Source organism: Paramisgurnus dabryanus, chromosome 19, assembly GCF_030506205.2.
Source record: "Paramisgurnus dabryanus chromosome 19, PD_genome_1.1, whole genome shotgun sequence".
Taxonomy (NCBI): Eukaryota; Metazoa; Chordata; class Actinopteri; order Cypriniformes; family Cobitidae; genus Paramisgurnus; species Paramisgurnus dabryanus.
Genome location: NC_133355.1, coordinates 28,333,888 through 28,405,976, shown reverse-complemented (window position 1 = coordinate 28,405,976; position 72,089 = coordinate 28,333,888). Strand labels below are relative to the sequence as shown.

General features: G+C 37.6%; 4 protein-coding genes across 5 annotated transcripts in view; 2 read left to right on the top strand and 2 right to left on the bottom strand.

Annotated features, from left to right (window-relative positions):
• Window positions 1–8,905: 8,905 nt before the first annotated feature.
• Window positions 8,906–10,378, bottom strand: sostdc1b (sclerostin domain containing 1b). The gene is made up of 2 exons (XM_065294606.2): window positions 10,163–10,378; window positions 8,906–9,845 (listed from the first exon to the last, which is right to left on the bottom strand). Exons 1-2 carry the CDS (start codon window positions 10,356–10,358, stop codon window positions 9,442–9,444), a joined length of 600 nt encoding a protein of 199 aa, XP_065150678.1. The 5' UTR covers window positions 10,359–10,378; the 3' UTR covers window positions 8,906–9,441.
• A 20,375-nt stretch (window positions 10,379–30,753) lies between these two features.
• Window positions 30,754–41,621, top strand: bzw2 (basic leucine zipper and W2 domains 2). The gene is made up of 12 exons (XM_065294587.1): window positions 30,754–30,901; window positions 31,103–31,173; window positions 33,233–33,409; window positions 36,047–36,150; window positions 36,699–36,764; window positions 36,941–37,076; window positions 38,001–38,110; window positions 38,732–38,902; window positions 39,072–39,218; window positions 40,786–40,924; window positions 40,999–41,121; window positions 41,254–41,621. The coding sequence occupies exons 2-12, from the start codon at window positions 31,110–31,112 to the stop codon at window positions 41,280–41,282; spliced, it is 1,266 nt and encodes a 421-aa protein (XP_065150659.1). The 5' UTR covers window positions 30,754–30,901; window positions 31,103–31,109; the 3' UTR covers window positions 41,283–41,621.
• A 2,615-nt stretch (window positions 41,622–44,236) lies between these two features.
• LOC135785182 (uncharacterized) lies at window positions 44,237–59,984 on the top strand. The gene is made up of 5 exons (XM_065294584.2): window positions 44,237–44,401; window positions 51,024–51,611; window positions 56,955–56,990; window positions 58,363–58,461; window positions 58,540–59,984. Exons 1-5 carry the CDS (start codon window positions 44,391–44,393, stop codon window positions 59,423–59,425), a joined length of 1,620 nt encoding a protein of 539 aa, XP_065150656.1. The 5' UTR covers window positions 44,237–44,390; the 3' UTR covers window positions 59,426–59,984.
• A 9,838-nt stretch (window positions 59,985–69,822) lies between these two features.
• The window catches only part of LOC141281065 (retrovirus-related Pol polyprotein from transposon 17.6), an 8,919-nt gene continuing 6,652 nt past the window's right edge, over window positions 69,823–72,089 (bottom strand). Inside the window, exon 2 of one of the 2 annotated variants that reach the window (XM_073812710.1) lies at window positions 69,823–72,089. This exon is cut by the window's right edge and continues 2,235 nt beyond it. In XM_073812710.1, the coding sequence (XP_073668811.1) occupies window positions 70,523–71,875 (1,353 nt within the window). In that variant the 5' untranslated portion in view covers window positions 71,876–72,089 and the 3' untranslated portion in view covers window positions 69,823–70,522. The other variant, XM_073812709.1, reaches the window with a different exon arrangement.

Genomic DNA, 72,089 nt, shown 5'->3' with positions numbered 1-72,089 from the left:
GTTGGTCAAAAAGATGTGGTTTAATTGTGATTTTAGCATACTGTAAGGTTTTAGAGACATCTGTCTTTATTTAAATAAATAGGACTTTTTGCGGCAGTTTTTTAGTTTTATTGTACCTAAAATGCAGTTATTGACCAATCATAATTAAGTAGTGAAACTAACTGTCTTATAAGGGTCTATAACATGTCTGTGAGTTGCCCACCAATGCACATTCTTTTAACAGCCTTAATTTTAATATTTATTACTAGGGCTGGGTATCGATTCAGATGTTCCAAATCGATTCGATTTCGATTTACAAGCTATTAAATTGTTTCGATTTTGATTCACAAGCTATCAAATCGATTCCATTTCGATTCGCAAGCTATCAAATGGATTCGATTCCGATTCTCTATTCGATTTTTATGCTCGATTCTCGATTCAACTCAATGAATATAGATTTAATACAAATACTATATTTATAAAAACAACTGTGAACTTAAGTTTACAAGGATAATTAATAAAAAGAAATTAATTGCCACAAATAATTAAATATATCAAACTCTTTTATTTTAGGTACACTTGGGTACATTGAAACAGAACCCATTACATATTTTTAAATGCATACAATTATGTTAAATATACTACAATTTTGATGCAAGATGAAAAATGTATGCTGAAAAAAGTCAGAACAGTCTAGGGTAGAAAGACCAGTTATTAGATAAATGTTAATCTTACGGTCAATAATTGCGGAAATAAAAAAAAAATCGATTTGTGGCCTTTGAGAATCGATTTTAAATCGACCACGTAAAAAATGAGCCCTATTTATTACATATTTTTTATATTGCTTGGCTAATTATTTTATGTATGTTAACATTTTAAAGAATGATAAATCATATAAACAAGTAAAATAAAATAAAATCAACAAGTAAACAAAAAAGGTTTTGAGTAGACCATCATAAAAGAAGCCCTCCAGATTGTTTTATCAATTGTGGTAGCCCTCACTCACAAAAAGTTGGAGACCACTGGTCTTTACTGTCGTGCTGACTAGGGGTGTTTTGCCTAATGGTATAACAGAACTGACTTAAGGTCACTAAATGCAAACTGTGATTTATTGATTTATCATGAGATACAGAGCATCACATTATCATTGATATTTTAAAACATTGAAACAAGAGAAAATGACAAAAGTATGAGAGAAAGGGAGAAGACAGAGTCCTGGAAGCTCTCCGACTGCAGATGTTGGCCTGGTCCGGCCCACCCACGATGACTCCAGTGATCTCTGATGGCGATGAATGATGATGTCACAATAGCTCAGGCCAGAAGACAAGAGGAAAAAGCTTATCATCACCAATGCAACAAAGCATAAAGCATGCACACGCACACACATACTGTATAAGTATGCTTGTAAACACAAACACACACATATGCACTTACACTACAGCCTGATCTCACAAGAATTCGTACATATTTTACGAGTTGGCTTCTTCGCATGAAATCATGGGAATAGAGATAGCGTTGTAAAGTACATACAAATATAAATAATATTATAATGTTTAATTAGCATTATTATAAAACGACAGTATGAAACCAATTGTGTTACATCTGTATGTTGATTGTTTAATGTGGCATACAATGGGAAATGTGTAGTAGGATACGGCTAAGTCCATGCAAGTATATCTAAAGTACAAATATGAAAGAAATTGCTGACACTTGCTAAATGCTGAATTGAAACACTTGAGTTTGACTGCGTAAGAGAAGATGAAGTGACTTGCTGCTGCTTGTTCAATTGCTTTCTTATCGAAATAATTCTTCAGGCTGTTCTCAATATTACTATGGGTGGTCCAGTTTATTTATCTCTTTTTGTGCATTCTAGTTAAAAAAACACATCTGGATTTCCTTCATTGTAATTCTATTGCAAATTTTTTGATATACAAAATATAGCAGCTATTTTAATTGCGCTCTCTGGTGGAAATTACTGCTGGAATGATTACAGCCTCCCAGTTATGCAAACAAATGTGGCACAAATATAGTAGATGAGCTTGCATCACTGAAATATTTCACTTTGTTTATCTACAGGGATGTTTTGTGCAAACAAAAATATTCGGCACCACCAGTGTTTACTGGTTGAATAAATGAGTCTATTCGATAATATTCTGACCTATGACGCAGGGTTATTATGTCTAATACATTCTGCGACCACAGAGAAGTCTGGTATTGGATCGAATTAGATCTCCACAAAGGCTCCAAGGACAGTGATTTTACTGCCAGTTAAAAGAAATACACGGCCACTCGAAATACTCTCAAAGGAAACCAGTATATTATTGTGACATACTCATTATACTATTGCCAACTGCCATACAGCACTACATGCAGTATTTCTGTCAATACTCCTGCCAGCTGCCAAGTTGTATTTCTCAAATGAAGTGACAGAAGCAACAGGTCTTCCAATGATGGAAAAATACACCATTGAGCCTAAATCTGCACTTCTGAAGAAGCGATCGTCAACTTTGGCACTAATAACATGCACCAAGCGTGCACACAGACTACGTTGTTACAAAGGCGATGAATGAAAGATTATTTGCTTTAAGAAATAGACAGTGATTATACTGTAGTGCCCAGCGGTACTAAAATAAAACATAACAGATTTTAAGCATAATAAACTTCATTCAGTGGGTTCAGAAATGATGAATAACTACTTGGTGGGTATAAACACAAAAAATGGTAACCATTTTAAAAAGTGCACGTACCTAACGAGTTTTCATGGAAGCAAATCATCATATAAGTACTTCAAATGTATTAGTACCAAATGTATGCATATATGTACCTAAATGGTACATATTAGGAACTTTAAGGGTACTGTCCCGGTGACCACTTTTGTACCTTACAGAGACAAACCAAACTTAGTTAAATACAGGACCTAAAGGCTGAATCGGTTGTATGTATAAGTCTGGACAAATATTTTTCTGAAAGGATTATGAAGTAACATTCTTGGGCAAACATGCAAATGTTAACCATTTAAGGAAAAGTAAAGTTTTTACCAATTTTTTTTAACCAAAATCAAATGTCAATATTTGGTGGTTTAAATACCCATGCAAAGTCTCTATATTGAAATCATCAACATATATTTTATGTTACAATTATTATTTTTTTTTTTTAAACTTTAAAAAGTTGGTTGAACTGACTTGCATAAGTTGTTTAAGCTTTATGTTGCAAGTTTTTAAGGCATTTCTTTCCATAGTTAAAGGTGCAGTGTGTACATTTTAGTGGCATCTAGTGGTGAAGTTGCGAATTGCAACAAATGGCTCAGTCCACTGCTTTTGAAACGCATAGAGAAGCTACAGTAGTTGCCACTGGACAAACATGTCATCTTCTGAGACAAATTTGTAAAAAAAGTTTTTCTGTTAAGGGCTTCTGTAGAAACATGGCAGCACAATATGGCGACTTCAACGTAAGGGGACCCTCAGTATGTAGATAAAAACGTCTCATTCTAAGGTAATAAAAACATAACGGTTCATTATAAAAGGTCTTTATATACCTCTTATTATATAGTTTTGTATATTATTTTGCATTTCTGTCAAGAGATCCTTCTAAAAATTACACACTGCACCTTTAAGTACTGTAAGTGTAAATTTCAGAATTGTCACATCCATAGCGGAGAAATGTCACATCAACAATACTGTTTCTTCCGCATAAATGCACATACAAACTTAAAATGAAATAAACATTAAATGTTCTTTGAGGAGCCTTTATTGTCACATCCATAACGCATGCATGTTTCATATTTAAAATAAAAAACATATATAGACTAATATTTTTCTGATGTCTGGACCATAGACTGTAAAAAATATGGACGTAGTGTCCGTGACGTCACCCATATGTTTGTGAAGAGTTTTTTTGAAGCCAGTAGTTGGCAAGGCCTGCCGTCGCCATCTTGGCATCGCATCACTGTGCATCACTCACGCAAAACCGAAAATGGGTAAAGAGGCGAAACGTGGGTAAAGCTGAGGTGCCTGGTTGCTGAAACCACACCGGCCTAGCCTGACAGTAGTGACAGCAGTGACAGTTCACCCGTCACTCAAGTGGCCCCGCCCTTTTGCAGGCTTAATATAAAATATCATGGCGGGAAACATTAGCTACTGTATATAGACAAAAAAATTGTATTGTGCCGTTAACACGTTTATTTCTGCTGTAAAGTTGGGCATTTTAACATGGGGGTCTATGGGATTGACTCCCTTTTGGAGCCAGCTCTAGCGGCCCATCGATAAATTACAGTTTTACACTTCCTTTTTGGTTTCACACTAGAGACCGAAAGGTTGCCTTGGTCTGGACTCTATCATCAGGGGTTTATAAAAATATAAACAGATGGTTAAATATATTCAATATACTCTTACACCATGCGCATTCTCTATAGAAATTTAACGGTAAAGGACCCTTTTTGTTTCCAATATACTGAGTAAGTGAAATAACTAAATTAGTTAAATGGCACAGGGAATACGTTACTGTATAAATAAGTAAGGCAGTTATGCAATATATACAAGAAAGTCTAAAAGTTTTGATCTGTTGCATAAAAAGTGCTCTGTTTACTTTGCGGTTTTAAAAGAATCATAGATACGGATCAAGTGCATTTGTAAAGATAAACTGTACATATCACAGACATCAATGCTCAGCAGGTCTCTACCTATCCTCTGCAGCACTCGGCTGAGACACGTCTATGATAATGTAAACAGATTAATGTCAACAACATTTAAAGGACATAAAAACACAGTGGAATGTGTGCCACTATTGCATGCCAATATAAACGATACCAGCGTATGCTCAAAATATTTCTAAATCAGTTTAACATAGCCATTCATTACAAGTTCTCCTTAACCAATCAACACACAGTATTCCTCATAGTTCATTGTTTAACATTTACAATGATTCTGCACCTCAGTGTTAAACATTTCAACTTTCATTTTACTTTATTCTGCTTCTCGTTCTGTGAGGTCCTAACTCAATGGTAACAGTTTCATAATTGGATGTATTAATGAAGGAACCCAGGGCCCCCAAAACACTGAGGGTCTTTGTTTTGGACAAGATGGGGTTTAGATGGAGGATGAAGCCATCTGTCAAAAGCATCTTTGTTGAATAGGAAAAAGGTATGGATGCATTTAGACACATTTCTCTCATGTTAGTGGATGAGCTGATCTGAATCAGTCAGATCCACACCCATTTAAAGGCCTTTTCACACAACTCCAATCAGGACCTCAATGCACTCATCAATGGAGACAGCACCACCAAAGTTATACAAGGTTGCTGTGGTAGCAAGAAAGCCTGATGTGTAACTAATCTGATGCATTTGAACATTAATGAAGTCATGCCAATGAGTTTCGTACTTTGCAGAAAGACAGGATTTAATGCTTAAAGAGCCCCTATTACATGCTAAAAGAACATTATTTGTTGTAATACATTGTGTTCAGGTGGTTTATGGCAACAAAAAAAAACGTACATTATTGTTGTTCCTCTATGCCCTGCCTCTCTGAAACGCTTCAATTTGAAACGTATCAATTTGTACAAACTCTGACGATTTGTCAGCTATCCAGTGTGTTGTTATTGGGTGAATACCTCAAGCGTCAGGCAAAAATGTAACGCTCCTTACCATATTTGGAAGATCTGCTCCAAACAGGAGTTAATATTGTCTTTATTACTTATCAATAGAAGCCCGAATCTGATCCAGAAAATGCAGAGATGATAACTGGCATCATTGTAGACTTTGGGATTTGTTCCTTTGCAGATCGTTAACATGTACTAACACACACTTACACACCAAAAGAAATGTAAAATAATGAAAAGGGGCTACTGTACCGAGTTGACAGTGAGCAATACAACAAACTGCAAGTATGAACTGAAGTTAAGCATTGCCCAGAGCTGGTATGGAGTGTATGAAGTTGGTGCCAAACAGATAGTTTCACCTCAGTGTTTAAGCTGACAAGTTAGATAATGTAGCTCAAACTGAATGTGCAGCCCAATGTGCATACTTTTGCACTATTTGACGTCATTTTGTAGTGTAAATAGTAGCTTGAATTATATTCTTCTTTAAATGGAAATATCTACACTGAAAGCCCCAGTCAAGGTCAAGGTCACATTTATTTATATATCCCTTTAAAACAGCATAAATGCTGACAAAAGTGCTGCACAAAATACCAAACAAAACAGTGTTGTTTATACTTAAAATGTCAAGCAATCATGACAAAACATTACTCACAATTTTGCATTTTTGATTCAAGGTGCCATAGAATAAAAAATGGTATAAACCTAGGCATAGACGAATAATAAGAGTTATGTACATGGTAATGACATATCGTGAGCCTTAAACGCGTTGTTTCCTCATTCTTATGTAAACCTCGTGCATGCAAAAGACTGCTGGAAAACAGACCAATCTCAACATAATACCAACTGTGATGTAACACACTACATAACAGCCAATCTTGTGGCCAAAAATCTGTAATGTTATATTATATTAACAGACGTGAGAATAGTTAAAGGAACAGTATGTAAGAAATGTATATCAATTAATCATTAAATGGCCCTAAAATGTCACTAGACATTAAGAAATCATTTTCATTTCAAATACTTATATCACTGACAACAGTGGTCTAGCCAGGATATTTTCATTTAAAAAGTGGAGTTGCAGCCCTCAACTGGTGTTTATGTTGTCGTTTTGTATATTGGCCACCAGCTGTGTGATTGCAGTACCAGTTTTAGCCACACGTTTTGTGATTGCAGTACCAGTTTTGGCCACAATCCTACATACTGTTCCTTTAAGCTATAAAATTAACATTTTTAGTTTGTAACAAGTTTGTTTTAGTATATGTAAATAGTTATTTTAAAAGAACCGCCCATTTTTAACAAATCTAAAGTTACTTAATTGATACAAGGTCTATTAAGGGGTCAAAAAATATTACAAATGCAAAAAAAAAAGATAATGTAAAAATAAACAAGTTAACCATTTATATATATATAAAGTTACTAAATAGTTCCAAAATATGTATAAAAAAAAATTAAAATAAAAAAACTTTAGACATGTGAGATTAAAGCATTAAAGACCCCCCCCAATCCAGGCGGCCCACCTGGAATATCACTTGGCCCACCTTTCATCATATATCTGGAGCCGGCCTGCTTCCAAATAGGGCAAAAATAGACAATTTCATTCAAAGTACAAATTATAGGGTTGTAAATGGACATGTAAAAACCGTTTTTGGATAATTTCTTCCATTATATTTGTTGTCCTACTATGGAAGTCAATAGTTACAATCAGCTGTGTGCTTACCATCATTTATTTCTTTTGTGTTTATAAAATAAAAATAAAAAACTCATACAGGTTTAGAACATCTTAAGGGTGAGTAAATGATGACAGAATTTTTTTTGGGGGGGGGGGGTAAACTATCCCTTTAACTTACAAAACTAAAAAATCAATTGCAATGAACTTAAAATCAGCACAAGGAACACCCATAAGCCATTGCGCCTGAAATGTTTTGCTTATTCACACATGTTCAACGAATATCGTGATTGTCCCTTTTTCATCCAAATAACCCAGCACTTTTTGGGTGTAGTGTATGGTCTAAGTATACCTACAGTAAAAAAAAATGCTAAGTTATTTTCAACCCAGCGTTGGGTCAAAAAGGGGGCATATTACATATTTTTTTTTGCATTGCTAGGTCAAATACAAACATTTTTTAAGTTAATTAATCAACGGCTGGGTTTATCCCTTTTTGACCCAACGCTGGCTTGAAAAAAAAACAGCAATTTTTTGAGTTTGTATTGTTTCTTTAAGTCAGTAGTATAGTATTGCATTAGCAGCGCAAAAGGTTGTGGGTTCAATCACAGCGAACACATAATTATAAAATGTATGCTTTTTAATGCACTGTACTGTAAGTCACTTTGAATAAAAAGTGTCTGCATAAATATAAATGTACAGTACATAATTTCAGATGCAACTAAAGACTATTACACTGTATAGGTAAGTCAACTCTAAAGTGGTGTCTTGCAAAAAAATTGCCCTGTATTTTACAGTATAATGTATGAAATAGGGGAAGTAAATAAACAAAACGTTACCAAGCAAGAAGCTGCACATACAGTAAAACACAGATTTACCCTCTCTTTAACATCCGTATATGATAATTGAACTTTTAAAACAGCAGGTGGTCCTTACATCTCATGCTCTCTGGAGGCGAATCTGTTGGCAGGGATAATTATAGAGAATCAGACTGCGCTTGATGTGACAAAACCTTTCATATTTGATTGTACCTATCAACACATCATCGACACTAAACATTCTTTAAAGACCATTAACTCATGATCTTACCTGCCTTAGTCTGAAAGACTTATTTACACTCTATAGTCAGCCTGAATATGACCCCAGGAGGTAAAGGTGTATGTTACAAAAGACATAAAATGCTGCAATTTGCTTGGATCCAACAGTTTCTCCAGTGAGCAGCAGTGTATCCTGTGCAGTGTCATCTTCCTTTATCTGGATTTCTGGATTCATAATATTAGGAATCTGATTCATAACCTGGAAAATAACCTGAGGCACAGGGTCGTGACTTTCAGAATGACAGAGTGAAAAGATACAGGATACAATAAAGCAGCTTTAACATGTGTCGCCACCAAAAAGTAGCTGATGTGCCCGCAGGTGAGCGCAGCTTTTCACAACAATGCAGTGTTGAGTTACGAACACATTGAGAAAGGATGCGCCTCATTTGTTACATAGTCACCGTCTGTCCATACTGTAAAAAGTTGAATCAACTAAAAAAAAAAAAATACTTCAATTAGTAACACTTACAAAATAACATAAAAACTGTAACTTAAAAAATCACTTTAGGTGAAATTTTTTTAGGTGTTACCAATTGAAGTTTTTTTTTAAGTTGATTCATCTTTTATAGTGCATGCTATTCTCTATTGCCTTGAATATCTGTGGTCTTCACTTTATAAACACTTTACAAACTTTGTAAACATCTTGATTTATTGTACTCTGTACATGCAACTGTATAAATGTAAATGTAAAACATTCATAAACAAACTATTATATAAAAATATATAAAAGAAACTACAAAAATATGAAATGCAAATATTTACGTAACTGTAGATAAGGTTCAGATTTCACTTATTGTTATGTTTATTTCTTAGCCACATGTATTCGTATAAAATAATGTTATTTGTACAAAACATCAACCACCCTATAAAAAAACTAAAGTAGCCTACACATATACAAGCATACAACGCATCTGAGTCCACATAAAATAAAGGAGAACAAAATAAAAACAGCTCTTGTAGCAATCCAAGTCAGTGTTATTGTAAAAATAACACAAAAAAGTCAGTGTATAAGTTCAAATTCACTTTCCTTCAAGGATCAGGGTTGTACTGGTACAAGTCTACATCAGTATCAGTTCATTCAACTTTTGAGAGATCCTCCCATCTGTCTATTCAAGGGTTCTGCTTTGCATTTTTATTTCTGCTCTTTTTCTTCTTGGGATTCTGCACAGGATGATCCTTCGATGGACCTTCGAGTGCATGAGATGAGTCGTTGTGTTGGCGCGCGTATCTCTTGCATTTGCAGGACGTGACGGCTGTGATCTTGTAGGTGCGCGTGCTGCCGTCCTGACACTGGAGTTTGATGCGTTGGGTGCGTGTGCGGTCGGTGACGCAGCGCCACTCCTGAGCGTCCCGTCTGTTCCAGTAGTGACCCCTGCCGATCCAGTTTGGCAGCAAGTGCGTGGGGAGACACTCCCCGGCACACACCAGCTCTTTTACAGGATTCAGGCTGGTGCACTGGCCGTCAGATATGTATTTAGTGGATCTCAGTTCCCTGCAACCGACCTGGTGCTGTTCTGCAAAAAGAGGGTTTAAAAATAAAAAGATGAGCAAGGGGTACCAATCTGAACCAATTAGAACACCTACTGGATGCTTTTTCTTCATTATTTGGTCCAAGCCATGCAATTGTAAAACATCTTTTTACATAAACTGTTTGCATTTTATGAAATGTGTTTGCACAATTATATTTTATCATCAAATGCATCTTAAGGCAAAAATATATAACTTGGCATGGCATGTTTTATAAAAGCAACACCCGCATGCATACGTTTTAGTTATAAAAAATCTTATTAGAAACATCTTATTAGCCTACATTAAAATAGTAAATACCCACCGGTTTGGTCTCCAGTGTCCGCGCGTCTTCCTCCATTGCGCGCTCTATTTAATGACGCATTATTCGGAGTCTCGTGGGAGGATGAAAGCGCGCGCCCGTCAAACACTTCAGTTGCATCGTTTTTGAAAGCGTGACAGCTTTTCATGAGAAAACAAAGCAGAAACAGCAGCTGGTATTCGCATGTGCTCAGGGGCATTGCAGAGGAGTTCAGGTCACTGTCTCTATGAAAGTTTGGAGAATGATAATTTTACCTGTTACTCGTGTATGTTTATATACCCGCCCACTCAGTGATTGACAGTAGGCAGCGCGTGGAATGATAAGCGTGCGGGGGTGTGGCCGTCCCTCGCCCTTGCCACGCCCATCAAACATCAAGATTATTTTGTAGTTAGATGGAAATTATCTCAATGTGAGGTAATATTATATCAAAACATGAAAGGAATCAATTTTATTCAATTTTATTTTAAATCTGAATAATCGGTGATGATTATTATCTATTTATTTTTTTGTTTTATGTTTATGATCATGAAGCAAAGGTACAGTTAAACTAAATTTGCGTTACTGCAATAGAACAAACACCTAGACCGCCAGAACATAAATAAATAGTGTGTTTTTGTTACTTTCAGGAAGCCTATTTCTATCTATCCAGTTTAAGTTGAATCAGTCTAATAATGTATTTGCATAACTTTATCTTACAATAAACTGAAAACCAACATAGACTGCCATTATAACACATTTAATTTCAGTATCATTTATAATAACATTTTCTTGAATTTCTTTACGAGTTTACTTTATGTTTTATAAACAGTATTTTAATTATATAATACTTTTTATTATTTAATTAAGTTGTAAAATAGGTATATGTTTTTCAGACCAATACAGCAATTAATATTAACTGATAAACAGTATTGGGTGTAATGGATTACTAATTACTGTTATTAAATAATTTTTTGATGAATCAAGTAAAAAATTACCCTTAATTTTTAAGTAAATTAATTGTAGATATGTATGATCTAATGCATTACTGTATACGTTCAACATTTCTTTTGGCAATATAATAATATTGAATGCATGTTTGCATTAGAAATTGGTTAGAAATGAATTTAAAATTAGTTAATATTTTGACATTCATACAATAATATATATATATACTGTAAAGCCTATTTCTAATGTCCATGTGGTCAAGTAAGGATTTTAAAGGTACTTTGTGTAACTTTGGAGGATCTCTTGACAGACATGCAACATACAGTAATATAGACATAACTATATTATCAGTGGTGTATGAAGACCTTACATAATCAACTGTATTGTTTTTATTACCTTAGAATAATAGAGCTGATTTTATATACATACACAGAGGCTGCGTCCGAAACTGCAAATTTTGTATAGGTACTGAATAAGATGAAGTACCTACTTACTTGGCGTTAAAACAGTAGGTAGGCTACTGTATAGTATGAATCCTGGTAGTATGAATGAGATTCGGACGTACTACATCTGCCATGTTGCTACATCACGTGACATACGCCGTCATCACGTCATGTCATTTCAGCGCGAAAACAGCCGCATGCCTTTTTTTCTTCGTTGGATAACTCCTCTCCCGGGGCACCATCGTATGCAAACTGCAAAATCTAACCGGAACATACTACTCGCCTCGCCTACTGCTTTTCGCGTACTATATAGTATGAAGTAGGCAGTTTCAGACGCAGCACAAGCGTCTCCTGAAGTCGCCATTTTGCGCTGTCATGTTTCTACAGTAGCCTTTAATGGACAAACTGTTCTATAGATTGCAGCTTTTTTCACTACGTTGTCTCAGACGACGACATGTTTGTTCAGTGCCGGCTACTGTAGCTTCTTTATGCATGGTGTGAGCAGTTATCTGAGCCATTGGTTGCAATTCATAGTCTCACATCTAGATGCCACACAGTGTAGTGGTCTTTACGGGTTCACAGATCCGAAAACCCGAGGTCCGACCCTAAACCCAAACGGGTTTGGGTCTAAAAGTTTCACGTGTGTCTCAGACACGGATCAGGTATAATAATAGCGGCATCGGGTCTTGGGTAATTTAAAATGAATGTGTTTTTGCCGAACAGACCCAAGACGACCCAAACTATCTTGCATGTGTGCATCGAGTCCTTTTCAAGCACCTCCACTATTTGCCAAGAGTGCTTGCGACATCATGTGGCTGACGGTAGGTTAATTTTCATTGAGACAGACCTGTCAATCAATTTTGAATCCATATTTTAGCGGTTACCTTGGTGCCGTCATCAGATAACAAATTAAAATAAATGGAGCAACGGGCCTAATTGGGTGCAAGGCCAACAGGGTTTTTTTTTGTCTGGTTCGTGCAGGGATGCAGACTGCACAGATGCCGTTTACATTCGAGTCCAGTTTGATTAAAAAAATTGCTACTGGTACGGGTCAGACCCGTGTCTAATTTTCCCGGGTTTGTTTCGGGTCAGGGTCTTTCTTTTAAATAAAAATATTTATGCTTGTCAGGTCTGAGTATAAAGTGATTCAGGTCATTTCAGGTCAGGTACATTTCTTTGGAAACGAGAAGACCTCTAACACAGTGGACCTTTAGGATCTAATGAGTAGTGCTTTTACTTTCACAATGTAACTGGAAATAACGTATTTTTGAAGTAACTTGCTCAACACTACTGATGAAATACAAGATTCCTAAGCGAACTTAGGAAATAAAAAAAAACAATTTTATAAATCCAAATTATCTTTGACAATTGCATTATAGGTCAGGTGTTGGAAAGTAGGCATCACCTTTTGTAAAGTGTACAATGCAAATGAGTGCAAGCTTTCACAGGAAGAAAATCTTTAAACCTTCAAAGAATCAACGTGAATGACTTTCACATCAGATTAAGGAGTTTTCAAGAACATACAGATATCCTACAAGTGTGTGTTGTGCATGCAGCTCCAGTCAGTGCTGTAAAGTACAGGCATGCATGACAAAAAACATGAAACAGGATAGCCCTGGATTATTTTACCCCAAAATTATCCAAACAGGTGCTTCAGATGAGCTCACCAAATGAATGTGCATAACACAAATGACATGGAGGAAACACAAAAGCCCAAATGCTCACTTTCTTCCACCGAAAATGTGCTGCACCCCCAAAAGTGTCTAGTTTCACGCTCTCCTCAGGCATTTACGATTAATTCATTTCACTTGTCCACAGGTACACCTTTACTTTGATTCGTGGAAAAAAGTTTTTAAAATTGCAGATCTTTCTGTATTGTCAAAGCCTTAAAATGTGTTTTTCAAAAGCCACTGCTGTCAAAATCATCTCTTATTACCTATAAAACACTGTTAGTCATATCAGTTAAGGGGAGGGAGTTATTGGGGATAACTGAATATGCAACCTCAGGGGTTGAAAGAGGAATATCAAAGTCATGCGATACAATGCGGCATTCGCTAATTTCTGCATCTGAAAACCGGATATTTGAGATAGGCCTTTTATGCAGCCGTAATGACTGTGACATGGTCTTAGATGGAGACCGGAGAGGGATGGATCTCAGGGGAAACAGAGAGGCTATGGCGCTGACTTATGGGTATATTGACATGCGACGTGACAAGTGTGTGCTAAATAGACCATGGTTTGGCCTACAGGGTGAGATAGTCCCTTGGGATGAGGGGATGTGGAGACTGGGAACAAAGCACTCGGGTACAGATAGAGACCTCTATAGAATTCCGAGCGAGTGCCTTAGGATGTGTTGAACAGGATGAAGTGTGGGAAAATTTACAGTGGAGATGCCTGATCGTACAAAACTCACTGTATGGTTTACCAGTCTTACTGGGATATTCCTCTTACATTAATAAAAAATATTTGTATATATACACTGTACAATATAACACTGTATAGTATAATATTTTATATTTGTATAAAATTGACACAATGCTGGGTTGTTATAACCCAACTGCAGGGTTATAACACATGGTTGCATAACAACAATCCAACATCTGGTCATTTTTAAACCAGCATGTTTTTTGTCCAATATTTACCCAACATGGCTTAATAATAACCTAGCTATTTTTAAAATGCACTGATTGATAGTGTAAATTAATCTCTATTCAATATGTTACAACTCTGCTATTTTTACGAACATATTTTTGTAGATTTTATTTAAAACTTTCCCCTTAAATAAGTTTGTCATTGTTATGAAACTGCAAATGTGTTCAGTTAAGGTATGCTGGAAAGGATACATTCTGAAAGGTAAATAGTAAACAGTGTGCTGTCAGTCAATTTGGGATCACACCTGATCAAAGGACAGATGCTGCCCTCTAGTGGCACACTTGCAGAGGTATCATTACTTCACTGTAAAACATAAGCATGTTACACATCAATCTCTTTATTTGATCAATGTTCAGACAAAATAAAGCTATAACTACTATAAATAATTGCAAGATTAAAAAATATCAAACTGATTAAACAATAAAAATACTGGATAATAAAATATGCAAGCTAGAAAATGAATTTAGAAAAGGAAACACATGTTGCATATGTCAACAAAACAGTAATGTATACTGTAATGTATAATAATCTTGGATACTAATTCAAAGCCAGCAGATAGATTTTAAAGTAATGGTCCTGCTTAACTACACATTCAGAAGATCAAACATTAGGGGCCCTATCTTGCACCCAGCGCAATTGACTTTGTCAGTGACGCATGTATCATTCGTATTTTGCGCCGGCGCACAGCGGGGGTTTTCCCTCCACAGATGCACGTCAGCAAACTAGGGAATGAACTTGCGCTCCCTGGGCGGTTCAGCGCAAAAAGGAGGCGTGTTGCGGCGCAAACCATCTCTTATGCTATTTTGCAGTTTCAAAAAACAATTGCGCTACTAACCAAAAAAAACTAGTCTAAAGTCAGTGGCGCGTTGCGCGTGGTTCATTATGCTATTTTAAGGGCGCATGCTTGACCATAATGTATAGCGTGCACAACGCGCATACACTTTGCTTATCTAATCTACACAGATGCAACAGTTATTTTTGCAAATCATAAATTGTTACACTTAAAAATATTAATACACGAGATAAGGAGAATCATAGTGGTGAGCATTGTGGTGATATTTTTTATTTATTCTCATGCAAATAACGATTAAAATATTTTCATAACTTTGTTGTGTGGCTGTATTACGTTTATTTTATGTAAATAATAGTTAAAATGTTTTCATAAGAAACCTTAATGTATATGAACTTGATTTGTAAGAGTACTTTGGGGTTGGACCTTGCTTGCGTTTCTTGGGTCCGATTTCAAAGCCCCCAAACCCTTTCAGCGGTGAGGGTGGACGCAGCGATGTCCTCTGCTGGCGTCAAGTCCTGAGGCAGATCCACCTCCCGTTACACGGCGTGCCCGATTTATGCTGGCAAGCGTGGGATTCCCCCGTACAAGAACGTGGGTCTCCTCGGCTGTAAACCGGTCCTGGCGTGCGCCTGGTAAATCCGTCATAATAATAGCAACCCGCCATGGAACTTGCGCCCTTGCGTTTAAAGGGAATGTTGGCTAGCGTTCTGATTGGTTTATTTGACGTTACGCCCAAACCACACCTATGAATAATGAACCTACTTCAGACCAACCTCTTATTGATTTGCGCCCGGCGCAAGAGTTATTTCTCACGCCGGGAAAATAGCAACAGCGCCCAAGATCCGCCCACAAACTCACTTGCGCGTTGCGCTTCGCACTTGCGTTTCAGATCGTTAAAATAGAGCCCGAGGACTCCCTGATCTGACTTTGAAAAATTGTAATAATGCATCCGTTCTACATAGACCCAAAGCGCTGTGATTGGTCCACTAGAAACCCCTCCCATCAGGTCCTCAAACGGCTTTCTGCCAACGATGGTATAAACAAAGATGGGTCAAGTTGAGGAGTGCTAAACTCAAGCTGCAACAATAGTTGATGTCCATTTATACCTCCATCACAGCTAACCTTCTCAAATCATACACAACAAGCTGCTGCTTTTTCTTCTTTGGAGGATTTACTGCCCAAGAGCCTTCTTCTTCGACCCTATTACTGATACTGGGGGGTACACATATGGATACTGCCTACTAGCGGTCAACATGTGTAAGTGCAAGTCAACGCGGACGTTGATGCAAAAGTATGAATGAAAACCGATGCCTAGCCTAGGATGTTGAGCCTATGCCATAGAACTTATGAAGAACTATAATGAGCCCTTAAAGGTATAGCGGAAGATTCCTTTACAGCTGGTTTTCTTAAAAGAAATCACTCTTTTAATGAAGTCTCTCAAACTTGTAAAAAATGTTAAAGGTACATGTATTGTTAATGTCTATGAGTCTGTATTTGGCGTCCTGTGAATGTCTTCTATTTTGTTTTTTGTTTTTTATTCGACTTTGGAAGTTTCTATTTTTGATGCCTGAAAAAAAATATATATATAGCGGAAGATTTTCGTTTTCCGGGTGGATCACCACTGTTATTGGTCATCCCAGATGTCAATCATTCTGATTATATGTTGACGTATAACCGTCGCACGTGCTCGCCTCTACGTTCGCTTTCTGCACATGCGCACTTTCACGTGTATGTGTGTTGTGCTACGGTTTCAACCATTCATTGAAGGTCGCGTTCTCACTGTGTTTTTTTCAAAATGTCTGAGGGTCGCAAGAGAAAAAGTGTCTACGAATTGTATGACAAGAAGAGAAAGGACTATAAATAAAGAAACAAGACCAGATGTTTATGGGAGACTATTTCACACGCTGGCGTGAGCTAAAAGGACAGGTTGGGCTTCCCACGCGAAGTTTCTACTGGAAAGGTACATTTTGTCATGCTATTTGGAGAAATCCATTTAAAGTCACTGCTGGTAAAAGTTGATGTAAGCTTGATTTGCGATGCTAGCCCTGGCACAGGTCACGAACGGCACAGACACGGTAAACATGCAGACAAAAACTTGTAAACAGAGCGAAGAGAAGAACTGAGCTCCTGCATGCTCTCTCTATGTCTCGTGCACGCGTTTAACAGGCGTTCCCTCTCGGGAGCATTTTTTTAAAAATATCGAGGGGCGGTTCTTTTAAATAATTCAGGAAAATCTTCCGCTATAGATTTAAAAGTGCCTCTGACATGTTTTATTGTAAATGAGCATTTTTTATCAGGCTGTTATGCAACGTAAAGGTTATTAGTCAGTGATTGAAATGCCATATTTTTTTTTTATTATTCTTTTTTTGCCCAGCCACCACCCCCCCCCACCCCCCCCCCCCCGACTTCGGAGGACAACTTTATTTTTATTCATATGATATTTTTATTCATATGAGAAATGCCATATTTTAACAAATGTCACTTTAGTAATTTAATTCGTATTAAACAAATTGGTATTTTTTGCAAAACACTCTAAGTGCATGCAAAACCCCCACTTCTAAGAAAACATAGACATAAACAGCTGCAAAATCACTTAAAGGTATAGCGGAAGATTTTCTTTTTCCGGGTGGATCATCAAGACTATTGGTCATCCCAGTTGTCAATCATTCTAGTGTGTTTACGTAAGGCAGTCGTCCGTGCTCGTCCCTAGGTTCGCTTTCAGCACATGTGCACTTTCTGGTGTATATGTGTGGTGGTCTATGATTTCAGGCATTCATTGAAGCTCGCGTTCTCACCGTGTTTTTTTTAATGTCTGAGGGTCGCAAGAGAAAAAGTGTTTTACGAATTGTATGACAAGAAGAGAAAGGCCTCTGAAGAAAGAAACAAGACCAGAGTGTTTTTGGGAGACTATTTCACATGCTGGCGTTCACTAAAAGCACAGGTTGGGCTTCCCACGCGAAGTTTCTACTCGACAGGTAAAGTTTGGCATGCTATTTAGAGAAATCTATTTAAAATCACTGCTAGTAAAAGTTGATGTAAGCTATGATGAGCGATGCTAGAGGCACAAGTCACGAACTGCGCAGACACAGTAAACATGCCGACAGCAACTTGTAAACAGAGTGAGGAGAAGAACTGAGCTCCTGCATGCTCTCTCTCTCGTGCACGCCACCATGGACCTCCAAGGGGTCAAGGGTTTCTGTTGAAGAAGACCCATGCTTTTAGGGCAATTGTGTTTAGAGTATACTGAATGTGTTAAACTATTAACAAAATATAATACAAATTTACTAAAATAATAATTTGTTGATAACTGACGTTATAAATGTGACTAAATGGAGTTGACCCCTTTTACAAAATACTGATGCTACAAAACGAGTTGTAACCAAGTATTAATTAACTGTCAATGATACATTGTGACAACTCTGGGAATGTGGGTGCAAAATGAGACCATTTCACAGAAAGACTACTTCTTGTCGGCACCCCTCTCTCCAGATGTAACACAGTACTCAGTGTCCATAAGCACCATCTGCCCTGTCAATGCATGGGTCAGACCCGAGAAGACTGTGGAGTTGCCCTGGGAAGAAGAGTGAGCTTGTAAAATAAAATGTTGACACATTTTCAGAGTATTTTACCGGATTTACAAGTATTGATGTATATCTATCTATCTATCTATCTATCTATCTATCTATCTATCTATCTATCTATCTATCTATCTATCTATCTATCTATCTATCTATCTATCTATCTATCTATATATATATATATATATATATATGAAGAGTTTGGTCTCAAAACGCAATAAAGGCCATTTTTGAAAAAAAGGAGTTACTGCCAAAATCAGTATTATATCAGGTCAGTATTAAAAAGTAAATTCTAAATTTTACCTAAAATCCAAAATCCGCCGTGTTATTCTGTCATCTTTTCTCTCTTTTTTCCCAAAACGCGATAAACACCACTCCTCCTTTTCTACAGAAAGCAATAAATCCGCTCCAAAACATTACAGCGCACCATTCCACGCAATATAAACAAACAATGGCGGCGCGTTGAGTACACAGAGTCCTAGTTTTCCTCATCTGCTTTGTACTTCGTGATCAACAAACAAACAAAAACAAAATAATACTGTAATAGCATTGATAAACCTGTGGTTTTCTGTGACGGGAAAGAAACGTAAGCCATCAACATCTAATAATTTACGCGAGAGGCACTCGGGAGATGATCGCTTGTTCTCCCGACAGCATCTATTTTCTCTCGTGCTAACACATTGACCCCAGGGGATCTTATGAAAAACTTTCCATAATTTTACTCAAAGTCAACGAGATCGCTGTGAAAAATGTTAAGCGACGACTTCAAGTATAACCGCGCACCAATGACAGTGTTCCTAATATGACAAAGTAAGTATTTTGATTAATGCCATTAATGTTTATTTTTTAATCAGTGTGTACAACTGTTCAACTAAATTAATATAAAATGGCAAAAATTAATGCACATTTATTCATTGATTCAATAGATTTATAGAATTTTTGAAAAAACTTGTCATGGATTTATTGCATTTTGTGGAAAAAAAGAATTCGTTTTTATAATAAATCTTTGAAAATCAAGTTATGGATTTGAATTTTTTATGTTTTTACAACCTAAAGATGCTATGTGAAAGTTTGTAACAGAAAATAGTGGTTTTCATCTTGATACTTTCTTGGTATAGAAAACACGTTTTTACCGAAATTTGTCAAAATGGATTTATTGCATTTTTTGAACCAAACTCTATATATATATATATATATATATATATATATACTGTATACAATACAATTTAAAGGTTTCGGTCACTTTCTTATTCTTTATATTTTATTCTACATTTTAAAATTAGAATTACAACCCCAAATCAGAAAAAGTTGGGACACTGTAGAAATTGTGAGTAAAAAAGGAATGGAATAATTTACTAATCTCATAAACTTATATTTTATTCACAGTAGAATAGAGATAACATATCAAATGTTGAAAGTGAGATATTTTGAAATGTCATGCCAAATATTGACTCGTTTTGGATTTCATGAGAGCTACGCATTCCAAAAAAAGTTGGGACAGGTAGCAATAAGAGGCCAGAAAATTTAAATGTACATATAAGAAACAGTTGAAGGACTAATTTGCAGCATATTAGGTCAATTGGCAACATGATTGGGTATAAAAAAAGCCTGTCAGAGTGGCAGTGTCTGTCAGAAGTCAAGATTAGCAGAGAATCACAAATTCCCCCAATGCTGCAGCGAAAAATAGTTTTCTGAGTTTCTAAGAGAACAATTGCAGAGTTTGAATTTATCATCATCTACAGTGCATAATATCATCCAAAGATTCAGAGAATCTGGAACAATCTCTGTGCGTAAGGGTCAAGGCTTGAAAACCATACTTGATGCCCGTGATCTTCGGGCCCTTAGACGGCACTGCATCACATACAGGAATGCTACTGTAATGGAAATCATAACATGGGCTCTGGAATACTTCCAGAAAACATTATTGGTGAACACAATCCACCGTGTCATTCGCCGTTGCCAGCTAAAACTCTATAGGTCAAACAAGAAGTCATATCTAAACATGATCCAGAAGCACAGGCGTTTTCCCTGGGCCAAGGCTCATTTAAAATTGACTGTGGCAAAGGGAAAAACTGTTCTGTGGTCAGACGAATCAAAATTTGAAAACTGGGACGCCGTTTCATCCGGACTAAAGAGGACAAGGACATCTCAAGTTGTTATTAGCGCTCAGTCTAGAAGCCTGCATCTCTAATGGTTTGGGTTTGCATGAGTGCATGTGGCATGGGCAGCTTACACATCTGGAAAGGCACCATCAATGCTGAAAGGTTTATCCAAGTTTTAGAGCAACATATGCTCCCATTCCGACGTCGTCTCTTTCCGGGAAGACCTTGCATTTTCCAACATGACAATGCCAGACCACATACTGCATCAATTACAACATCATGGCTGCATAGAAGAAGGATCTGAGTACTGAAATGGCCAGCCTGCAGTCCAGATCTTTCACCCATAGAAAAGATTTGGTGCATCATAAAGAGGATGATGCGACAAAGAAGACCTAAGACAGTTGAGCAACTAGAAATCTGTATTAGACAAGAATAGGACAATATTCCTATTCCTAAACATTGGTCCTCCTCCAGCTGTTTCTTATATGTACATTTAACTTCTCCGGCCTCTTATTGCTACCTGTCCCAACTTTTTTTGGAATGTGTAGCTCTCATGAAATTCAAAATGAGCCAATATTTGGCATGACATTTCAAAATGTCTCACTTTCTACATTTGATATGTTATTTATATTCTATTGTGAATAAAGTATAAGTTTATGAGATTTGTAAATTATTCCATTCCTTTTTTACTCACAATTTCTACAGTGTCCTGTTTTCTGATTTGGGGTTGTATATTGTGACTTAAAATAAACTGTTATATTTTAGCATTATAAAGATCATTTTACTAAACATTTTTGTGAAGTGACCCTGAACTGAACAGTAGCCTACTGTATAATGTAAGCATAAATTGTTTACTTTTTATAGGAAAATATATTTAACCTGTCTGTGAAAGCCAGGAGAAAGTCTCATAACCTAATAATGAGATTGGGAGCATCAAACTCACTGATTTCACTTTGATATCAATCCTTGACATGACCTTACTCAGTCAATATAAAGATTATACTTTTTTAAATAAAATGTGTTTTGCAAATATTTTGATATAAAAGCAACACATGTGCCATGCTCCAGACAACCTGATGCAGCAGAGATGCCTCGCAATAAGGGAATTGAGGAATGCAATCTCGGATAAACTTCTCCTGGTACTGAGGAAAGCCATTGGCATCTCGTCATTTCAGGAGACTTGTAAAGAGAAATCGCATTAAATTATTACCGTGCATCACATAAGACAACCCAGGCACCCTAAAAATGATGTCACCTCTTCAGGAGGGCATCTAGCGTGTGGTCACAATCTTGCAGGAAGGCGAGGGACTTCTGCAGCACGCAGCTGATGTAGTGCATCTTCGTGGCCAGAACCTCAGTCATGTCCTGATGTTTCACACACTGCTCGCAGAGCAGATCCATCACACGGTAGCACTTCTCCAGCGCGACCACATCCACCAGTAAAGGATTCTCCTTTACCAGGAGCATCACTAACTGAAAATGCAGAAGATGAGAAAGACAGAAAAAATGTGATGTGACATAATCTTTACTCACAATGAGGGAAACTTGTTCTCACGCTAAATGATTCAAAACCCTGCTGAGTGTGGAGTTCAGACACTTTACTCATCAGAAATCTGTGCATGTGTGTGGATCCCATTTCAGATCTGCCACAAAGTTCACACGCAAGTCTGTACCAGAGAAACTAACAGTGGCGGCAGGTGCTAAATTGTTTTGGGAGGGCCAACTAAGTATAAGTTTCACATTCAGATAACTATACATACACTGTAAAAAAAAATCCGTAGAAATTACAATGTTATTGCAGCTGGGTTGCCGGTAATTTACTGTAGATTTACATTTATGTTATTTACTGGCAAGAGTTTGTGCAAAGTTAAATACATTTTAAATATTACCAAGTCTTTATCTTTACAGAATAAAACTATACAATAACAGCCTCATGCAAAGCATTCTGGGAACCAGAAATCATCATCAACCTTTTTCTGTTTTTGCTTCAGATTTTGTTTCCCAGAATGTTTTGCTTGATACTGTTTTTTAGTTTTACTCTGTAAAGACAAAGACTTGCAAATGTTTAATGTTCATTTAACTTTGAACAAAATATTGCCAGTAAAAAACATAAATTTAAATCTACGGTAAATTACCGGCAACCCAGCTGCAATTTCTACGGATTTTTTTTACAGTGTATTTTTGCCAGATGATTACTGTCCCTCACCCTGAGGGTGGCGCTTTGAGGTTTACTGGCTCTAAAATTATATATACATCATAATGTAGTAATTTTGTATTTGAAGATTAAAGTTGTGGAAAATTCAAGAGAGTCAGTCCCAATCCGATCCAACTTACTGTTCACAGATCACAACTGTTCAGATCCGATCCGTGTATCCTGTAGCTTTCTTCTGTTTTCCGGATTATCTGAACTATTTCTATGGCAATGGCGATGCGCTGGCAATCTGCCTCAACTTCTGATGTGTTTACGTGACGCGACAGCCTGAAGTAACAGAAAAGCTATACAAATGCATCTGAGCGGTCAGACTGAAACAGATTTCCAGAAATGCAATTTGAAAAGGATTTCAAACCACCTCTGGATGTGGCCTGAAAACAGATTTCAAGTGGTTTTTGGCTGTTCGCACGTTCTTAATGTAACTGGGTTCCAATCGGATATGCACCAAAATCGGATTTGGACTGACAGTGTGAACAAGGTCATTGTGTTTTTGAAAGGAAGTGGTAAGCTGTGGACTGTGTCAATGTTTCAATCTGCGATCTCACCACTAGATGCCACTAAAATCTACACACTGCACCTTTAACCAAAAGTAACTAAAGGCATGGGGAAATGGTATATTTAAAAAAAAAACACAATATTATTAATATATAAAAATATAAATATTTTTCATATTTATCTTTAATTGGTGTTCTTCTTTTGCAATTGTTTCTGATTAAATGAGTATTTTGTATATTCCCATTCAAGTTATCACAAGAGCATTTGGTTTGTGCTTTTAATATTTTCATAAGAATTTATTAAGCATTTGGTTAGATGTTGTTTTATATTAGAACTTCTTTTGATTACTGATTTGTTAAATTCGGGGATCTCATGTGTTTAAAAAGTGCAGCTGATACTGAAATGCTTTAAATTACCATGGTTTTATTATAGTAAAAGTGTAGTATGCTATTAGGCGGATTAAGCTGCCACTAGAAACTAAGGATCAAATTACTTTCTGAAAGCTTTGATTATTTCTGAATTTAAGTGTTAGTATTGATGCCATATTTGTATAATATGCATAAAAAATTATTCATATGAGATACAGACTGTCGCTCAATTGGTACAACATTGCCTAGCAGTGCAACTGTCATGGGTTCAGTCAAATATTTGGGCGTAACGTCAAATAAACCAATCAGAACGCTATCCAACATTCCCTTTAAACGCAAGGGCGCAAATTCCATGGCGGGTTGCTTTTATTATGACGGATTTACCAGGCGTACGCCAGGAGCGGTTCACAGCCGAGGAGACCGACGTTCTTGTAAGAGCAGTCAAAGACAGAGAAGTTGTTTTGTATGGGGATGGGAGAAATCCGCCCAAATCAGCGTTGGTTAAACAGGCGTGAGAGGAAATAGCCACAGTCTCATCCGCTGGCATCCCCAGGACGTTGTGCCGCAAGTGTTACAATGATGTCAGGAGACGGGGGAATCCCAAGCTTGCCAGCATAAATCGGGCACACCGTGTAAAGGGAGGTGGATCTGCCTCTACACAGGACCTGACGCCAGCAGAGGACATCGCTGCGTCCACCCTCACCGCTGAAAGGGTTTGGGGGCTTTGAAATCGGACCCAAGAAACGCAAGCAAGGTCCAACCCCAAAGTACTCTTACAAATCAAGTTCATATACATTAAGGTTTGTTATGAAAACATTTGAATTATTATTGACATAAAATAAACGTAATACAGCCACACAACAAACTTGTGAAAATATTTTAATCGCTATTTGCATGAGAATTTTTTAACGCAGCCGCACAATGAATAAAAACTATCACCACAATGCTCACCATTATGATTCCCCTTATCTCGTGTATTAATATTTTTAAGTGTAACAATTTATGATTTGCAAAAATAACTGTTGCATCTGTGTAGAGTAGATAAGCAAAGTGTGTGCGCGTTGTGCACGCTATACATTATGGTCAAGCATGCGCCCTTAAAATAGCATAATGAACAACGCGCCACTGACTTTAAACTTTTTTTTTCTGGTCAGTGGCGCAATTGTTTTTTGAAACTGCAAAATAGCATCAGGGATGGTTTGGCCGGAACACGCCTCTTTTTTTGCGCTGAACCGCCCAGGGAGCGCAAGTTCAAGTTTGCCGACGTGCATCTGTGGAGGGAAAAACCCGCTGTGCGCCGGTGCAAAATACGAATGATACATGCGTCACTGACAAAATCAATTGCGCTGGGTGCAAGATAGGGCCCATTATGTTTGTCGTTATGTCTAAAGTTGAAAGTCTGGGTTGGTGGTGCAGCACATTTGATTTTGACAGTCTGGAAAGACTTCTCAAACTGCTGTCTCTTCTGCCTTTAAAGACCTTGTGGGTTATATTTAGTGGCATCGTCCCCTATTGTGCTTTAAGTATCACACTCTCAAGTCTCTGCCATATGCTTGAATATTAATGTACATGTGCTGTCACATCAGCCCACCAGCCAGTGTACTTGTTTACAGGGTTGCTGAAAAGGAAACTTATAATAATGATGTAATACAACTCTTAACAATGTAAAACTGTGTTTTTCTACAGTTTGTTTCAATAGTGAATCTCAATGAGCCACGTGAGAATCTGAGTTAAGAACAAATCCCCGATCGTACCATTTGAGAAACGAAGGGGGTACTATTAGACTGAGACAAATTAAGGTAGCCTAAAACACGTCACGCACAAATACGATGTGAGTTACATTTATCTCTTTTATTTACCAATGTAGACATACATGTATTTTAGATGAAGTGTATTATGTTCTCATTTATTACGATGTAATCATAAGTCACATGAGTAATGTGTGTCGCTCAATCTACACCCCATAAAAGTAAATCGGTCCAGTTGTACTTAACTGTGCTGCTCAATGGTCGAGTGAGATAACGGCGCGCATCGGTGCTCGTGCTCCTGATAGAGGGCATCACAGACAGGTAGGCTAAATACAAACACATGACATGATGCATAAATATCACAATGAATCTATATAATATCAAGTAATATATAATAACGAATTTGAATGATATCATCCGCGTGGCAGTGTGTGATAAATAAACTAATCTTGGGAAACAGTAATTATTTCTGAAAAAATATATAAAATAAGGCTACATTTAGGGGTAAAGAGAAACGTCAGGTGCATTTTGTATGGGATTAATCACAATTAATCTTTTGACAGCCCAATTAAAGGTGTCTGTGCAACAGACTTTCTTCCCCTCAGGGTGTAATTACAGAAAGTCGATCAAACCGTGTTTTCTGCCAGATCCTTAACACTAGTGCTTCATAATAATGAAATGCACTGATTTTGTACAAAGCTCATCGTTCTAAAAATCGTTGTGTCCCTGATTGGCCAGCTAATCTGTACATCGTGATTGGTCTGAATACCTCTGACGTCAGCCGGAAATCTGACGCTCCTTACCATGTTTGAAAGATTTGCTCAAAATGCAAGTTAACTTACAAGCTGGAGGAGTCCAAAGCGGGAGGAATTATGATAATGTCGGTCATGTCCACGTCAACTAAGGGTGTCACGATTTCGATTTTAAATCGAAATCGATCGAAATTAAGTCACAACCTTGAACTTGCTGAAATAAACCTCTCAGAGGTGCCTTTAAAAACATCGTTCCAGCAGAACGCGATTTATATTTTAAACACGTGGGATGTATTGCTACAACTCCTTAAAATGCACATCATAAACAGGATTACTACCTAGTGATCTGCCTTTGGACAGAGCGCAGCTCTCTGCACTTGTGCGAGAGAGCAACAAGATGCAGCGGATTATATTTTAAACAAATGGGATAGTTTGCCTCAGCTCGCATGAAACGCATAAAACTAAACAAATACGTAAGGATTACTTCTTTAGTCTATGTTTAGACTTTGGACAGATGCGAGAGCGCATGCACGTGAGACAGAGAGACGCAGCTACTTATGACGCCCTGGTTTTATTTCAGATGATAGGAGTCCAAGACGCGCGCATTAACTCCATGTGCGTGCAAGAAGGAATCCTCTCTCTACAAGCTCTCTCGCAAAAAGTAAAGCCCACAAACCCCCATGCGAGGAAAAGCACGCAATGTGCATGTTAATGTGAAACTATAATAATAATAATAATAATAAAGGCATATCATTTTTTGTCTTTAAAAAATAATAATTTAAAAATAGAGAATCAAATCGAATTGCGACATCAGAATTGAAAGTGTAATCGAATCGAGGCTTTGGAGAATCATAACACCCCTAACGTCAACCGGCCCAGGAAGTAAACTGTTGCCTACAATCCGTGTGTTTGTTGTAGTCCAAAAGAGATTTACGTTGTAGACGATAACTCGCATCATCGTTTACTTTGGGGTTTGTGCTTTTTGCATATCGTTAAAGGTTCCGCTCTTTCTGTGTTTTGAAGTGATTCGATAGCAGCTTAGTTTGCCGTTAGCTTAGCTGGCGATTGATGTATTCCTGTGTGCAGAGTTTAGTCAAAAAATTATTCTAGTGACGTTATAGACGTTATATATATATATATATATATATATATATATATATATATATATATATATATATATAGTTTTTCATTTCAATTTCATTGCGACTGTAAAATGTAATTAATCCGATTAAATTTTTATAAAAAAAGTTTTAAAAAATTTATAAAAACTATGACATTTGTACTGTTTTTAATTTTCGCATTCATATTGCCATTCCCAGTGTTAATCTATTAAACCTTAACCTTTTTAAATGTTATTAATTAAAGTATTGCATTATTGCATTTCAAATCATTTATCTATGGATAGACTGGACTTATTTGATTCAATGTAAGACTTATATTAGTATTTGTAATATTTTCACATGTAGTTGTGTTATTTATGTGCTATCAAAACTTTCCATCCTATGCAGTGTCCCAACACTTCATTCCAGCTTTAAAACCAGGTTACATTCTCTTCCAGGAATGTCATAGCCAGTGTGTTATTCTTGGTGCTGAAGCCCTTATAAATTGAGACCAGCGACACTAGATAAAGTGTGTGTGTGTGTGTGTGTGTGTGTGTGTGTGTGTGTGTGTGTGCGTGCGTGCGTGCGTGCGTGCGTGCGTGCGTGCGTGCGTGCGTGCGTGCGTGCGTGCGTGCGTGCGTGCGTGCGTGTGTGTGTACCTGGTAATTATCACGTTGTGGGGACCAATTGTCACAAAGATAGGAATACCAGTGTTTTTGTGACCTTGTGGGGACATTTTGATGTCCCCATGAGGAAACAAGCTTATAAATCAAACAAGAAGATGTTTATTGAAAATCTAAGGTACAAGAAAGGTTTTTGTGATGGTTGGGGTTAGGGAATGGGAATATACAGAATATACAGTTTGTATGGTATAAAATGCATTACATCTATGGAATGTCCCCACAAAACATGGAAACCAGAATGTGTGTGTGTGTGTGTGTGTGTGTGTGTGTGTGTGCGTGCGTGCGTGCGTGCGTGCGTGCGTGCGTGCGTGCGTGTGTGTGTTATGGAGTATAAACATTCAGCTATCTGACACACACGTCTAACCTAAAACATTTTTTGTTGTGGTCGCCATTGATGAATTCTGTCCATAGTTCAGTTAGACTTCGCTGACTGGTAATAACGCTTATACTTACAGCTGTAGGGGATATGATGTGAGTGTGAAAGGAGTGACTTTGTGTAAGCCTTGTTCACACCACATGAACTCTCTGTTGTAATCTTATTTAGGGTCAACCTCTAACTTACATTAGTAACTTACTTTTTTTTCTCCCTTAGTTTTCCATTACACTGGTGCTAAACTTGTTCTGTCAGGTTGTGTTCTGGACATCTTCCTTCTGAGTTCATGTAAGGACAGTTTACTTTTTGTCCGAGGAAATGGATTAAGGGTTCGGGGACAGTCAGCTAAATCATCTCCTTTGTGGGCTCTTCCCTGGTGAACGTGATTGTTGATACCATTTATAATTCAGATGGGACTTACAGATGACTACATATTGTTCAGTGTAAAAGCACTCAGTGTAAGAACAAACAAAAAATTTTGTGAGCAATTCTGCTGTGTAAATGATTTCAGATGAGTGACACTAAAGTTAAAGGGTTAGCTCACCCCAAAATTTGTATTTTATCATAAATCACTCTGTCTGTGTCAATGTAACCGACCAAGGTCTTCAGAACACATTTTTAGATATTTTTGAAAACCGGGAGGCTTGTGCCTGTCCCATACTGCAGTTTGATTTTTTTCAATCAAGTCCAGAAAAGTTTGAAAGACTTTGCCAAAAAGGTCCAGAACACTTATGTGCACAAAGAAAACAAAACAAATGATTTTATTCTTTATTTTTTATTTTTATTCATAATTTGTTCCTTCCTTGGTCCTTTAGTGCGCATTCATGAGCAGACTATGGTGCATGCTGCTGACATGACCTACTGACGTAGTTGCCAACGTTTTTTATATAAGCCATTATGCAAACATTGTAAACAATACTTAAACAGCCCGTTTAAATGCACATATTTCTTGCCAGCATATTCTGCATCTGTACGCTGGCAACTACGTCAGCAGGTTACGTCAGCAGCATGCGCCGTATCTGCTGCTCATTTAATGCCTTCCAGAAAATGTTTTTCTTTAAATATGTATGAAATGAAAGAACAGACACTCTGCTTTCAAACAAAAAAAACGTTCATATTCCTTTGTTCTCTTTAATTACCTCTCAAATATGGGTAGGTTTCTTCAAATATACAACATTTTAAGTAAAAAGCTGAGATAATTGCATTCTTGTAAAGGACTTTTGTTAGAGATCAGATTCAGAATGATGATCAGGGTTTCCCGCAGAAAATGTGTTAGTTAAGGTGGCAGGGTTTGGTGGGTGGACGGTGCCGAGGGCGTGGCAATCAAAGGGGCGGGGCGTATGCGCCATGATGAAAATTAAAATATTTTAATAAAATAAATAAATAAAATATTTATTTTTAAAACACTCAAATAAAACTTAATTTTGAAGAAACTATGACAAAAAATGAACACATACTAGATTCCTAATGAATTTTAATGTTTTTAACAGATACCTCTAATGGGAATAGCTGCGTTATGAAGTGAAACTAAAGGGTTAATAAACACAAACTAAAGCAGATGTTGTAGAACGTCTGGAAAACAATGATAGATAGCGCAAAAATGGTAAAAACTGATTATTTCTCTTTATTAGTTACATTATCTTAAAGAAGTATAACTACTGTAGCATGCAAATAATGCAGATAGATAAAGTGAGCAAGAGCGCTCAACAATTATATCTCATCAACAGGCACGTGAAACCAGGTTGCAGGTTGCTAGCAGGTTGCTCAAACAACAAAATCACCAGCTAACTTACTTTTTTGCAAGAACTATAGACTAATACAATAACAGACTGGCTTAAATGACCCCAAAACATAAGTCCATAAGGGAAACCCTGATGATCAAAACATACAGAGTTTTTACTGGTTTTGGATCAGTTGATGCTTTAGTATTTTAAAAGTTGTGTAAGAGCACCACCTAGTGGATAATAGGGAAAATATGGATTGCCGTAAAAACTCATCATTGGCAGGGAAGCGTTTTCTCTTAATTGACAAGATAACTCGTCAATGGCGGGGAAAGAGTTAAAGGCCGGGTTAGGGTTGAGTTGTCATTTTTGCTTTTTTCCTCATACATTTTATTTAACAAATTTTATTTAAAAAAATATTGGTTTTAAATTCTTAGTTTCCAAAATCTGTGCACACAAAACATAATTGCTATATGTCAGTTTGTTGTTGCCGATGGCAACAATGACTTTGTGCATGTGTTTCTATGTGTGTATGCCTGCTTTGTGTTTGCTTGTACACACACAGACACAGAGGGCTGTAAGCTGTGATCAGACATGCCCTTGCTGTAATACGACACGTGTCCCAGGGCTGGATGACTGAAGTTTACTCTGTCGGGGATGAGCCCCTCTATATTTAGCACAGGGCAGTGAAAGGCTGCAGGAGCGCTCGCTTTCGGCTCAGGCTCTCACTCTGCGCTTGACAGGACCTCTCAGCTGATGAGATTTTAGATCGCAATACGGTGTGCTGTTGTAAACAAGGTGTGTGTATGGTTGGTAGAGATATGTGTTGGGTAAAGGACAGATTACTGGGTCAGGATTTGTTTTGGCTTGTGTCGCATCTATATAATTCAGTGATGGATGACATGCAATCATTATTCCCGCTGTTTTGAATGTATTGTGTGCATCTTTGACTGCTCATGTTAAGGTCAGTTGTTTCTGTCTGTTTCTTTGTATGCAAAGGACTTTTATGAATACCGGTAAGCAACAGAAGCCAGTGCTTACAGGCCAGAGGTTTAAGACCAGGAAAAGGGGTGAGTCCTTTCACATTCACATTTTATTAATACGCATCACTTGATAAAAATGTGTACCTTGTAAGTTGCTTTGGATGAAAGTGTCTGCCAAATGTGTAAATGTAAATGACATACTGTACATTTGGGGCTGGGGCTTTGGAGAGGTGTGATGAGTAATTGAATAAAATGTATTATTAATGTAAAGACGTTATTTAATTTGGTGCGAAGTCTGCAAGAAGAGGCTTGGAAAGAGCTGCGTGGTTTAAAATTTGAATGCTAAAACTGATGAATGCTTAAAAATTGCAATGTTAAATGATATCTTTAATACTCGTCCAAATACCCACACATTTACCTAGGCATCTACCTAAACACATGTGCCACATGCACTCAGTCAGCAATGCAATTGCAAGTGCTCAGATCTCTTTCCATTAATAGCCTGTTTATGTACTACTGTGTACTTCATACCTTACACAATACTGAGACCACTGATATTTCTCTAGTTGTCCTTATGCCAACTCAAAGCTAATAAACAAGTTCTGCAGAAACAGAATTAACAAAAAATATTTTACCAACAGCTTACAATAGCACAAAGCATCTTTTGGTGTTAAACAACTACCATTAATGAAAAAATGAAAATAGTTGTTTTTGTTACTGACCTTATAGCATATGCATTTGTACGAGTTTCCCTTTCAGACCCGAAAAAAGTATTGAAAGGAATTACACATTTTGTCTATTGTCTATTGAAAAACATTTGAATTAAGTTACAATAAAAGTATTTAGTAACATCAAAACATTAATTTTACAAATAGTTAGGAACATCAAAACATTGAAGTGTTTAGTAACATTAAAAGAGCGCAATTCAAGATATTGTTTTCCGGGTTGAGATGGGAAATATCTGAGTTGTCTGGAACGTATAGCATACCATTAATTTATGGGCATTTGTGCCTATAATTAATGACCAAAAAGGCCTGTATACAATTATGAAAAAAATTTCTTTGCCTTTGTTATTTAACATGCGATTTATCATCTGCTGATATTTTCACACCCATCTGCACTTTTGTAATAAGTTGTATGTACAGATTGCTTGCATCATACAATTTTAAGTTAAATCTTTGACCACATATGGATAAAAGTACCGGTATATCACTTTTTAGTACTTATACTTTATCCTTTTTTGGATTTAGGAGCTTAGGAATGTTTCTTTATAGCGTTTGACTGTGACAAATGTGAGGATGTTTTATAACATTGCATTAGTTTTATGCTTCCCCGGCTTGCGTGGTAAGTGTGATTGGCTTTTCAAATGTGAGATCTCACAAGAAGACACTCAACATGCTCTCGAGTGGATCAAAATCAGCAATCAGCTAGACGAGGGAACTAATTTACATAATATTAGGTATAATTGTGACTGTATTACATTATACTGTGTAATCACCGGCTCCAGGAAACAGATTAAAAATCAACTTAACCTTTTTCGGTCTTAATCTTTTTTTCTTTCTTTTTTTTAAGCATTAAAGGTGCAATGTGTAATTTTTAGAAGGATCTTTTGACAGAAATGCAAAATAATATACAAAACTATATTATTAGGGGTGTATTAAGACCTTTTTATAATGAACCGTTATGTTTTTATTATCTTAGAATGAGACATTTTTATCTACATACACAGAGGGTCCCCTTACGTGGAAGTCGCCATTTTGTGCTGCCATGTTTCTACAGAAGCCCTTAACGGACAAACTTTTTTTACTAAGTTGTCTCCGTCAATTACATGTTTTTCCTGTGGCGGCCACCATAGCTTCTCAAGGCTTTTCAAAAGCGAGGGGTGAGCAGTGGACTGAGCCGTTGGTTGTAATTCACAACCTCACCACTGGATGCCGCTAAAATTTACACACTGCACCTTTAACAAAAAAAAATTTATTTAGCTGGAATTTTTGCATTCTGCTGATGACTTTTTTTGTGCCACTTTTCAATCTACAGCCCTGGCAAAAAGGTGTTTCATTGGAATTGTAAGCTTGCCGTTTGAACCAAAACATAAACTGTGATGGCTCTGTATGTGGTGTCTTTTTATTTTTTTTCTGTTCTGCAGATGAAAAGGAGAAGTTTGAGCCTACGGTTTTCCGAGACACAATTGTTCAAGGCCTCAACGAAGCGGGTGGTGATCTTGATGCTGTAGCCAAGTTCCTGGATGTCACTGGGTCGAGACTAGACTACCGTCGCTATGCCGACACCCTGTTTGACATCCTTATCGCCGGGAGCATGCTTGGTGAGAACTCAAAAGCGTCTGATCACAAATCTGATTTGGTTTTAAAATTTGATGTTTACAAAATGTTGTCCAACGGAAAAAAGATGGAATATATAGTATAGTATAGTATAGTATAGTATAGTATAGTATAGTATAGTATAGTATAGTATAGTATGGGGTGCATCTACAGTACACTGTATTGTACTGTATCATACTATACTGTACTATATTATAATATACTATGCTGCACTATACTGTAGGGTACTATGCTACACTATACTAGTACAACGCTATACAGTATCATACCAAATGCAGTCCTTATAACTATGCATAGTTGCATAGTTGTTTATACCCTTATACCCATATAAATGTTTAATACTTGAAAAAAATGCTTGATTTAACATTAACTTGTTTTCTTGATTCCTAAGATGTGAAGGTGTCCATTTCACTTAACTTGTTTACATTCTCCCTCTTGCACATTGCGCACGTTCTGTTTAATCTATCTGGTATTTGTTCCAGTCTGGCAGAGATGTTTTCAGGATAGGTCTGTCTCTTTCAACCCAATTACAGCTAAAAGGTTTACACTGGGACTATATAAAGCCCCTAAAGTACTGTTTTGAGGACATGAGAGAGGAGGAGAGCGGTATACTCAAGCGTCTTGTTAGCAACCAGATTACTCCATCTATGAGCAGAAGTGTGCAGGAGACTCCCTTTAACTTAGTTTAAATCAAGATTAAGTCCAAATCCTTTGTTATGTGCCATTATAAGCTCTAAAAGGGATAGTTCATCCAAGAAATAATGAAAAACTATGTTGTTCAAACCCTGTATGAGTTTCTTTATTCTCATTGACTTGCATAGTAGAAAAAACAAATAGGCCTACTATGAATACTAAACAAAATTTTCTCCGAGCCCTAATAACATTTGCATCCCAAACTATGACAACATTTTAGGCACACAACCCTTGACAGAGCTGACAAATATCGTGTTATTTTCTCACCATTTTCCACGTGTAGATCCAGAAAGGTGTTTTCAACCATGATAAGTAAATTCCTAAAGCGGTCATTTTTGTGTTTTTTGTTTTATGTGGTCAATCTACAGGTTGTTTAGTGACTTAACACATCCTAAAGTTTGACTTCTCAGAGTTTTTTCAAAATAAAAGTAAATTGTGTTTAAATGTGAGGAGATCCTATCGGGACTAAAGTAACACTTGTTACTTTTGTCCCGCTGCTAATACTGTTAAATTAGTAAATTATTCTAATTTCATTTCATTTCATTTTCATAGTAATTTTTATTCTCAACTATTTAAGTTTGTACTGTTGGTTGCATTTGAAACATTTGATAAAACTGAAATGTAAAATGAAAATGTAATTTTCATGATTTTTTACAAAGATAAATTACAAAATAAGTTTGCATTTACATATAAACAAGGTCGTAGTCATGTATATTTAATAAAAACAAGTGTAACACAAAAATCTATCTTGTTTTGTTGTGTTTCTTTCGTCCCTGCAGGTGGGGATGAAAATAACAATTCATTACTTATGTTTAAATCGAAATTATACTGAAGTCATTTTACATTTTACATTAAACCTAAACTTTGGAACACATTACCGCTTCATATAAGAATATCACCAACATTACATATTTTTAAATCAAAGTTAAAAACATACTTTTTTACTAAGGCCTATGACTCGTGATGTTTGTTGTCTAATGTTGATGTGGTTTGTATATTTGTATTTTTTTTTTATTAGTCATTATATCATTGTACAGCACATTGGTCAACTGGAGTTGGATTTAATCGTGCTTTATAAATAAATTGAGACTTGAGACTTGAGTTAAATCCAGCGAGTATTGTAGAGCGAGGAACACGATGCTTCGCGTTTGGTGTGTACCAGTGGGGGCTTGTGAATGTTAATTTAAAATAAGTGTTCGGATTATCACGTGTGTGGATCCCTTTACCTAAATATTTGTCCTGCGTGTCGGGAAATCCTGTGTGCATCACGTGTTTTGTCAAAATAAGTGCCTGCTGAACACGCGTCAAAACCGTTTATGATGAAAGAGACGCTCACGTTCACAAAATACACGCTAGAAACTTCCTTAACAGTAAACTCATGGGATTACGCATGAGATTATGTGAGTATCTGGCAAACGCGAGTGTCTCTTTTATCATAAACCCTTTAGACGCGTCTGCCGCAGGCACTTATTTTGGCATGACACGTGATGCAAACACGATCTCTCAAAGTGCAGAACACATATTTTGAAATTACGAACCACACACATGACAAGCTACATACATTTTGTGACGAACTTCGCATCGTGCGCCCTCAAAAAAAGAAGTCACCAGCCACCACTGGTGTGAACGCAGCATAAATCAGTAGAAAATTGCACATGGTGCATGTTATTTAAAAAAAGATTTTTTTTTTGTGTAATGTGCTTTAAATTTGCTTCTGCTTATGCCACAAAGGCCCTTTTCAACTTCATCAACATAAAATCTATTTTTATATTCCAATCAATTCCAAGTGTATAAAATGATGTAAATTAGGGTATTAATGAATAATAATTTAACAGGCAGAGGACTTCCTCGGCCAGGCTTAACAATGATAGCACTGAACACTCAAAGGATTTACCCCTTAACATACAACCTCACTTTCCCTCTCTCAGCTCCTGGGGGAACGCGTATCGACGACGGGGACAAGACCAAGGTGACAGAACATTGTGTGTTCAGGACAGAGGAAAACCACACTGCTGTTCGCAGCTATGCTCAGGTGAATACCCCACTTCAATATGTTCAATAAACAGGAGTTCTCCATTGTTATATATGAAAAACGAGCAGCTGAAACTTACAACAGGTGGGGATTCAGTTTCAAAATCGCATTAGAAGTCTAAAGCTCCAAATCCCTCAAGTAGAGCAGGGGTGGGGCTGAAAATGACTCCTGCCAAATTATGACACCCCACATTACTCTGTGTGGTTGGGGTTAGGTGTGGGATTAGGATTAGCAAATCAGGTAGCTGTTTCAACAAGGGGAGTCTTTATTTTGACAGGTAGTCAAAATTCAGCACAACATTACTATGTCACTTATACTGTGTGTGTCACTTCAAAATAATCACGTTGGATAATGTCTCTCCATCACTAGTCACTGTGAATTTAACAGTGTATTATTTGATTTACATATTATGTCTTTGTCAACATTTTTAAAACTTCATCCCCAGACCCTCCCAGTCATGCAGGCAATAGCAATATAAAGTCGACCACTAAAGAAAAGTAAATGCATGATATAGCAATACATTGACTTATAAATATGTCTACATGCAGGTGTTTAATAAACTCATCAGAAGGTACAAGTATCTGGAGAAGGCCTTCGAAGAGGAAATCAAAAAGGTACTTGATGTGCACATAATGTTCCTACTACAAATCGAATCACATCAGATGATAATGTGTGTTATCGTGGAGGATGCTCAAGAACAAACAAATGTGATGCCATCACGCCGTTTATCAAATTGTAATCAGTGTTGCTGCAGGCTTAATAGACAGATGTGTTTTCTACCCCTGCGTAGCTTCTTCTCTTCCTGAAGGGCTTTACTGAGTCTGAACAGACCAAACTGGCCATGCTAACAGGGATGCTGTTGGCCAATGTCACGCTGCCGCCGGCAATCCTCACCAGCCTCTTCAGCGATAATGTTGTCAAAGAAGGTTTGTGTCTTGTTCCATGTCTCAAAACAGCAAACTGTGCCTACACATTGCTGGAATGTAATGTTTTTCAGTATGTTTGCTATTGTTTTTATTGAACAGGGTCGTTGAAATGAACCATTCAAAAGAGTAGAGTGGAAAATCTTTTCCTCTGTCCGTATTTTTGTTATATGTTACACTAATGCTGCATACACACCAAACGCGAAGCATCACGTTCCTTGCTATAGATTACTCGCGTGATTTAACTTCATGGGCCTTATTTGGCACAGATTTGATCGTATAGTGTGAAAAATCCACGGCAATAGTGCCACGTCAGGGTCTGAGCAGACGTACGCACTTTTGCTTGTCCGGTTGCAGCAAGTTTTTAAAAATATAAGCCAGTCTTGCTGCTCGAAAAAGGTTTAAACATTGACAAGCGCTCTTTTTGTGTCTATGACATTAATTAGGCATCGTTTAAAAGGCATAAATCTGAAACTGCTCAGCTGCGCACAAGTTCAAGATCATTTGGGATCTATAGATTTCACATCTGAAATGCGTGTTTTCTGTGCGTACATTCATTTTATGATTCATATGTACACATTTTTGGTAAGTGATCATAAGATCAAATGTAGGATGGCTTCTACGCAGCATTTTATAAACGAGTCCCCTTGAAATGTCAATTAACTGCTTGAAGACGCGTAAAGACGCGCTTGAGGCGTCAATTTGCGTTTTTGCATTGACTTTGTATGTAATGTACTCACGCAAATCGTTGAATTCGCTTTTGGTGTGTACATAATACTATTGTTATGCACTAAATCTGTGCAAGCCAGATTTACTTTTGAATAAATCAAATTACATTGTTACATGCATGCATCTTTTTTCAAAGGCTTTTATATTATCCAGATTTCTGTGACTATTTAAAAATTTTCCCCACTATCTGTTTTGTAGGCATATCTGCTTCCTTCGCGGTAAAGATGTTTAAAGCGTGGATAGCGGAAAAGGATGCTAATGCGGTGACATCTGCACTTAGAAAAGCTAATCTGGATAAGAAGCTCTTGGTATGTTATTTGCAAGCTTGTAGTGTGTGGCGGTCTGCAGTGTATATTCGTTTTAATTCTGAATGTATTCACCTCTGCACATGATGAGTGGACTATGAGCTGTCAAGCTGATGAATTATGTTTCCATGGAGATATTCATGACCTCGCATGTGCTCTAACATCTCTAAACTCATTCATAGAGTAATGACCATTGTCGTCATTATATGAACTACATACACTGTCAGAAAAAAATTGTCAAATAATGGTCCCAAACTTTCCCAAAAAGGCCTTAATTTAATTAGAGATATGTATACATTTGGTACCAATATGAAATACTAATATGAATTTGTTAGGTGCAAAGTTGTACTTTTAGTAAGAGTACCACCCAGTGACAGCTAGGGACCATTTTTTTGGCCATTTTTTCTGATGGTGTATTAGTATTTTTGGTGTATTTGTATTTTCAGTGAAACGTGAAAGGATAAATTTTAAAGATTTTTTAATAAAGACTTGAATTGGGTTTAAAATATTGAGTGGATGTGGGTCATTTTAAAAGGATTATTTGTTTTCCCAAAGTACTGATGCTTAAGTCTTAGTGAGTTCCTCCTGTATTTAATCTAACTGTATAATCTGATCCAATTTCAGGAACTTTTCCCTGCCAATAAGCAGAATGTGGAGCACTTTTCAAAGTACTTTATAGATGCAGGACTGAAAGAGCTGTCAGACTTCCTGCGCACGCAACAGTCTCTTGGTACACGCAAGGAACTTCAGAAAGAGCTACAGGAGCGTCTGTCCCAGCAGTGTCCCATTAAAGAGGTGAATCCTATTTACATACCCGCATATTAAACATCACAGATCACTGGATCTCAAGTGTTTTAGCTGTACGACACTGATTTTATGTATGAATGAAAACAGTTTGACCCATTGTAAAAACATATTCATAAAATAAATACAAAAGATATTAATGCTTGTAAATCGTGTTCAGATTGTGGAGTATGTGAAAGAAGAGATGAAGAAGAACGATCTCCAGGAGCAGGCTGTGATTGGTTTACTGTGGACCTGCCTCATGAATGCTGTTGAATGGAATAAGAAGGAGGAGCTGGTCACTGAGCAGGCACTCAAACACCTGAAGGCACAGTATCTGTTCATTTTTTACTGTTTATTTCACAAGTTCACACTTACAAATAAGTTGGATAGATCAAATTTGTAAACGTATTTGGCGTGCTGTCAGGGGAGAGGACTCTGAGCTCAGAATTGGGCCCGAACACAGAGTACCCCCCCCCCCAGGTTTAGGGAGTAACTTGGTGAGTAAGAGGAGATGGGGTGGTGGAGGGATTCTGAAGACGATAGAGAATCCTTAGGTGAGTTTGACTGTGATTATATATGGGCTTGCCTTCATGCTGATTGGGTAGATATGTTGATTTCTGATTGTAGACAGCTGGTGATACTAGAGTATTTGTTGATCACTGATTGTAGACAGCCGGAGGCACTTGAGTAGTGTATTTGACTTGTTCCTCCCGAACTACGTTAATAAAACATAAGATAGAGCCATAAAGGTAGTGCTTTTGGTGATGACAATCTCAATACAACATGTTATTTGTCACATTCAATTGGTCGCTTTCAGTGCATGACGTGTCATTGGACACTTTCAGTGTAGACAAACTCAATGCGATATGTCACTGGTCGCTTCCAGTATATACAACCTTAACATGACGTGTCATTAGTTGCTTTCAATGTAGACAATCCAAAAGTGACATGTTATGGTTCTTTTCAGCGTAGGCAACATCAATTTGACGTGTCATTTGTCCCTTTCAGTGTAGAAAACTTCAACGTGACGTGTCATTGGTCGCTTCCAGTGTGGAAAACTTCAATGTGACCTGTCATTGGTCACTTCCAGTTATTTACAACATTATTAGCGTCCATAAAGAACCTTGGCAACATAGAAAGTGCGCTTTTACGCTCCCCCTCTCTAGGTGTCGCTAAGGGGCTGGTTTTGCCTGCGGTTGGCAAACCATACTCTCTGCGCCACAGAGCGGTAGCTTAAGCGCACTTCCTATTTCCCCATTTGGCTGCGTTAATATTGCTGTAAATAAAGTTCAATTTCTTGCAAAAATGGATCGATTTGCTTCACAAGTCATTATGATTACCTTTAAACTGAATATATCTGCTTTGGTAAAACGTGCAGTTGCTGACACTGATTTTATGTTCATTCATTTTGGAAATTAAAACTTTAATAAGGAACCACCCTTGTTTATTTTTCTCTTCACAATGGTAAGCGTTACATAAGCCAGCTGTTTTTGTTAATTACATAAATAAAGTGTTGCCGATTGCATAAATAATACTTTTTTAAATATTTACGTGCGTCACTATGGTTACAGGCGCCGCATGTAACGGGTTTGAGGTCGATTGCTCGTTCATACAAGCAGTGTTCTATTTGTGTCTTTAATTTGCTGTGTGAACAGGACACTTCCAGACTCACACCTGTAAGTAAATAAGGTTGTCACTCCCGAATTTTGTCGTGTGAACGCACCCAAAAAGATTACCAGACCTGTGTGTAAACAATGTCAAGGCGACGTGTCATTGGTCACTTTTAATGTAGACAACATCAAGGTGACATGTTTTGGTCCCTTCCAGTGTAGACATGACATAAAGGTTAAACGAATTTTGGGATTGTAATCATTATGTAATTTCTTTTGTAGCACTATGCGCCTCTTCTGGCTGTGTTCAGTAGTCAGGGCCAATCAGAGCTGGTCTTACTGCTTAAGGTTCAGGAGTACTGCTATGACAACATCCACTTCATGAAATCCTTCTCCAAAATAGTGGTGCTCTTCTACAAAGGTACCTATAGACCAAATGTATTTAAAATATATTGTGGACATAAAGGTAACATATGGTGTCACTTATTGCAACAGCTGATGTCCTTAGCGAGGAAGCTATATTAAAATGGTACAAAGACGCTCATGCTGCCAAAGGAAAAAGTGTTTTTCTGGAGCAAATGAAGAATTTTGTGGAATGGCTTCAGAATGCGGAGGAAGGTGAGAAATATTACAAATGATACCAGCTTTAGTAGCAATGATAACCATAGTTATTACCAGAAATAAGTGTAGCTCTAGTGATAATACAAATAACAACCTCTATCTTTTATATATTTTTATTCTTTTCTACAGAGTCTGAGTCAGAGGGAGAAGAAGATTAAATATATTGTGCATTCTGAAGATTTTAGTGGTTTTACACTGACAGGTGTCTGTTGCAAAGCTTTTAGCACTCTAAGCTCCATGTCACTGCATTTGTGTCCAGAGAAACACTGAGACAAAATTCAGGGGAAGGTTTCCGAGCTCTGTGATAAGAGTCCAGGGGGATACATATAAACAGCCTTTAATATAAAACACTTTGACATGCATTTTATATTAATGATGTTCAGGTACTGTGTTGACAGTTATCAGTTTCCTGCTGATTTTTCATTTATTGAAACTCATGTGTGTGTCATACAGGACTGGTTTTAAATCTTTTTATGAATAAAGGTGTTTTATATGTACTCAATTTGTCTGACAAACATACATGAACTTTAAAAAGTGTCCTCAACTAATTGTGAACCAAGACGTCACTTGATTGTCACCATTTTTATGGTAATTAGGATTAAAACTATTCAACAAATGATACCAAATATAAAGTTTTTCTATGCTTCTTTTTTATTAATAAATATTCTTGAAACATTTAACAGGGAAAGAAATGTAGATTAATCTTATAACTGCCATGCATTACACACCAAATCAACAAAACCATATCATGACTAGCACGCTTACAAACCTTAAAAATCTGTCTGCAGAAGGGCCGCGTCGCGCCATTATTTAAAAATCAAAACATTATTTCATTTGAATGTGCACACAGAGGCGAAGCTACATTAAGTGGGGGTCCCATGCAAAATTAATCAGTGAGGCCCTATTAAAATTTTTGTTTTTTCTTAATATTTCTTCGTTACCCAGACATATAATTAAACAACAGAACATAGTGTTTATTTTGATGAAAATAATGTCAGTATTCATCTTAACTCTTTCCCTGCCATTTAAGAGTTATATCGTCAATTAAGATAAATGGCTTTCCTGCCAATGACGAGTTTTTATGGCAATCGATATTCAGCTATTATCCACTAAGTTGCGCTCTTACCCAACTTATAAAAACACTAACTTTTGTGAAAATCATAAAAAAAAATGCTGGCCCTGGCTGGCAACTTTTTCAAAAATGCTGGCGGGGAAAGAGTTAATAGAAGACACATTTAAACTTAACCTTTGAGGTACAATACAATCTTCATATTTATAACAGGCTGCCCTATTTCATTTCAGCCTGCATTAATACCTGCTAACACTACATAATACATGAAGCTGCTAAACCTAGCTAACCAGTTAACATTAGACGTTTACCAGTATTTAATCTAGCAAATAATTACGCACTGTGAAATTAATATGAAATTGACATCTTAAGTACTGTATGTGTCATTAATTATCCTTACAGTCAATACCATTATCTCGCCATTACTTACCACTGCCCTCTTTCCTATTTTCCTCTCCTTCTTCCTTCTTTTGTTTTGGCTGCCAGACATTGATTGAATAATTCTAATGGCATGAATAATGCATTGAATAATGCTCAGCAGTGCAGACAGTTCTAAAACAATACTTTGCAATAGACGGTTTCATCGGACGCACGTGCGCTGACGCGATACACGCGAAATTTACTTCCGGATTCGTTTTTTTTTTTATGGTCTGACTAGTTGCTAAACTGATCTCTTGAACAAATGCCTCATAAAAAACCAATAACAAATGTTTTGGTTCCCTAGGTAATCTATGTGTTGTTTTTTGCTTGTTATATAAATAAACTAAGTTTAAAGTACTTTGTTGTTATTTATTCTTAGCGGAGTTTACCGGAAGTTACGTGCAGACCACAACAGCCGCTTCTTTATGTTGTTACTGCTGAAACCGTCTATATATGAGAGTGAGGGCATGGTTAATATAGTCAGGATAATTACAAACAGGAAACAGGTGTGGTGATGAACTTGCTAGTGCAAGGGATTATGGATAATGGAGTCCTAAGGGTCCTGAAGGCCAGCAGAGGGAGCCATGATGGCTATCATTACACTACGGATGACACCGAGCCTCCAGTGCCTACAGAAAAGGTCCTGTTTGTAAAGAAAAACTTATAGGGGAATTCCCTTGAATGCCAACACACTTTTCCAGGTGTGACAACAGAATACCATGATCAACTGTCGAACAATGCACTTAAATCTTAAAGCATTAAATGACCCCAGGGTCGACAGATCGCAGAATGTCATTTAGTACTAATAATATTTAGTAGTGCTGGTTATTTCTTAAACCAAACTGATACTTTTTAAAGTATGTTTTTTGCATTCATAAAACTCTGCAATTGTAGTAATACTGCTTTCTTTATAATTTTATCTATAAAAAATAATTATATAAAAGAGTTTAGTTTTTCAGTATTTGATTAACATAGTTTGACTTTAATAAGCTGGAATTGATAAGATCTATGACCAAACACTACACAATTTCTTTTTTTTAAATTGGGTAAGAACAGTGTAAACAAAAGAAGTAGTAGGGTTCAGCTTTGCAACTGTACTATCCACTAGATAAGGCATAGTAATAGACAAAAAAGGAAGCATGTGTGCATCCACATACCGTAGCATTTTTACTTGCCATGAAATTGTGAAGAGTTCATATATTGTTTAAAGCAGTCCAAACATGAGCAGGAATGTATTTTCCTTACTCTTATATGTTCCCAAACAAAACCTAAACTCCTAAACCTAAGGAAAGGGAACAAATGTGTTTGTGCCCATTTTGGGGGGGTCCTATATAAAAAGTTTGGGAACCTCTAAAACATGATGCCATTTTAGGAGTTTGAATTTCTGTTACAGCACCCTTATGTTGACATGCAAAATACCACATATTTATAAATAGCAGGTTGTGAGGGTTTTCAGACATCAGTATAACCACACAATGGGTCTTTTATTGGGTTTTCACCAACACAAGAGCTGATGTTTCCCTATAGCTGATACACAGCAGCTGAAAACACTGGGATCTAATACTGTGAATATAACTTGCGAAACAGGAACAATTGCTTTAGGAAGTCTTAAATATCTGGGGCAAAAGGCGGGGCGATGAAGGGAAAATGAAAATTAAACGGCCTGACTCTAGGAGCACAAAAAGAAAAGTTTTGATGTTGCTTCTCCTTTGAGTTTGACTCAGTGAATGTAACTGTCAGACATTTAAAGCTGTCGATTTGAGTCATCGAAATTAAAATGGACACAAGGTGAGTGGATTTGCATATCATTGTGTACAAAGATACAGCTGTTAAAATAAGTATTACCAATGTTAATCACAGTTTACATATTGACATAAAAATTCTTACCATATGTTGATAACAATCCATGCAATCCACACATTCAAACAAATTAAACTATAGATGTATATGAATAAAGTTATGTGAAGTATAAAATGACACAGGGAAAAAGTTAAAATTTGCCATCAGTTGGGACTGAACCAGCTGTTATTATTTGCACTGACAAAGGGCTGGTTTGCTTTTTACTTACTGTCTTGGCTTTCCATGCCTTTTTGCACCATTCTTTGCTTCAGGGTTTCAATATGGACATCTATGGTTTGATTTCTTTGCATGGGTTGTTATCAACACCTGGTGAAAATTTCATGTCAATATCACCACTTATAATATATTTACTAAAAAAGGTGATTGATATACTGTATATAGACTTCTACTTCTAGTGGTGAGCGGGGCACAAATTAACGCGGGATTAATTGTAACGCAGCTACATTTTAAAGTTTTGATGTGTTTTGGTTAAGATTTTGAAAAAATAGTGTTTTAGAGGCATAAAAAAATGTCTTCTTCTTATGTTTTTTTTTTTCGATTTATGAGTTGGGTGTGTAAGTCACCAAATGCAAGCTTATATTATTTTAATCACTGTCTTGTTACCTAAAACAAAGCATTTTGAAACATGTCAACAACAGTGTTAAGCCTCCAGTATACAATGATAATTAAATGAAAACAATGTAAATACTATTCATCAAAATGATAACTGTTAATACAATATCAAGGGAAATATCTCACAGTTATGATTTTTTGTTTTAATTGTGCAGCCCTTTAAAAAAATCTATTTATATACATTGATGTTTATTACAATGTCATGATATTCCTCATAAGTTGTAAAATATTGTAAATTCAATTACTTGCTTATGGTTAAATGAAGGATCACAGATGGATGAATGTGTGGATATCTATATATTATAGACAGATATATAAACAATATCCACATTTAGTATATAGACAGAATTATTTGTTTAAAATTTTCTAGCAGGTGTTACAACAAACCCTCTGTTTATTACAATGAACCCAGTGGTGTAAGTTGTAACGTTTGCACTCCTGTCACTTTCGGTGTAATTGTACAATAAAGGTAGGTTGCACAAACAAACTTTAAGTGTTCATTTGTAGCAAAGATGTGTGTGTTGACTGTGTAAATAAAAGATTAATCTATGAATGTAATTTAGCGCCTAAAAGATTTGCATCCGCAGGATAAAATTTGTAAGAATGTAATTAACATTTAAACATTACGGTGTAAATCAAGTTTCAAGCGTAAGAAAACAAGTTTTGCAACATACTACTGTTAATCGTAAGTGTAATTCATGTCTTGTAAAACTGAAACTTCATATTTACACAAATAAGTATGAATATGCATCTGAGCTCATTTACACTTTTGGCACGGTTTTTGCGCTGAAATACTGCCAAAAGCATTGCAAGTCTTCAAACAGTGGTGTGCAATGAAAAACACACGTTCATGAACGGCAAATATGAATTAATCGCGCAGAATCTGTCTCTGTGTGTAAAATAAACCAGTTGTATATGACTTGTTGCATACGAAGGGAAAACTATTTCCTGAAATAACCGGACATCTACTGGTCCCTCTGCCCTTGCAGTTTTGTCACGATTCTCTCACTGATTTGAGTTTGCAAGCGCAGGTGGGAAGGCGGGGCTATGAAATGAGGCTCCTAATGACTCATTGTTTTCTCTATTCTGATTGGTTCAATAATCCCAGGGGTTCTTTTTGGGTTCTCCTCGTCCAAGAGGCTGCAGGAATACTACTATAATGACGTAATACATAAACCTTTGAGCTGGCTGACATGTGTTGATTCTGAATTTTAAGATGGTGTTTTGTAATATTTCATATATAATAATGTAATATATAAATAAGAATATATATAAAATATATAAAAAGTCAATTTTAGTTATGTAGCGTTTTTAACCATATTTCATCATACCAAAGCAGCTTCAAATAAAATAGAAACAAAGAAAACAGAGAAAGAACATCAAAGCATGGCAGTTTTTAATTATGGATGGAGTATTTGGTGCTACATTGAGTGATTTCTTATTAAGTAATTGTATAAATAGTAGGCTACTCTATTCCTTGCCATATTATTATGGTCTATGATGGAGTACATTGATGTATTCATAATTGTTTGTAGAACAGTATAGCATATAATTCCAATTCAAAACTATATTCTATAGACCTTTTGCGAGTCGACGTCACAGTTACGTCACGCACGCATGTGGTGGCAGAAAAACAGTGGAAATGAATGAGACACGAGTGAAACGAACAATATAACTCACTAGAAAATGTTTTGTTGTGTTGTTGAGTGTCAGAATAGGAATGCCAAAATAGATGACCTTCGTTTTCATAGTATACCGTCGTCGAAGACACCATTTGAAGATAAACGTAGGTGTTTATAGTTGCAATAAAAGCCCTCAACCGGACAGACTGGAGTGATGAAATCATCTGAAAATCTTTTAATAATTTGAATAGAAAATAATTAGAGAAGATATCCGTTGTTCTGTCGAAATCTGTTCAGTCTATTTGTTTCTTATAGCATTTTTACGTTTATAATTTATTTAGAAAGATTAAAGATTTGAATTAGTTCATAATATCAGTAATATTACCATTTATTACAGTTTTCGTATTATTTTTTCGTTTTCTATTACTTCTTTTTACCTTATATCTTAGCCTATGTCTTCTTCCTTCCTGGCCTATACAAATTAATTTGTATGTAAACATAATAGTTTTAGATCAAACACGTAGGCTAAAAATATAAGGAAGAAATTGAAAACAGGACATTATGAAATATTTAATAAATGATATTATACAGAATACATAGCATTGCTCTTATAAGTACTTCAGCGATTCATACTGTAAAAATAATTGATTTACCAAAGAACAATACATATACATTACATACATGCACACACTTAGTAGCAAAGCCATTTAAACTTTTAATTTATTTAAAAAATAAACGTAACTTGGTGAAAACGTTATAAGAAACATTACACTTAAGAGAAATATAGGGGAAACAGACTTCTACAGAACACCGGATCCTTAAAAATCACAGTTTAATGCTAAAACACTTCACACAGCTATTGAGAAGCATTCACTTTATGCCACCAGCTGGGCTCCGCCCACAAAAAACGTAGATGTCACAGGGTGACTTAGGGCGGAACCAAAAATGGAGAGGAGAGGTTCCGCCCGGACAGAATTTTTAAAAACACCGGTTTACTTCCTGGTTCTCCATGGAAACAAATGAAGCCAAATTCGCTACAGGTGCAACGAATTAGTCAAGCAAAGTGTGATTGGAGGCTGTGGGAGGATGAAGCACTTAAATAGCTCTGCAGGAACACAAAGAAGGCAGCGACTGACACGGGGAAAGCGCCTTTGCCAAGGGCAGATTGAAGACACGCACCTTTTGAAGAGCCCGAAGGCTCTGTTGATCCGGGGATCGCTGGAAGCGAGCGGAAAGAGGACAGAGCCACAGGAGGCGAAAGAAAGGCAAGCTGTGGATCTTTTAAAGGAGCACCCCGAAGTTGTTGTGGTGGTTGTGTGCAGTGTGAAGCGCTGTGGTTAGTATCTTCAGTAAGTCGGCCGTAGGCTGTTTATCTCTCTCTCTCGCTGGAGCTTACATGATTGTGTGGACTTTGGACACCTTAACGGTTGAAGCAAGATTGAACACATTGGATGCTGAGACGAAATACTGAAGGAAGTAAAGAAAGCGTGAGTGTATTTCTGCATGGAGAATCTGGAGATGTATGTTATTGCTGTATAACTCTTGCTAGGAGGAGAGACGCCCTGAGTCTGTGACCGAAGCGATCGCTAAGGAAATGAGAACAAAGGACAGTTGGAGCTAAAAGTGATCGTGTCCGTGAGTATTACATACTGGGTTGCTTACACATTGTGTGGACTATTTGTGTTGAAGCGATTACCATCTGAGTGAAGGAGGAAGGCCCTACCCATAGCTTAGCGTGGTGGGAGAGCCTAAGGGACATTTGGCTGGGGCTAGCCACGGCGACGTATCCGCTGACTGGGCTGCAAATACCATCATCGAACAGACCCCGACGAAGTGGAGAAAGGCGGGCATCTTTGAGTGTACACTGGAACGTGGTGGGTGAGTCTTTGTGCTGTGGAACTTTCACTTTTGACGTGGTGCTGTGCATTGCTGTGTATTGCTGTGTGTCTTGTCTGATAAAAACCCCCCGCCTTTGTACGCCTCGTCGAGGGAGAACCGAAGAGGCTGTCAGTCTCGGGCGGCCATTAATTATATGCTGTGAGCACGTCCCAGGTAGAGAATAACCGTGTGGTGTCCAGAACGTTTTCAGTCCTTGACATTGGAGTGGGTCTAGTAGTGTCGGTGAAGTGCTGGAGTAGTACAGTTGTGTGAGTACGATTACGAGTCACTAGTGTGGATATTGTCATCTGTGTGATACTTATCGTTGCAGAGGAGAGGAGTGGAAAATCCCGTCTGTCCCGAGGTCTCGTCGAAAGGGCGCCCCCGTCCTGTATTCGAACGCCTAAGGAGGGTGAGGAAAGGGCAGCGCTCGGCCCGGTGAGACAGTACGACGTTTTCCCCCTCCCCGCAACCACCGAGCTCGTCGAGAGGGTTTTGCCCCCGACGCCCCACGAGAACCATTTACTCCAGCTGGCGCATCAAAAACATCAGTAGTCGTAAGTCCGCCGCCCCCCCTGTGTAATCAACTTTAATATGTTCTAGGATCTGTCTGTTGGGGAAAAGGAACGTGCTGTGTAGAGTTGGAACGAGTGAGCGCCCCGGAAAGGAACCGTGTGGAATCCGTACTTCCTGTATGCTGTGCCCAGCAGAGAGGTGAGAGCAAACCAAGTCCAAGTAACTGTGCCTTTTGAATCCCAGCTGCCGCCTGTGGAAAGAGAAGAGAGAAAGTGAGTGAGCGCCCCGGAAAGGAACCGTGTGGAACCCGTACTTACTGTACGCTGTGCCCAGCAGAGAGGTGAGAACAAACCAAGTCCAAGTAACTGTGCCTTTTGAATCCCAGCTGCCGCCTGTGGAAAGAGAAGAGAGAAAGTGAGTGAGCGCCACGGAAAGGAACCGTGTGGAACCCGGACTTACTGTACGCTGTGCCCAGCAGAGAGGTGAGAACAAACCAAGTCCAAGTAACTGTGCCTCTTGAATCCCACCTGCCGCCTGTGGAGAAGGAAAGAAAGGAGAGAAGGAAGAGGAAAGGAATCTATACTTACTTGACAGTGCTCCGAGTGAAGGCGAGCAGAGGTCTTTCGCTGTCGGTAGGTTTGACCCCCTGGTGTTCCGCCGCAGCCTGCAAGGGAAAGAGATACCCGTGAGACAAAGGAACATTCGTGTGACCCCCAGAGCATACACAGAGGAGGAGCTCCGCACGGAGAGCAAGGTACATAGAAGAATACCACCAACTAAGCACTCATCTTGTATTCATTTCTGCCTCCAGGAGGAAAAGGAGGGCGCCACTGGTAGAACAGACCAGGCAGGAGCCTGCGTCCTACATTCCTGGCCCACAGTGTCCGGTCCCTGTTGCCCCTCCCACTTCCCTCCAATACTCTTTCTGGCTGTGGCCTACCTGGAGGGCAGAACCAAGAGCAGTAGTTTTAATTTCCCCCTTCCCCAAGTCCCAAGTTCATTTTAATTATTTAAATTCAATAAAAACCCTGTTTTTATACTTACCTGTGCCCGTTGTTGTCTGGTCATTGGGTTGGCTTTGGGGACCTCCTCGAGGTGGAAGTTGAGAAGGGGCGTGGCTTAGACATATAGTAGCCAGCCCCCGGGCGTGACATAATCTCTGTTTGCAAACACGCAAAAGGTCTATTTAACGTATTTACTAAACAAGTTACTGTAAGATAGGCCTACTATCACAGAAGTAACAAAATTATGTTTATGAATGAAGCCATATTAATGAGAGCAGTTTTACTGTAATGTATAAACAAAAGTTTTAAGTAAAAACTAGCAGCAGTCTTCTAGTAAGCAAGACAGGCAGGCTACGGTCAAGTGGTTGAGAAAAGTCCTGATGTTATATTGCACAAATTAGAAAAGAGAAAACAATGAGTCATCAGGAGCCTCATTTCATAGCCCCACCTGCACTTGCAAACTCATCAGTGAGAGAATCGTGACAAAACTGCAAGCGCAGAGGGACCAGTAGATGTCCAGTATTTCAGCGCAAAAACCGTGCCAAAAGTGTAAGCGCGGAAAAACTGAGGTCAGATGCATACAGTTCATACTTATTTGCGTAAATATGAAGTTTCAGTTTTACAAGACATGAATTACACTTACAATTAACAGTAGAATGTTGCAAAACTTGTTTTCTTACGCTTGCAACTTGATTTACACCTTTACAAAAAATTTATTTTATGCTTGCAATGTCACGTACACTCTCGCAAATATGATCCTGCGCATGCAAATCTTTTTGACGTTATTTTACCCTCATATTAATCTAACATAAATATTTTTTGAATGATAGAGCCAAAGTAAAAAAAAAAACACGTTAGGTTGTGCCCCGCTTTCCCCTACTAATTATTTTTTCCTTGGCCCGCAATTTTTTAATTTAGGGATAAACTACAGGAGTTACTGTCTGAGTATGTTGTGGACACCCTCGGCTACATTCAGACAGTCAGAGACTTCTGTGACAGAGTGGACGAATGGATCCTTCAGAGAGAGAAGGAGCTGAACACAATAAGAGATATTAAGGATCAAGCAGACAAAATCACTCTTAAGTTTGACCATGTTCAGCGCTCAGAGAATAAAGTCAAGGGTTTTGGCGAGTACCTGTGGAATGGTTTGACTCAGTTGACAGCTGACTCCAGACGTCAAACACTGGAGAAGACACTGGGTGGTGTCCTGGAGGACACTTTTGAGGGGCTGGAGAAACTTGAGCACTTCCTGGATGCAGTAGAGAAACTAGCTGTTACCTCGCTATTTGTTTTAACTGAACAAAGTTTCCTGCCAATGGGCGAGAGTCCTGCATGTGTGCGATCGGTCATCACAGCTGCAAGAAAGGCCTCATCTCTACTTATTCACTTCAAACGAAACAATGAAACTTTTTTTCTTCCCATTCTCAATAATGTAGAGGTCCTGGCCTTTCAGCTGGACAAATACATAAACATCACAAAACAGCTTTGTATGAAAATGGAGAAGAAGTTAGTTTGTGACATTTCTGTGATGATTATAAAATAATTAAAAACTAGGGCTGTCAAAATAAACGCGTTAATAACGCGTTAGCGCAAATTAATTTTAACGGCACTAATTTTATTAACGCGCGATTAACGCAACACGCAATTTCTGTTTGACCCACAGCTGGATGAACTGAGATGCAGCAAGTGACCCGCGCTGTCTAGATGAGACGGAGCTTTTCATAAAAATAAGAACATAAGCTCTCGTCTAGCGGATCCAATGCTCTAAATGGTCATTAAACATCTAAAATGATCTTTATCTGTACGTTTTCTGTGAGGTGTACCGTCCCAAATCCATATAAAGCAAAGATGCGTCTTCTTTCACTTTTTAGTTTCGTTTTTAAAGCATTCAGAAATTATAGAAAATAGACTGCAGGATTTTCTTGATGTTAAAATAATTATTAAGAGAGGTAAAGTTCGGGACCTGATTGATGTTAAAAGAGTTATTAAGAGTGACAAGGTCAAAAGCGATGTCTCATCATGTCTGATGCAGACGTCTGAAGCGCATGTACACAAACACGCGAGTGCACGACCCCGATATATATAAACATCTAACACAAAATTACATTTTTAAAAATATCTGTTTTGACAAGAATTCACGCAGGTATGACGTATAATCTGTTATATCTGAAGTGAATGTTTGGTTAATTGTTGAGGAAAAGTATCTGTTGTCTAACATTAATTAAACTCTTGCATTGGTATTGTTGGACTTTAAGGCGTCCATTGCATGTTCATAATTTAGAGGAAAGGCACAAGATACAAATATCTAAATTCAAATATTTATTGATCAGATATGAAAAAGTTTAACAGCGCGCTGGGTAGTCTCAAGGCTACAATCAGCAAGCGACTAACGACCAGCTCAGGAAGTAACATGCATATTTATAAAATATGTGACGTCGATCTTTCTTCAGAAAATCTCCACCCACAAAGGCCGTTCCCCTCGTCCATCTGACTCCATCACCACACACACGGACAAAGAAAAAACAAACTGTTCTCCACTCATCCCTGAGAGCCATGCATTCCGTCACTTTCTCCCCAGTACTCCTCCACTTCACATATGGTTGACTTCACATAGTATGTTATAATGCTTTCTTAAAAACAAATCATTAATACAACATTCATTTATTCATAAAAAACATAAGCTGTAAGATGAAAGTGATTATTATGTAAAACATATTTCAATATCATGACATCATTTCATTATTCGTAAAATTGGTTATATGAATAAGGCACACATTAACTTCTTTAGATAGATAAACACATATTAAATCTTTTACTGCAATACTACTTCTAAGCAAACACTTTAATCATTATTAAAAACTATCTGTTAGGGAAGAAAACACACACACACACACACACACACACACACACACACACACACACACACACACACACACACACACACACACACTCTGGTTTCCATGTTTTGTGGGGACATTCCATAGACGTAATGCATTTTATACTGTCCAAACTGTATATTCTATTCCCCTAACCTACCCCATTCCCTAACCCCAACAATCACAGAAACCTCTCTTGTACCTTTGATTTTCAATAAACATCATTCTGTTGGATTTATAAGCTTGTTTCCTCATGGGGACCTCAAAATGTCCCCACAAGGTCACAAAAACACTGGTATTCCTATCTTTGTGGGGACAATTGGTCCCCACAACGTGATAATTACCAGGTACACACACTCACACACACACACACACACACACACACACACACACACACACACACACACACACACACACACACACACACACACACACACACACACACACACAAAGAACAAGCACAGGAGATTCTGTTCTTCAAGGTTGAGCTGCCATGCCCCCATTAAGTTATTCTATATGCAACCTTCATTTCATTGGTTAATACACCTTTATCAAAGACAATCTTATATTTATTACATCAATTATTCAATGATTAATACAGATTAAGTAAGAAATACATTGCATATTTTATCCTGTGAATATTACAGTTTTTTACGATTGGTTACACACAAAATCTTTTCATGTCACACGATTTTCAAAACCTCTCACTCAAAGTGCAAAACTACATGCCAAATCTTCAAAACCATAAGCTATTTCTCAGCCTTTGACTCAGTTTTCAATTGCATAAAACACTTTTTTCAAAACACTACACACAATTCTCTACCTAAAACACAAAGATCTATGAGGAAGTCACTTGCTTTCCTTTTCCAAACACAACCAATCAAAATGCTACACTTATTCACCAGGTCACACAGACACACTCCTCACATGTGCAAACACTAAATGCTTTACTGATCACTAACCAATCACTGCTTTACTTTACAGTAGTATAGATATGCCTATAAATAGGTCAAAGGTCACTGTTTTGTCAATCTGCACCCCCCCTGCCAATTCCTGGAACAGGACCCCACACACAATTTACTGTATTCTACTGTAAAGAATATACTTTTGGTTTACATGTTTATAGTTTTGTTGTATGCTAATGTATACAACAGTAATATTTGGACTAATAAATATTTTCTGTTTCTACATTGCATTGGCGTCTCCGGTGTACTTTTTACCCCTCTCGGCAGATTACTTTCACTGTAGAACATTGTATTGAAATGTAGATATAAGCCCATGAAAGACCAAAGAGCTTTAGATTTTGAACAGCAGTGTTTACATGGTATATCCAAAAATGTATTATTTTGAAAGAAGTGTTTGCCATTTGATGCAAATGCTTCATTTTGACACGTGTTTGTGGCATTTTGAATGCAGTGTTGCATTTTGAAGGAGATATGTGCTATTTTGCATTTTGTGTGTGCAGTTTTGAGAATTGTGTGTAGAGTTTTGAAAAAAGGAGACTTAGTTTTGAAAACGTGTGTAAGCAATTGGTAAAAACTGTAAAGCATTGGTTAATAACATGGTTGCCTGTTTGCTTTTCCCCCTCAGGCCTCTCTCTTATCTTAACAATTTCCAGACGTACATTCCTCAGCATATGCTGTTTCTCCCCCAACCGAAACCACACAGACAACTTTCTTGTACTCAGTACAGAAATCTTTGTTCTAACAATACACATTAATTAAGATTATAAACAGCACGATTAGTAAAACAAAATCAAATCCCACAGTATACAGTATCTTAAAGCAGTCTGTCTCAATGTCAAAATTAAACAATAAAAGAAAAACATATATGTAACATATATTTATATTGTTTTTGCTCTGCGTAAACAGGTATAGTTCTGTCATGCTTTGTCATATTCCATATTGTTCCAATTGTTTTGAAGTTTTTTTAATAGAGAATGTTCAAATATAAATAGGGCCGGGACTCGATTAAAAAAATTAATCTAATTAATTAGAGGCTTTGTAATTAATTAATCTAAATTAATCGCATTTTAATCTCATATAAATATTTGACCTGAGAACATTAAGAAGTATTTTTACATGGATTTTTATGAATAATGACTGAATACATAAGCTTAACAAAATATTGTTTATTTTTGTTCAACGAAGTCGTTGTACCCGGAGTCGGGCTAATGTCCACGCTAGCTGCTGTATGTTTTGCATTGAGATGATACTTGAGGCTCAATGTGCTGCGGTGATATGTGAATTCCTTGTTGCATATCTTACACACAACCATGCTCTTATCGACGCTTACCAGTGATGCGCGGGTCAATGTATAAACAACCCGCCGCAACTCGGACCGCAAAGAAAAAAATATATATATATTATACCCGACCCGCTTCCTGGCCCGCATTTCTTAAAGTAGTCATTTGTTTAATAATTGCAGGGTTCGGGACTTCTCAGGTTTTGACTGTCTGTGTTCCGGTACCTATGTGCGCGGATGCCCCACCTCGCGTATAAAAACAACAAAACATAATATACTATATAGCCTATATTAAAATTAAAATATATAAAAAATATATTATGCACATTTTTAAGTTGCACATCGTTTATAGGTTTCTTAAGTGGGATTCGGATGTGAAATGTACGCGCCTTTAGTGTTACCATTGAAACTTAACTAAATAAAAAAAAGAGGTGATATATTCATCTTAACTTTTCATTTAACTTTTTTCCTTTACCTGCCATCACTGTTCTCTGTGCGTGTCCTCCGTCAAAGTAGCCTATTAAAATTAATATGAAGTTGATTTTTAAAAGTCTTAAGCACACCGCAAATCAAACGTGCTGCTACATTATGCTCTAAATGCGCGTGTAAATTTAACTTCTGGGCACTGCCAGGCTGATTTTTTGAAAAGTAAGTGTGTAGGCTACTCACTGCATGTTTTGGCATTCGGTAGCATATGCATCAATGAGATGCACGGTGTTGCTTTTAATGTTCTTTTTAATTTATATTCACAAAACCTAACAACAAAACATTGTTTATAATTACGAGACAAATTATTTGAAACGAAATTCGTTTTAAAGTAGCAAACAAAACTTAAATTAAACTCGTAATAAACTAATTAAATTGAAACAAAACAACATTACAACAATATTTAAACCCAACAATACTCAAACATTAACATATAACAGACATTAGGATACATGTTAAAATAATCTATAGTTTGTTGGTAGATGTTTATTGGGCAAAACCTCCGTTGCAAACCTCCATTTACCAGAATAAATAATTTTTACTTTGAAATTGATGCGTTGTCACGTTAAAATCAGCTGTTCGTTTAGGTTCCATCTACTTTTATTTACACTGCATCACAACCCCGGAGTTCTCGAACTAAAACAGGGTCTGCAGCATTTACGAATGACTCTATTAATAAGTGCGATTAAAATGCGTTAAAATGTTTAACGCGTTATTTTTTGTGTAATTAATTAATCTTAATTAACGCGTTAAAGTCCCGGCCCTAAATATAAATGAAATTTTTTTTGAAAATTTGCTCATCCCAACTCAGTTTGCCAGCACTGGTCACAAATGATGCAGCCGCAAACAGAAATGGAGAAAGAACAAGGTCTTCTAAAGGGAAAATCATATATAAAACTATGGCTGATGGTTCTGTTGAAAATGTAAACAGGCTGTTGTAGACATACATTTGCAAATAGCATATATATTATCCAAATTCATGCTGATTAGAGCATTAAAAACTTGAAAAGTGTTACATTTAGGTAAATTTAGAACAGATAAAAATGTGCGATTAATTTGCGATTAATCACGAGTTTACTCATGAAATCATGCGATTAATCGCGATTAAATATTTTAATCTATTGACAGCCCTATTAAAAACTAATTTTACAACAAAAGTAATACTTTTTATTTCTAAATATTCTAAATTTTATTCTGAAATCTTTGTGAACCGGTTTCCCATTTTGTTTTATTTTTTTTACAGGTCTAAGAGTGTATTATGGTCTGGAGACATTCATGGGTAAGTATTTTAAATAATGATTGCATGTTATTGTTTTCCCTGTATGCTTTTGACTGTACTAAAGCAAAACATACCATAATATGTTTGTAGTAGGGCTGTCAAAAGATTAATCGCAATTAATCCCATACAAAATATTGTTTTTTAAATAAAAGTTTGTTTTTGCATAATATGTGTGTGCACTGTGTATAATTATTTTGTATATATAAATACACATGCATGTATGTATTTTAAGAAATTTTTACATGTATATAAATATATTTATTTAGATTTTGATATATTTTGTTTTATATATAGATTAAAAAATATATACATACATAACATTTTTCTTAAATGTGTACATGTATGTGTGTATTTATACATACAAAATAATTTCACAGTGCACACACGTATATTTTGCTAAATCAAACTTATATTTTGTATGCGATTAATCGCGGTTAATCTTAGATATTTAGGAAACATGCTTTGTTCACCAAGCTACAATGCTATAACCAGTCAACTTTAAAATGTGGGTTCTGTATAAGAATGCCTGCTTTGGTTTTGGTCTGTGTGATCACACCCACTGCACATTTACCCAGGTCCAAACAAAGAGAAAAAAACTATAGGCTACTACTACATATTTGTTGTCCCCGTACTATTACTTTGCAAACTGAGAATTTACAATATTTTACAACTTATGAGGAATATCATGACATTTTATCATAGTTACGTAGCACGCAACCACCGAAAGTTATAAAAATGATCGTTATCAACGTTATCAAAAGCCACACAAGCTGGTTTGTCATTAGCAAAGCAATAAAATCATTGAAAATGTATAAGTTTGATAAAATTATGGTACGTAAACACAAAATGTGAAGCATTGCATTCCTTGCTTTAGATTACTTGTGGGATTTAACTTTGTGTCATGCGAATTTTCCACTTTAGTTTAAAGGGATAGTTCACCCAAAAATATCATTTACTGACCCTCATGTTGTTCCTAACCTGTAGAAATTTTTTAGATATTTTGATATCTAAAATGAAGATATTTTTAGGAATGTTTGTAACCAAACCATTCATGGACCCCATTGATTTCTATAGTAGGAAAAAAGAATACTATGGAAGTAAATGGGGTCCATGAACGGTTTGGTACAATTGTGGTTGTATGAATTAATACGAATTAGCCACCTTGTAAAATGCGTACATGAGGTTGCATTGGTGTCTGGCAACCCATGTGAGCTTCGAGTCTTAGGTGGGGGGCCAGAGATAAAACCCTCTCTGATAATTAGAATTTGGACTGTGGTACCAGGTACAGCCACTAGCTGTCAATAGCACATAGTGCCTTTTTAAAAATGTCACGCTAACATGTACCGGGTCTTTACACCTAATCTCTTTACAGTTGTAAGAAGGTTGATCATTTAGTAAAGTTTCATTTGAACATACCTGAGACCTCCATGCAAAAACTGCTTGATCATTTGACCCAGTTGAGCATAATAAGGTGAGCCACTATCAGACCTTTACTCTAATTACAAATGACTCTGCCATTAATCTTAAACTTCCTTGTCTCCTTGTCCAGGATGGACAGTCACACCAAGTTGGCATTTCTTTTTAAGGAAAATGCTTTGAAATTTATTGGTTTGTTCAGTCAGCGTTACTCTAGGATGGAGAAGTTCCTGTCAGATTTGGAGGAAAGTGCAGTTCAGCTGGACAGGATGAAATTTGGGGCCAATATCTCTACTGTAGCTGGTAGTTCAGTGGGGGTTGCAGGGGGCGTCTTGTCCATTGTCGGCCTCGCTCTTGCTCCTGTCACTGCAGGAGTGTCTTTAGCTCTCACTTTGACAGGAATCAGTCTGGGGGTGACCAGCGGAGTCAATAGTTTGGTCACAGGTATCACTGAAACAGCAGTCAACATTCGCCATGGTAAAAATGCACAAAGCATTTTCCAGATGTATGTTGACGATGTGGAGAAGATTCAAGGTTGCTTGGAGCAGGCAATTGAGGAGGGTGTAGAAGGGCCTGATGTGGTGGATATAAACACAGCTATCACAGCTGGGAAGTTGATAGTCCGTGTTGGAGGAGTAGCCAAAAGTATTGATGGCATTGTGGACACAGCTTCTGCTTTAAAAATCTTTAAAAGTGAGGAGGTCGCCAAACTCACTGCAGACCTGCCTGACATTGGGCAGCTGGCAAAAGGGACACCACTAGCACTCTCGAAAGGAGTTAGAGCTGGATTCATCACTTTAAATGCCCTTTTTATTGGCTTGGATGCCATTTTCATTTGCAGTAACAGTATAAGTCTGGCAAAAGGGAGCAAGAATGAAACATCTGAGCTCATCCGCTCCAGAGCAGCTCTGTGGAAATCTGAGCTTGAGGCCTGGCAGAAAATGTATGATTCCTTATGCATAGGAATATGGAGGTTAAGGAAGAGCCTGAAAGTGTTGGAGCAACCCTTTATTCTTTAGATTTAGACATGTGTGCGTAGGAAATGTTAACATATGTGAAAATATAGGAAACAATTTAAAAAGATAAAAATTTGGAATATTTAGTATTTGCACTTCAAAATAATTACTGTATATTTAGAAAAACAACACAGATCAGTCATCCATTTATCAAACCTTGTGTTATGATAAAGAGCAATTCCAGCATTATGGATGTGACATTTGCACTTAAAACTTAAAAAATGAATTCGTCAGAGAATACACTTATTACCAATATATTGAACTTGATCTGTTTATATTTCCCTAAAATCTTTTTTTAATTTCTACACATGTCTGAGGAAGAAACAATGTTATGGCCATAATATTTCTCCGTTATGGACGTATGACAATTCTAAAATTTGTGCTTAACTAGGGAAAAAATGCTTTAAAAACTTTTAACAAAGACTTTGCATGGGCAAATATTGATACCTGAGATATCATTATGGTTAAAAACTTAATAGTAAGGTTGTCATTTGCATGGAATTGCCCTGAACCATTTACAGTCACTTACATTTTTATTTAGCATGTGCTTTTATTCAAAGTGACTTACAAAAGCAAAGAAAAACAGAAATTTTTTTGTTAATATATATATAATAAAAAAATATTGCATATCTATGGAGGTCTAAGCTATGTACTGTATATTTAATTTCAGTGCTTTAAGTGGCCCAAAAGAGGTGCCGGTACTCTATTTTTTTTTTTTTTTTTTTGCTGACTCGACTCCTATATTAAAGTGGTTTTATATTCAGCAGTCAACAGACGACCTTGTAAAAAATAATAAATCATTTTATAAATTTGTGGATTTGCTTGAGCTAGAAATAGCTACTGAACATAAATAAAATGTGCAAAAGGATTTTGAAAAAATGCCATTAGAAAGAGCTACTGTAGAAAGAGCTTTTGAACATAAATAAAATGTGCAAAAGGTAGATATGTGAGTAAAAATTTCAGCATGGTTAAATGCTAAAACTAGTTGTTCAGATAGCTTGAAAAAAAACTTTAAAATGACACCAAGACCATGTCTATGGGGTCAAGAATAACAAAATACTGGCCATTTGAAACTCTAAAGTCATTTATTTTGTCCCATTGTTTTCCATTTTGCGGGTGGTAAAACTACTGTGCACGTAGTTCAAATTCATTGAAATTTCGTTTACTTGTAGTTTAGCAATTAAACTAAATGTATATTACAATTTCAAGAATGTTTTCTGCACATCGCCTGAGGAAATCCGAAGTTGCGTCGAGGGGAACCAACTGACAGCCGTGACGGAGATTATCATGTACCTACAAGGCTTGCGTCTGACCTGCAGCTATCATTCTGGCTTGGTGGGATGTCAGCGAGTCCTCTGATTCTGACGGTGTTCTTTTACTACTCAGAGTCTTAAACAAGGAGGGCATATTACGTGTTCATTGTATTTTCATTTTAACCGAGCAGCTATGGTTGCGCACAAACACACACCTCTCCAGAGCACATTGACACTGACTGACGGACGCATGCGCTTTTAACTTGTAAACGCAAGGGTGTATGGGTAATGTAGTCTCTGCTCGCGGTGGGATGAATTAGGAAGCGTACATTAAGGGCGCTCTGAAAAGCGGCAGCGCAGCCAAATTATTAAATTAAACCTCTGATTTTTAAACAGATGTGCAAATGAGCGTTCCGTTATGCTAAAAGAACGTTCTGGGCGCACGGAGAGGTGGTGGTACGCTCAAGAGCTATTTTTAGAAGTGGCGGTACTGAGTACTGGGGCGTTCCGGCCCACTTAAAGCACTGTTTAATTTACAATGTCAAATCACAAAATATTTGATAAATAAGTGAAAATGTGTTTGTTTTGTTTTTTTGATTGATTGATTGATTGATTGATTGATTGATTGAGGGGAGTATTTACAGTATATATTTGCATTTTGTGTTATTTGCATTAAGGTAGTGTGAGACATTTAGATGTTTCATTTTGAAGGATCCTACCTTAGATCATCATGTGCAGAATATTTTAATTATTGTGGGTTTTTTTTAGTTTATTCCTAATCATTTATTAACATAATCATCATAATCATTTTATAACCATTAGTTATCCATATAAATGTTTATTTGATTATTCAATATTATTTTTATTATTATCCATTTCATTATTATCATTTTTATCATTATATTATCGTTTATTCCTTTATTATTATATTTCTATATTTTATTCATTTATTCATTTATGTTGTCTTTTCATTTATTCATTTATTATATTTCTATGTTTCATATGTCTTATTGATTTCATTGTTGTTTAGTCTTATAGTGGTCTCACATTTGTGAAGTTTTCCTGAGCTGTCCTGTCTGTGTAAACAGAGATTGATAAAGAGAATGTTTATGGAAGCTCAAGGTTTGTGGGATGTTGCTATTAAGCAATTTTTGATATAATGCTTGTTAGACTAGGTTTGAACATTGAGACATATGCAACTGAAACCATTGTCCACCAATAAAACTCTGCTATTTTATCATCAAAACCTTCGTCTCATGTCCTCTGCTTGTGCTCTTCTCTAGCAACGATCAGTCAACCTCTTAACTGACAGAAGCCTGTTAAACAAGTAAATGTATATTTTCTAATGTGATCTGGTGTCCGGGGCTGGATCCTAGTTTTTTTTGTCTGGTGGAGATCTAACAGTTCAAACACTGACAGAGTGATATAAAACTGCTAAATCTAAAAGAATATTTTAAAACATTGCAACAGTGGAAATATGTCAAAGGTTATTACATTTGCAGTATAATCTTGAAGGAAAATATGCACCTTGATAACATGTGGTAGTGTTTTACCACAGAAAACCTGTGTAAGCCAGTATAAATAATTCAACTAAACACTAAAAAGTTGGAGATGTCATACTATACACCCTTTTTGACATATGCATGGTGAATTTTTTTTTATGATTTTGTAATGTAGCAGGTTCTGTTACATTACAGAGCATTTTCACAATAATTAAAATAATAAATTTTGATTGAACTATAACCATGCAAAATGTATAATGCATTACATAAATAAATTGCCTAAACACAAATTGGTTTCAATACTTAGGTCACTTTTATAAACTCTTCACACAGTGACCACAACAGATGTGGGCTAAACTGAGGATCAATTATCATTGCTTTGGCACAAAATGCATTCAATGACTATATCTCTCAAATTTCATAAATTCCTTTCTAACTCAGACACAACAACTACCAAAACTCTTTATACATACAGGCCAATTTGCACATGCTTACCTATTGTTTTTAAAACTGTTAAACTTATGTTCAAAACATTAACATGATACAAAGCTGAATAAGACCGCAATTTGCTTAAATCATAAAAATAAATGCTAAAAAACTATTGGCCAAATGGAGAAGACCGAGTAGATTAGCATTACTATTGTATCTGTATCAGTGGATGGTGTGTATACAAATTCTTGTATTTTGGATTTACTAATAAAATACAGTTTTTTACGATAGCTATGACAGATTTTTCAATACTTTTAACAAGTTTTCAAAACTCTTTTAACGCAGCAACACACCTAAAACACACAAATTGCTAAACATTAATTTCATGCTCAAAATCACAAATTGTAAACAAAACTCTCACACTGTTTACCAAAATACTGTAAACATGTCCCAGAATCAACTTGTTATGCCAAATCACCAACACATGTTCTTTTTCAACAGAAACATTTAGTCAATCATAACACAATGTCATAAAAAACATAAACATAAGATGGAAAAACAAAAACTGCATTATTTTATGTGTGCAGTTTCTTTTGAAAACTTGTTTTGTTTAGTTGGGTTTAGTAAATGCATGCATTATGTTTGTTTTGCTGAAGAATTTCAAGACAAAAATAAATCATCCATCTTAGAGTATGTTTATGAAAAAAGTAGACAGACAACATTGCTGCAGTAAAGACCTTACAGTATTTACAACAGGACATTACTGCAAGATAACAAACATATTCAATATTGCTTCCTTTTACAGTAAAAAAGTAAAAAAAAAACAAACCGAAAAAGCCACTGAAAAATAAAGTAAAAGGAAAATCGGTAACACTTTAGGTGTAGGCTACTGCGCAGGTGTAGAGCGCGCGGCCGTCTGTAGGAGGTTTGCTGGAACGCGATCCTGAGGTGAAATTTCTTTTTTTAAGAGATTTTAAAAACGTTCTACACTGTGGAGTACGGCTGCGAGTGATGTTAGCAGGATCCGCATGCTGGATAAGGTGACTGGTTTTGTTACAGTTTTTTAATCGCTAACAAGCGCTTACCCATACTTCAGATAATTTTTCTAAACACTTAACACAGAGTTCCACCTACAAAACACAATTGGCCAAATGCATAATTTTCTTCTCAAAAACACATTTTGTTAAATAAATACTAACTCTTCATTTCAAAATAGAACAAATCTTTCTCTGCACACACTAACTTTACCAAAACACTGGAAATCTGACTCAAAATGAAATTATTCTTTAAAAGAATAACACTTCTTTTCACTTCACAAGGTACATGCAATCAATTACAGTTTTTTTCAGTCGCTAACAAGCATTTGTCCAATCAGTTGACTCTTAACACTCTAAACACAATTAGCACAGCATCGGTCTTTTGTGGCCATACCATTAATTAATTTCATGTCGTTTTCACACAATATCCAGTCAGTAAACACATTTCCACAATGCTTATATTTTCTTAACAGACAAGCTATACCTCCCACCAAAATTATGGATTGTTTTTGTAGTATTTACAAATGCTTACACACAACATCTCACAATAGCAAAAACAATATTTCAAACCATAGATAGAGTATAAAAAGCTTTATATTGGGTAAATTGGGCCAACCACAGCTGATTCCAGTCTGGCTTAGGTTATTTTTTCTATTACATTGATACTTATATGTAGCGGGTACCAACTAGGTCCCCACTGACAGATATATAGATAATCCTCTGACAGGAGTGCCCTGGAAATATCACAAATATTACAGGGAAATCAGTAACACAGGACAACTGTTGCTCTTTCTCCATTCACTTGGATTATATTTATTTTTAACTTCACTTTAACTTTGTATCTGCAATCACGAATCATCTTCTGTTATTTTTGTTTGTTTGCATTGAAACACAGGTTATATCCACATTTGGATAACATGACACTTGAATATTGCTCAAAAGGTCTGTTTTCACATAAATATATCCTCATATATTTTCTTCAAAGGTCTATTTTCATATTAATGTATCCTCACATATTTTACAAACATTAATTTATCGACATTTTTATAAAACCAAAAATAAACATGTTACCTTTTTGATCTACCATCAATCATGTTTACCCTTTTGTTTACACAGCTTTTCTCTTTGTCCTCTTATCAAAAGAGTGGTTTTGTAATAACTTTACATTTTATAAGTGTTCACTTTATACACAACAGAATAATTTTCATTTGCAGTATTACATTTACTCTATGAGAACATAAACTTGAAAAATAAATATGTATACTTGAAAAATAAACATCTGTCTCATAACTAAGCGTTCATGTCATGGGCTTGCCAGATCTTTTGTACTAGACTCAGGTCTGAGTACCTGGCAAGACCATGACAGTACTATGTTCTGTGTGGGAACATGTGGAGTCTTATAGTATGTGTGGCTTCCACGTGTTCCCAGTGTCTTGTCGCTGTCATGGTCTTGCCAGACCTTTGTGTAGATTCAGGTCTTATTTCAGAGGGCAAAATTATGGCAGCATTGTGTGCTGTGTGGGAACACGTGTTTTCATATTATGTATTTGTGTCACGTGTTCCCAGTGTCTTGTCACTTTCACCCTACTCCCTTATGTGCTCGTGTCTTACGTAATTAATTATGTTCACCTGTTCCCCATTGATGTCGTGTCTTTATATTGCCCTCTCGTTCTCTGTCGTGTGCGCGTTCATTGTCTATACTTTAGTGTTCATGTCCTCCGTGTTCCTGAAGTCCGTTTCCTGCATTAGTGTTATTTTGTTCCAGTGTTTTGTGTTCCATCTCTGTGTTTATTTATCCTCTGTTTTACCCCCACGTGGGTTTTTGTGTTTATACTTTAAATAAACCTTCAGTCTATTTATTACTTAAGTCGTGTCTGCGTGTGGGTTCTCGCTTTTGTATTACGTATCGTGACAGTTCAGTCCTATGAACTGGATCTGTATATTTAAAGTATCAACATGCACGTGCTCTTAAAACAAGGCCGCAACCATAACCGTGTCCGTTTTATGAAATACATTGTGTGCTTTTTCTATAGTCTCTCATTAGTGTTCAATTATATGGTTCAGAATAAAATAAAATACCATTGCACTCCAAGGAAAGGACACAAAAAGTAATAATCTCAACAAAACTTATTTTGTGAGTGTCACATCCACCCCCACAAACAAAAATGGCTCCCGACATTTCTTACAACAACAAAAAAAACTTTTTTCTAATAAACTTGTGTGGTGACTGGCATGTAGTATGTGTAAGGCATATACATCTGTGGTACGTAAGGCGTAGGCAGAATAAATTGTCTGGCTATGTGTGGCGTGAATGGTAAGGGAGGTGAGGTAATCTGTGAGGAAATAGAATCTATATGTGTTTGTATTGAAGGTTGGCCCAATGACTCATAAGTGAACACTGGCTTTGGCCTTCTCTCCCTGGCAGACCTCCTAACCTCTCTGTGTGTATCTTCTGCAGGCCAAGTCGTCATAGAGGGGTAATTCAGTCTTTCCTCCTGTATTTGTTCAGCATGTTTATTTTGCTCATCCCCTCCAGGCTGAGGCGAGTAAGGGACATCAGGTTGTTCATTTGTCTGTGATTCCTCTTCTACTAAATCCACTTCTCTATCCATTAAACCTTGCCTATCCTCTTTTTCAGGAATGTTTTGTTTGTGCTCACTTTCAGGTAGGTTTGTCTCACCCATGTGTGTATGTTCTTTTTCAGGTGTCTCTTGTCCATCTGGTAAGTATGTGTCCATTGGTTCACTTTCCTCCATCAGTAATGTATCTGGACATTCTTTCTGGGTCATGGTTGGTTTCTTTGGGGTCAGACCAGGCACTGTTGTAGGAGATGACTTTGATACGGGACTTTGCTCTCTCCCTGAAGTTGCTGATCTGTTTTGTCCAACTTGACCATTTTCCATCCTTGCTACAGGTGTTCTCAGCCAATAACCTCCTGTCCATTCATCCTCATCATCAGTGTCCGATATCCCATCCTTGTCAGCAGGGTTTACGCTCTGTTGAGGCTGCTTTTGCCCCTGACGGGGGGTTATTACAAGGTCAGTTGGCTGTGCTGGGTTCTCAACAGGCAAGTCATTCACTAAAAGAAGCAAGTCCTGTTCCTTGCATTTGGGTCTCCTTCAGCATGAATGACGTAGACCGGATTATCTGAGATTTGCTCCTTCACCACATAGATCCTCTTCTCCCAGTATGAGCGTAGCTTACCGGGTCCACCTCGCTCACCCATGTTTCGGACCAATACTCAATCTCCTGGTTTGAGGACCACGCCCCTCACCTTTTGATCATAGTAGGACTTGTTCTTTGCACTTGATGACAAGCTAGATTTGTTTGCAATCTTGTACGCTTCCGTCATCCTTTTTGACCATTTATCCACATATCCTTTGTGTGTCACTGATTCGGTGTTATCCAGTAATCCAAACAAGAGATCCACAGGGAGACGGGGGTGTTGCCCATACAGCAGGTAATGAGGGGAGTATCCGGTGGATTCGTGGCGAGTACAGTTATAAGTGTGTATCATCTGCGGCAAATGCTCTTTCCATCTCTCCTTCTCTCTGTCTGTCAGTGTCCGTAACATTTGCAACAGTGTGCGGTTAAACCGCTCAGCGGGATTACATTGTGGGTGGTACGGAGATGTTCGTGAGTGTCCGACCCCTGACAGGCGCCCAAGGGTGCGGAAAAGGCTGTTTTCAAACTCACGTCCCTGATCATGGTGGAGACGATTTGGATAACCCAGCCGAGGTATGTAATCATTGTATATCCGTTCAGCTGCTGTTTGTCCTGATTTATTTTTAGTTGGGTAAGCCTGAGCAAACCTGGTAAAATGGTCTATTACTACCAGAATATACTCATAGCCTCCTTTGCTTTTCTCCAGATGTAAGTAGTCTATGCAAACCAGATCGAGAGGGGAAGCAGAAGTCAGACCACCCATTGGCGCACGGATGTGTGTGGTGGGTTTCTTTTGTTTTATGCAACTGCATTTTCTTGTTACATACTCTTCAATACATCTCTTCATCTGCGGCCAATAGAAACGTTCTCTGGCGAGATGGAGAACACGTTCTGTGCCAACATGTCCCATGTTGTCATGGAGATGTTTCAGGGCAACTGACCAGTACTTGGTGGGTAGGACTAACTGTTTTCTGTCTGGTGTTTGGCGGTACAGGACTCCATTCTCCAAATGTAGTTGACTCCACTCATGAAGGAGCTTGCGAGTGAGCCCACTCACTGACCTTCTGACCTCATCTGTGAAAACATTATTTACCTCTTTCAATTTCATTATCTCCCCTATTCCAGGGTCCTCCCGTTGGGCTTTTGCCAGCTCTTCACGACTTATTTCAGGCAAGAGTGAATGAGGCTGAGGTATTACATCAGCAGAGGAGGTGTAAAGTGCAGCTATCCATGCTACATCCTTCTTCTGGGCTGCTCTACTCCCTTCCCAAGTCGCATGCAGCACATCCTGAGACAGTTCCTCCCTGCATTTCTCCACATAATTGTCGATATCGAGAGGGATACGTGAGAGGGTGTCGGCATCTATGTTGTTTTTCCCAGGCCTGTATTTGATACTGAAGTGGAACTCTGACAATTCTCCAACCCAGCGATGTCCAACTGCATTGAGTTTCGCAGTGCTCATGACATAAGTCAGCGGATTGTTATCAGTGTAGATGGTGAAATGCGGAGCATAGAAGAGGTAGTCTCTAAATTTCTCGCACACTGCCCACTTCAGAGCGAGGAACTCGAGTTTTCCGCTGTGAAGTCTGTAATTTCTTTCAGCTGGTGTCAGAGTTCGCGACCCATATCCAATGACACGCATTTTTCCACACTGTCGCTGATAAAGGATTGCACCAAGCCCTTTCTCCGATGCATCCGTGTGTAGAACGAACGGCTCCTCGAAATTGGGGTATGCAAGGACTGGGGGGTTGGTCAGCATATTTACAAGCCTTTCCAAAGTACTTTGGTGGTCAGCCTTCCACAGGATGGGTGTTTTGGATGGGAGCTGTGGACCCTTGGACTTGCATTGACGTGGAAGGGGTTGCGGTATGGAGGACTTAACTTGGAGCAGCTCATACAATGGCTTTGCTATTTTAGCGAAATCCTGTATGTAGGAGCGGTTATAGCTCAGGAAGCCAAGAACCCATCGGAGGTCGCCAACTGTTTGGGGTGTTTTGGTTTTTAAAGCCATTACTGCCTCTATATGTGACCAGTCACGGAAAGTAGGGACACAAGTCGGATCTGGGCATTTTGAGTTATTCACAGATTCTGAAAGTGCAGTTTCTAAGCTTTCCAACGATGTGTAACACATGGAAATCTGATAAGATTTGGAGAAGTTGTGGCCATTTGAATATAGGAACTCAGAAATACTCAAACCGAGAAAATCGAGACGAAAGGGACTCTTCTTTTCAGCTGGGGGAGACAATAAGGCTCATTTACATCTCATTTAGCTAAGCCATGCCCCCTGTAAAACCCTTTTTGAGATGTTCTAGCATCATATGTAGTATTTTATGACCAAATGACAACCCGCAAAAATAAACAAGACTCTTTTACCTTTGTGGGGATCACAAGTCGAATCCAGTCTGTTTCAGATTATCCAATGACCATATTTTTCCACAAATGCGTATAATCCGTGAAATATAGATTGTTTACATCAGATTTCGCATGAATGTCTGGTAATACAATATAATATATAATCTGAAGACTATTTAAATCGTAACATGTAAGGGTATATGAGCTTACACTCCGTTAAACACATGAACCCGCCTTCAAAGTTTGTATTTAAAATAGGGAAGTAGTATAATAGATCATCCAAACAGCGCCGTCGAAAACGTGACATCCTTTAGAGAGGTTACCAATGGCTCGCTCGTTTCTCCATCAGCCAATGACTTCATGGAAAATGTTGATAGACAAAACATGTAGCCAATTATATGAAGAATACAACTATATCTGTGTAACTTCTGTGTGTTTGGACTCATGCTGCGCTGCAAGAACTGACATACAGATGACGTCAAAATACCGGTACTTTGACGTCATCCGACTGCGGCGCCGCATAAAGTCAGTGACGCGGCTGACGTACGATGCGGCTGACTGTTATTTGTTCCGCCCCAGCTTCTTTTATTTTTCTTTTATTTTTCTTTTGTTTTGTGCGCCCGAGCTTTACAGTCTGGGGAGACGCAGGCTATAAGTTTGGAAAAAAAAAAAAACTTAGCAAACATGTCTGAGGAACAGGGCAGCGCGTCACTACAGTCACGTGACTTCACGCTCGAGCCGGAAGAGAAGACAATGCTGAATAAAGTCGTAATTCTGCTATTTTTGGACCAAACTGTATTTTCGATGCATCAACACAATCTTCCTGACCCACTGATGTCACATGGACTACTTTGATGATGTTTTTATTAACTTTCTGGACATGGAAACCATACATAGATTTTCAATGAAGGGGAAAGCTCTCGGACTAAATCTAACGATAAAACATCTTAAACTGTGTTCCGAAGATGAACGGAGGTCTTCCGAGTTTAGAACGACATAAGGGTGAGTCATTAATTACATTATTTTCATTTTTGGGCGAACTATCCTTATTTAGTAGTCACGCTGTTCCCTTTGGGGGCGGAGGCGAAAACAAAAGCTTATACAGTATGTAAATATACACACAGACAATGACGCCCCCCGCTGCACGCTAGAATCTCCGGAAAAACAAGCCTATTTTAACCGCAAAATGTACGCTTTTAAATATACAAAAACTGCTATCTCAAACATGGAGAGGCTTCTTCGTGATCTCAACTAACAGATTCTGCAATAAAACGAAAATCACAAATTTCGAAAAAAAAACCTTTGTTTCTCATTTTCTCGAAACTTGTGCTGCCGACTTGAGTCCCTGGTTTCCGTGACGGGTCACATATCTTTGGGGTCAATTCGAACTCCCTCGGCCGATACCAGGCGTCCGACATAGCGAACCTCCTTCTGAAACATCTCGCACTTTTCTGCCCGTAGCTTTACCCCATGATGCTGCAGTGCTTGGAGGACCCTGCGAATCACCTCCACGTGGTCACTGAAGGATCTGGAGTAACACAGTAGGTCATCCAGGTACGGGATGCAGTACTCGTCTCTCAGGGAGCCCAACATCTCCTCCATGCTCCTCTGAAAAGCCGCAGAGGCATTAGAAAGTCCAAAAGGGATCCGTACCCATTCGTAAAGCCCCCAGGGGGTGATGAAGGCGGTGAGATGGCGTGACCCTTCTGCCACAAACCCCTGGTGGTAAGCTTTACCTTGGTCTAGTTTGCTGAACATTGAGTACCCACCTAGTTTGTCTATCAAATCCTGTATACGCGGCAGTGGATGTCTGTCAGGTACAGTTTTTTGATTTAGGAGACGATAGTCTATGCAAAGACGAAGAGTGCCATCCTTCTTTCGCACACATACAACTGGGGCGGAATAGGCGGACTTCGATTTCACTATCCAACCTTTTATAAGAAGATCTTGAATGTAATCTTTCACTTCTTTAAACAGTGGTCTGGGAATGGATGTGTACGCTCTTTGCACAGGAACGTCGTCCTTGAGGTTAATCACCATTTGCAGATTTGGAATACAGCCAAGGTCGTTTCCATCCCTAGCAAAGGCATTCGACTCCTCATAAAGCATCTTCCTGGCAACCTCTTGTTGTTCTCCCTCCAGGTGGTCGAGGTTTACAGGTGGGTCCCGCAGTGGTGGGTCTGAATTGCTGCACTGAGTGGTGGTTACCTGACTGACAGTCGCTGAAGGTTGAGTTTTGTCCAAGATATCTGGCTCCACAACATTTTCAACACGCTGCAGAATCCCTAGAGCTGTTTTTCGTGGTATTGTGATGTCATGATTGGTGTTATTGCCAACTGGAATAGTGACAAAGGGCTTTGTTGGGTTCTGGATTTCAAGCAAGCCTGGTCCTGTATCCCACTGTCCAGATGGTAGGCTGTCTTCATCCGTCTCGAACAACACTAATTGGGTAGAGGCATCCATGTTTGACGGAACCCGACACTTCAACCACAGCACTTGACCAGCTGGAAGCACGATATCCTTGGCACCTGTTCTTAAGCGTCCCTGCTGCATAACTGGCTTGGCTGTCTGAATAAAGTTAACAAGAGCTTCAGCAGTCTCTTTGGGAACAGATATGGCATTGCTAAGAAGGCTAGCAAGTACTGGCACTAGTCTCTCTGGTTTTCCACAAACTAACACTTCCAAGACGTTAAAGCCAATCAATGGTTTATCCATGGGGTAGCTGCTGATGAGGAATGGAACACTAATGGACAGGTTGGGGTTTAAATTCCCTGGCAAGTTCAATGTAATAGCTACCCACCCATCATAGGGAATGAGACTACCATTTGCAGCAATAACCTTCAGTTCCTCCTCTCCTAAGATCTCAGAAACTGAGTGAATACTGAGGTCAGGTAGGTACTCTTCTTTCCAGGCACGACTGACTATACTA

Excerpts from the sequence above, each read along its gene's own strand:
- sostdc1b (XM_065294606.2), bottom strand. The coding sequence starts at position 10,358 with ATGCCCCTGAGCACATGCGAATACCAGCTGCTGTTTCTGCTTTGTTTT. Across the intron at positions 9,846-10,162 it reads GGACACTGGAGACCAAACCG|AACAGCACCAGGTCGGTTGC; the intron begins GTGGGTATTTAC and ends CTCTTTTTGCAG.
- bzw2 (XM_065294587.1), top strand. The coding sequence starts at position 31,110 with ATGAATACCGGTAAGCAACAGAAGCCAGTGCTTACAGGCCAGAGGTTT. Across the intron at positions 38,903-39,071 it reads AGCAGTGTCCCATTAAAGAG|ATTGTGGAGTATGTGAAAGA; the intron begins GTGAATCCTATT and ends AATCGTGTTCAG. Across the intron at positions 40,925-40,998 it reads AGTGGTGCTCTTCTACAAAG|CTGATGTCCTTAGCGAGGAA; the intron begins GTACCTATAGAC and ends TTATTGCAACAG.
- LOC135785182 (XM_065294584.2), top strand. Across the intron at positions 51,612-56,954 it reads TGTATGAAAATGGAGAAGAA|GTCTAAGAGTGTATTATGGT; the intron begins GTTAGTTTGTGA and ends TTTTTTTTACAG. Across the intron at positions 58,462-58,539 it reads ACCCAGTTGAGCATAATAAG|GATGGACAGTCACACCAAGT; the intron begins GTGAGCCACTAT and ends CTCCTTGTCCAG.